The 72,089-nt window shown below is 41.5% G+C and overlaps 2 protein-coding genes across 3 annotated transcripts; one reads left to right on the top strand and one right to left on the bottom strand.

Annotated features, from left to right (window-relative positions):
• Positions 1-9,945: 9,945 nt before the first annotated feature.
• LOC138432465 (small cysteine and glycine repeat-containing protein 1-like) lies at positions 9,946-10,257 on the bottom strand. Its single transcript, XM_069573771.1, has one exon. The coding sequence runs from the start codon at positions 10,255-10,257 to the stop codon at positions 9,946-9,948; it is 312 nt and encodes a 103-aa protein (XP_069429872.1).
• An 11,002-nt stretch (positions 10,258-21,259) lies between these two features.
• SLC19A3 (solute carrier family 19 member 3) lies at positions 21,260-47,841 on the top strand. 2 transcript variants are annotated; one of them, XM_069574688.1, is made up of 6 exons: positions 21,260-21,393; positions 37,724-37,875; positions 41,186-41,996; positions 43,568-43,760; positions 45,221-45,362; positions 46,141-47,841. In XM_069574688.1, the coding sequence occupies exons 2-6, from the start codon at positions 37,726-37,728 to the stop codon at positions 46,300-46,302; spliced, it is 1,458 nt and encodes a 485-aa protein (XP_069430789.1). In that variant the 5' UTR covers positions 21,260-21,393; positions 37,724-37,725; the 3' UTR covers positions 46,303-47,841. The 2 variants fall into 2 exon arrangements, with proteins under 2 accessions (XP_069430789.1, XP_069430788.1); XM_069574687.1 differs by lacking the exon at positions 21,260-21,393 and adding an exon at positions 26,830-26,988 and having other exon boundaries at positions 46,141-47,382.
• Positions 47,842-72,089: the final 24,248 nt, after the last annotated feature.

Raw genomic sequence — 72,089 nt, 5'->3', positions numbered from 1 at the left:
TCACCGCAGACCCTCTTTGCTGCTTCTGACCCACTCTTGTGGATCCTTGCCCTGCTGGGCTGAGGGTGCCCTTCTGGCATCTACCGCTTTTACACCATCCATACCCACCTCCCCTCCTCTGTCCCAGAGGTGGAGCAGGGTCTTCTTTTAATTCCCCACAACCTTTCAGACTCCAGACGACAACCAAGCTAGTCTCTACTTAACGTACAAGGACAACAGAAAGGGATTTAAAATCATACCAATGCAGCCATGCTCTTTACTCCTGGGTGCCTCTGTGACCCCCTCGATTCCACTACTGGTGTCTGGAGGGAGCACCAGCCAGCTCCCCTCCTCCCACAGAAATGCCCTCAGGCACCTTTGCTCCCCTTGGAATCCAGGCACAAACCACAATTAGACTCCAGTGAAAGGAAAATTGTCCTACACTGGGTGGGGCCTTGCCCTGATCTTATTCTTAAATCTACCTCAGGTCTAGGCAGGGACTGGGAAAACCTGCTCCCTTCAGGGTAAATCCCACTTTATTCTCATCCTCACAGATGAGGTCTTGCCTCCAAACCCAGAGTTCACAGCAGGACAATTACTTCAGAACCCAATATACCAACATCTGTACCACCTGATACCTGGAGTATTTCAAGTATCATACGTATGGGATGGACTTCCTGGGTAACTCAGCTGGTAAAGAATCAGCCTGCCATGCGGGAGACCTGGGTTCAATCCCTGGGTTGGGAAGATCCCCTAGAGAAGGGAAAGGCTACCCACTCCAGTATTCTGGCCTGGCGAATTCCACGGACAGAGGGGCCTAGCAGGCTATAGTCCATGGGGTCACAAAGAGTCGGACATGACTGAGCAACTTTCATTTTCACTGTTGAACCCAAATCAAAGGAGCAGTAACCTGAAGGTAGCTTGAAGTCGCCATGTTGAAGCCAGACATGGCTTTCAATTTTCCTATGAAACCTTTGCTGAACTCTCTACAGTATTACCAAGGGGCATAATTATAATACAGAAGACAGTTGATAACTTAAGCTTTTCATCGTTGAAACTGAACTCTGAATCTTCCTCAAAAAGATGCATTTGTCACAAACATCCTTTCCTGGTTACCCTCAGTTAACAGCAAACTCATCCTTTTGCACCGGCCTAAAAGACACTGATGCCGCCTGGACTCCTGTTTCCCTCACACACACGCACTGGGTTTATCAGCAAGTCCAGCAGACATTACCAGAGCCCAAAGCACTCATATTCCACTCACCACCTCCGTCCAGCAAGAGCTTCCTCAAAATGGCGCAGTTCCTATTCCAGCCCCTTCAAAGTCAATTCTCAACGTGCTGTTTCAGTTCAGTTCAGTTCAGTCGCTCAGTCGTGTCCAACACTTTGCGACCCCATGAATTGCAGCACACCAGGCCTCCCTGTCCATCACCATCTCCCGGAGTTCACTCAGACTCACAGCCATCGAGTCCATGATGCCATCCTGGGTCGTCCCCTTCTCCTCCTGCCCCCAATCTCTCCCAGCATCAGAGTCTTTTCCAATGAGTCAACTCTTTGCATGAGGTGGCCAAAGTACTGGAGCTTCAGCTTTAGCATCATTCCTTCCAAAGAATTCCCAGGGTTGATCTCCATCAGAATGGACTGGTTGGATCTCCTTGCAGTCCAAGGGACTCTCAAGAGTCTTCTCCAACACCACAGTTCAAAGGCATCAATTCTTCAGCACTTAGCGTTCTTCATAGTTCAGGTCTCACATCCATACATGACCACTGGGAAAACCATAGCCTTGACTAGACGGACCTTAGTCAGCAAAGTAATGTCTCTGCTTTTGAATATACTATCTAGGTTGGTCATAACTTTTCTTCCAAGGAGTAAGCGTCTTTTAATTTCATGGCTGCAATCACCATCTGCAGTGATTGGGAGCCCAGAAAAATAAAATCTGACACTGTTTCTACTGTTTCCCCATCTATATCCCATGAAGTGATGGGACCAGATGCCATGATCTTCGTTTTCTGAATGTTGAGCTTTAAGCTAACTTTTTCACTCTTCTCTTTCACTTTCATCAAGAGGCTTTTTAGCTCCTCTTCACTTTCTGCCAGAAGGGTGGTGTCATATGCATATCTGAGGTTATTCATATTTCTCCCAGCAATCTTGATTCCAGCTTGTGTTTCTTCCAGTCCAGCGTTTCTCATGATGTACTCTGCATAGAAGTTAAATATACAGCCTTGACGTACTCCTTTTCCTATTTGGAACCAGTCTGTTGTTCCATGTCCACTTCTAACTGTTGCTTCCTGACCTGCATACAGATTTCTTAAGAGGCAGGTTAAGTAGTCTGGTATTCCCATCTCTTTCAGAATTTTCCACTGTTTATTGTGAAAGGCTTTGGCATGGTCAAGAAAGCAGAAATAGATGTTTTTCTGGAACTCTCTTGCTTTATCCATGATCCAGCGGATGTTGGCAATTTGATGTCTGGTTCCTCTGCCTTTTCTGAAACCAGCTTCAACATCAGGGAGTTCACGGTTCACGTATTGCTGAAGCCTGGCTTGGAGAATTTTGAGCATTACTTTACTAGCATGTGAGATGAGTGCAATTGTGCGGTAGTTTGAGCATTTTTTGGCATTGCCTTTCTTTGGAATTGGAATGAAAACTGACCTTTTCTAGTCCTGTGGCCACTGCTGAGTTTTCCAAATGTGCTGGCATATTGAGTACAGCACTTTCACAGCATCATCTTTCAGGATTTGAAATAGCTCAACTGGAATTCCATCACCTCCACTAGCTTTGTTCATAGTGATGCTTTCTAAGGCCCACTTGACTTCACATTCCAAGATGTCTGGCTCTAGATTAGTGATCACATCATCATGATTCTCTGGGTCGTGAATATCCTTTTTGTACAGTTCTTCTGTGTATTCTTGCCACCTCTTCTTAATATCTCCTGCTTCTGTTAGGTCCAGACCATTTCTTGCCGGGGGCCAGCGTGACGAACTCCGCCCATGGCAAAGGTCATGAGGAAGGAGGCTTGGCATTGGCAAAGGCGTGATCAAGCCTCAGGAAACCCTCTGTTCCCGAGCATCTAACCCCAAAACTAGAGTCTGTTTTGTGCTCTCACCTACACCTCTGACTTTACGGGGGGCTCTCCCCCATAACCGTTTCTCTGAGAAGGAGTAAACATGCAGCTCCAAGGCAATAAAAATCCTTGGGCGTGACAAGAGTGTTTCAGCTTACGGACTCCTCTGAAGGTTATCTAGCCCACCTGTATAGGTTCATCCGGCCACATGTGATTGTTTACAGCCTCCCAACCTGAGAGGCATGAGATGTTTTAGACTTACTAAAGGCAAAATCGTTTGGGGAGTTAGAAATTATTAGTATAATGGGTTGGTTAGGAATTATATTGGTGAAGGGTTTTTCATTTGTTGTGTCAATAAATGCTGCTAATTCCCTGCTCTGGGTGGGACAAGGATGTCTCAGGTCAAACCTCTCTGCTGACAGACTAGCTTGTGTGACAGGATTATCCATACTTCTGCCACTAGGCACATGATTGTTTACTACCTCTCAACCATAAACAGCACAGAGAGTTTTGGAGTATTTTGAGAGTCTTAATTAGCATAGGGCTTTTTCTTCTTGTTGAGTCAATGATTGCCACCAGGCCTCCATATCCTTAGGCACCTGGGAATGTATTAATCAATGTATTTGGAATATAGCAAAGGAAATATAGTAGTTTTTGATGTTAGCAATACTAGACTTTTTGAGTTAATGGATTTTCTCTTTTGTAATAGATCACTGTACTTTGTTATAAATCACTGTGTCCTTGCTATGTAAAAATGTAACTTTATCATATCTTAAGACTAAATAGATCTTAGGGGAGCATTGGTGAAAGGATTTTCATTTGTTGGGCTGATGTTTGCTGCTAAATCTCCATGTTCCCTACCCTTATGATGAATGAAACTAGCATATAGGAAGAAATGAGTATTAACCTTTAAGCATATAGGAGAAATAAGTATTCACCTTTAAGATTAATCTTGTTAACCTTGGGTTAAATAAATTCCTTTCTTAATTGTAACTCACTACACCCTCACCCTATAGGAATGTAACTTTATTTGGAGGGTGGTGCCTGGTTTAAGAAAAAACACCCTTGGAAGAAATAAGTTTTTTGGTTATCAGAAAGAAAGGATCATAAAATGTCAGCAGGGCTCACTCATGGCCAGAAGATGATGCACCTTTTTATACGTTTATGTGAAGCACCTGATTTTGATAAAGGTCAGGACTGCTGACGCCCGCGTGACTCTGTATTCATCCCTATGTGTAACAAAAGGTATATAAGCAAACCCAAAAATAAAGAAATCGGATCAGTTTCCGGAAAGACTGATTCCCCCATGTCGCTTCTTTCTTGCTCCCGTTTTTCTGGCTGAATTCCCATCTGGAGCATGGATGCTATTCCACGTAATCCAAGTTATTCAGCCTCCTTTTCTCCACTAATCTTCCTACTACACTATCCATTTCTAATCTCTCTATATCTGTGATTAAATATGTATTTTTCCAAAGATGCCGACTCCATCCCCCCACCTTCCAATCACCCTGGATCCACCGGGGCTGGACCCTGGCAATTTCTGTCCTTTATCGAGCCCATCTTTGCATGAAATGTTCCCTTGGTATCTCTGATTTTTTTGAAGAGGTCTCTAGTCTTGCCCATTCTGTTCTTTTCGTCTATTTCTTTGCATTGATCGCTGAAGAAGGCTTTCTTATCTCTCCTTGCTATTCTTTGGAACTCTGCATTCAGATGCTTATATCTTTCCTTTTCTCCTTTGCTTTTCGCCTCTCTTCTTTTCACAGCTATTTGTAAGGCCTCCCCAGACAGCCATTTTGCTTTTTTACATTTCTTTTCCATGGGGATGGTCTTGATCCCTGTCTCCTGTACAATGTCACGAACTTCATTCCATAGTTCATCAGGCACTCTATCTATCAGATCTAGACCCTTAAATCTATTTCTCACTTCCACTGTATAATCATAAGGGATTTGATTGAGGTCATACCTGAATGGTCTAGCGGTTTTCCCTACTTTCTTCAAGTTGAGTCTGAATTTGGCAATAAGGAGTTCATGATCTGAGCCACAGTCAGCTCCCGGTCTTGTTTTTGTTGACTGTATAGAGCTTCTCCATCTTTGGCTGCAAAGAATATAATCAATCTGATTTCGGTGTTGACCATCTGGTGATGTCCATGTGTAGAGTCTTCTCTTGTGCTGTTGGAAGAGGGTGTTTGCTATGACCAGTGCATTTTCTTGGCAGAACTCTATTAGTCTTGCCCTGCTTCATTCCGCATTCCAAGGCCAAATTTGCCTGTTATTCCAGGTGTTTCTTGACTTCCTACTTTTGCCTTCCAGTCCCCTATAATGAAAAGGACATCTTTTTGGGGTGTTAGTTCTAAAAGTTCTTGTAGGTCTGCATAAAACCGTTCAACTTCAATTTCTTCAGCACTACTGGTTAGGGCATAGACTTGGATAACTGTGATATTGAATGGTTTGCCTTGGAGACAAACAGAGATCATTCTGTCGTTTTTGAGATTGCATCCAAGTACTGCATTTTAGAGTCATCCTTTTACAATGAAAGGCAGGTGATCTCTTTTCTAAAGTCACACTCTTCCCAGGTTGCCAGCTCCAGTCACAGTCAAAGCTGAAGTTTACAATTATCTATAATGACACCCATGAAATACAGTACTCATCACCTTGCTGAACTCCCTATGCTCAGCACCCTCATTGACCTGCCCTCTCACTGCCCTCTTCCCACCATTCACAATGCTCTTGTCCAATTAACTGGCCAGTTCATTCCTCCATCACTTTCTTCCTTTGCTCAAATGGCACTTTCTCTTTGAGTCCTATTTGGACTGCCCAATACAAAATTGAAATCCCACCCATCCTCTCTGCTATTCAAACCTCTTGTATTCTGCTCTATTTCTTTTCTTTTGCATCACATTTTAATTGGCTTTGTTCTTTTTAAAGGACTTCAGAGGCCAAGAAAATGATGGACTGTAATCTCTTTGGTTCATAATACACCCTAAGCATAGTTTTTCTTATTTATTCTGCCAAGCATTTTAATAATTTATCAAGCTAGGATCTTAACAAGATAGCCTAACTATAAGGCTCCTCACCACCCCAACCCACCCCCTGTAACCTCACACCCAGGCAAGTTCCTACCTTAATGCCTGTGCACATAATTCCTTTGATTTTCTTTGGTCATGGATTGCTTACAACTATATGCATGTTTTCTATGAATATGCTCCAATTTATTTGTTCATATCCTCTCCAGATAATAGGAAGTTCCATTCTTTCCAGGTTTTGCTATTTTTGACAATGCTGGCATGAGCATTCTTGTATATATCTCCTGGAGACATATGCAAGAACTTACACACACTTATGAGTGGAATGCCTAAGTCTTATGGAAATCAATGAAGATCAATCAAAGAAAATGGGTAAAGGTTATTTATTCAGAATTCCTGTGGCAAAGGGGCCACCCACTGTCACTGTGTTATGACAGAGACTCGAAGGCAAACAGAGGAATGGGAAAGTTTTATGGTGGAAAAAGGGGAGGATCCATGTGGACCCTGATTGGAGGCTGTTGTTTCACGGAAGCTGGAGGTGGCTAACTAGAAGGGGGATGTCCTATGTGATGGGTTAGACATACTTGACTTTCTCTGACTCGTCCTAAGTTAGAAGAAGGGGAAAACATTAGGGAAGTTGTCAGCTATTAACCAAGTTGCTATAGACATTATCATTTGACTTCCTGCACCCTGTGCTAGAGATACTTGGCTGCCTGGGCTGGTCATTTAGATAACCATGCCATCAGCGGGCATGCAACGCAGCAAGATCAGCCCAAGACTAATACTGAGTGGTCCATTAGATCTGAAGTTTCACATATATAGTATATATTTCTGTATAATTTATCTTCCTGAACGTTTTAATTATAAAGTAATTAATTTAATTATATTACTTCAATTATAAAGTAAATTGTACATATCTCCAAGTTAATTGTTTCGCCCTTTGCAACATTTAATAAATGCTCATTCTTTGTAGAAAAATGTGTTACATATTTTCTAACGCTCTGTGATACTTCAAAATCAGCATCGTGTTGTTCCTACATAAGCTCTCTGGAAACATCTATAAGCAATGGGACACATGCAACCCTTCAAAGATCCATCAGGAATTCAGTACCCCGCAAAGACAGGGTCTGGACAGAGCTTTAGAGAGTATGACCTTTATACTTGTGGATGTCAATGTGTGTGTCCATATTTAAGCTGTATTTACTATTACAACTCCATTCTCTATTATATTACAGTTATGAAAAGCACCATGGTATCTAAGTTTCTAATTGCCAGGAATGTTCTCAAATTAGTGAAGTATATACAGCATCAGTTGTGTAAAAAGAAAAAAAATTCCTGAGTGCAAGAATTTCTGCCTCTTTTGTTCATTGGAGTCTTCTCAGTGTCTGGAACAGTGCCTAGTGCATTGCAGGCACTCAATATATATATGTAAAATGAAGGGATATGATGTATCTATAAAATATTACGTTGCGGTGCGTATGTTTGATCTTGCCATTACCCTCACAAGTAAAGACTGCATCACTCAGATCTATGTCCCCTCCATTAATGCAGGCTGGCTTCCAGCTTTTGCTTATTTTTATGAAATCCACTGCAACATGCACAATGTTTGGCAGAGTTAGTGATCACCAGGTATACGCTGAAGCAAATTCATTAATCTATATTATTAACCTTTGATGCACTTATTAATGTGAAGGCTGGCAAATAGTAGCAAATAATAACTCCCCAGTAAGCAGGATCACTCCTCATTGTCTAGGGACATCTGAACACAGACTGGGCCGGGTGACTCCTGGGCCTTGCTAACTCCTCCCACAGCCTCTCCCTAGGAGCACCCCTGTCGTTGTTATTGTTGCTGTTGTTTCCTTGCTAAGTTGTGTCCAACTCTTTATGATCCCCATGGACTATAGCCCGCCAGGCTCTTCCGTTCATGGGATTTCCCAGGCAAGAATACCAGAGTGGGTTGCCATTTCCTCTCCCAGGGATCTTCCCGACCCAGGGATCAAACCCAAGTCTCCTGCTTTGGCAGATGGGTTCTTGACCATGGAGTCACCAGGGAAGCGCACGTCATTGTCATTGCGTGTGTGCTCTTACCTTGCACCCAGAACCAGCATCTTCTGAAGTTCTTTTCAATGCAACACTTCTAAAGAATCCACCCACTGTGAACACTGCCCAGAGGACTGGGAAAGACACAGAGGGCAGGACCTCTGTAAGTCACCTTCTCAGCAACTGCCTGACCACTGATGCAATGACTTGCCCCTTTCTTCATCTCTTGCTTTCACCAGGGAACAGATTTAGGTAGAAAATCCTAAGGGCCCTGCATTCTGAGGGTGGGTTTATCAACATCATACACTGTGAGTGGTTTCACCTTCAAGGAACTGTGAGAGATGTGATTGAAGGTACCTTGTTGTAACCTCTTCCTTTTTGTGTTCCTACAATGTTAACCTATGATAGAACATAATCAAAGTGGGTAGTGTTTCAGTAACTTACAACTCTTACTAATAGATTTATTCACTCATGACCAGACCAGTATTTTATAATCATAATCTTCCAAAAGAAAGTTGACTAATACTGGTAATGAAATTTTAAAATCTCACGAAATTGTAGTCAGGTGTTAAACAAATAAGACCTACACAAATAAACTAAAATAACCAAGACCTAAACACATGCACATTGCTTTGGGCGTTGAATTTCATCTGGCGGAGACACTGAGATCAAAATCTCTTAGAAAGTTATCTAGGGGTAGAGAGAAAGTGATGTCATAAGAGTTCATTGATATGGTGTTCCTAGAATCCTTTTTCTCCCTTATATAAGAGGAGAGTTGAAGCCACAAATCTTTTTCTTAATTTATCATTGGAATATAATTGCTTTACAATGTTGTGATAATTTCTGCTGTACAGTGAAGTGACTCAGCTCTATGTATACATATATCCTCTCTCTGTTGAGCCTCTGTCCCAGCTCCCCATCCCCCCCCCTCCCCATCCCACCCCTCTAGGTGGTCACAGAGCACCAAATTGAGCTCTCTGCGCTAACAGCAGCTTCTCACTAGCTCTCTATTTTACACATGGTCGTGCGTATATGTCAGGGCTACTCTCTCAACTCGCCCTACCCTCTCCTTCCCCCTCTGTGTTCACATAGCCGTTCTCTACATCGGTGTCTCTGTTCTTGCCCTGCAAACAGGTTTATCCAAACCATTTTTCAGATACCATATATATGTGCTAATATACAATATTTTTTCCTTTCTGACTTACCTCCCTCTGTACAACAGGCTCTAGGTTCATCCACCTCATTACAGTGGATTCAAATTCACTCCTTTTATGGCTGAGTAACATTCCACTGTATATATGAACCACAACCACCAAATTTTTACCATCACTTGAAAACCTATTAAGGACAGATTATTCATTAATTACTTTAAAGCCATCTCGGAAAACATCAGGGGGTCTGACTCACTTCAGTCGGTGTAGCTGCATCTTTGCATGAGACACATTCAAACAAGGGAAAAAGAGATATTGACACATTTTCGAATGCCAGTTTTATGGTTTATTAGGAAAAGAATTGTCTACGGTTTACAGAATCAGAAAACATAGCAGAGATAGAGAATGTAGAAACCACAGAGAGAAGGAGAAAGAGACAAACATTTCAACAGTAGAATTTCGAGAAAGCATAGCATGAAAAATCATCACTCCATTTTGTGGGGCTCATACTTTGGTGATGGATGGAGGCAGAATCTCAGTGACCAGAGGATATAAATTAAACTCCTCAGCCTGAGAATTTGTCTCAGGTCACCTATACGACATTCAAATCACGGAGGACCGGCAGAAAGAAAGAAAATCTTACCAACAAGACAGTTACCAGCAGCACCTTCCCAGAGGCCAGACTGGCAGCCTAGTGGCAGCATTGCTTCTGGCAGCAGCACTTCTGCTGGCAGCAGCATTTCTGCTGGCAACAGCCCTTCCCACACGAGTGGCAGCTGCAGGTGCGGCGGTGGCAGCAGACCACGGGGACGCTGCAGCAGCCCCCACAGCAGCCGCAGCAGCAGGGGCAGCAGCTGCTGCAGCAGCCCACCCGGTAGCATCTGCAGCTGTTACAGCTGTTGCAGCTGTTGCAGCTGCCACAGCCACCGCCGCAGCCACCGCCACAGCCACCGCCGCAGCCACTGCCGCAGCCACCACAACTTCCACAACCACAGCAGCCCATGGTATCAGTAGAGAGGACTCAGGAGAGGTGAGGAGGGAGACTCAGGAGGGCAGGGAGGTCGAATGTCAGCTTCTGCTGGAGGGGACCCTTATATACCAGCTCTGGGGACAGGAAAGGAACACACATGACCCCTTCCCTGTTGCTATTTGGCTCCGTAGTCATGGAAGAACATCATAATATAGTAATTAGTACCCTTTTTAGGAATGTCAGCAAGATTTACTAGATGATGTTTATTTTTCTAAGTCAAACACCCTAAACATTCCAGTGAGGGCCCCTGGGAGCTCTGGAAAACGCGGTGCTGTGACTGGTCACGGGCACACAAGGAAGTCTCACAACACAACATGTTGTGCTTGAAAGGACATCTGAACAGCAAATAAACATTATCAGGAGGCTATTTCTGTGTACGGCCCAGAAGCCCTCTTTCCAAAGACTGGAGAAATGAAAGTGGTCTCAGCCTCAAAAGTCATTGCCAAGTACAAAGCAGCCCCAGGCCCCTCAGCAGAGCCTCTTTACTGGGGAATGGGACGTCCTCACCACATGGTTTAAGGATGGCCGCTGTGTTCCATTACGTAGTAGGTTGCACTTTGTGTGCTGGCTTAGAAAGCACGAGTAAACTTTTTCAATGACTTACTTTTTTCTGCAAAAATTCCTATGGCAATCAAAATAAGAAAGCTTGGACTTCCCTGGTAGTCTAGTTGTTAGGACTTCACCTTCCAGTGCAGGGGGTGAGCGTGTGATTCCTGGTCAAGGAGCTAAAGTTACAGGTGCCTTTGGCAAAAACAACAACAGCAACAACAAAAATCAAACAGAAGCAATATGTAACAAAGTCAATAAAGACTTAAAAATTGATCCACATCAAAAAACAAATACATACATATATACATACATAAAATAAGAAAGCATTTCTTAGCTAGAAGGAAAAATGAATTTAGGTGCTTGAAGAATTTTTGTTGACACTAGAATGAGAAATGAATTTGGGTGCTTGAAGAGTTTTTACCGATTGATATCTAAGAGGAAAATCTTATATGCAAAATCATATGGCCCACCGTGGCAGAGAGATGAAGAAAAACAATACAAAAACCAAACAAATTAAAAATAAAAGAAAGATACTCCAGAAAAGTGAGAGTCACTCAGTCGTGTCTCTTCTCTTTGTGACCCCATGGACTATATAGTCCATGGAATTCCCCAGGCCAGAATACTGGAGTGGGCAGCCTTTCCCTTCTCCAGGGGATCTTTCCAACCCAAGGGTCGAACCCAGGTCTCCCACATTGCAGACGGATTCTTTACCAGCTGAGCCACAACTCAACTATCCAGGAAGCCCATCCAGAAAAATGAAAGATTGTACATAAACAGAATATAATCACAGTATACAATTTTTATTCTGTGATGAGACATATTCATATTGTAATAATTTTATCATCAGTTACACATTTTATGAAAAATAGTGATATAAATACTAACACATTAGGAGTGACATTAAAGAGTTTAATCCTCATTTTAACAAAACTAACAATGGCTACCAAGAAACAGTCATTCAAGGAATTACTAAGAAATATGAGGGTTTCCCTGATGGTCCAGGGGCTAGAACTTCACACTCCCAATGCAGGGGACCCAAGGTTCAATTCTTGGTCCTAGATCTAGATCCCACATGCTTCAGTGAAGACCAAAGATCCCATGTGATCAATTAAGACCAAGCACACTCATATAAATAAATAGTTTTTTTTTAATAGAAAAGAAATGTGGGGGTCGGGGAAGCTCCTAGCAGAAAAGATTGGCAAGATGGCAATATTGCCTTTGCAGAGTGGCCTAGAGGGTGAGGTAGGAGGAGAGAGGGCAACTTAGAATTATTTTAACTGTGTATGGATACATATTTTCTTAATAATAATCAAGATATCCTGGTAATTGACTGACACCTCCCCTGTGGCATATTTCACATGACCCTATCACCCAGTCTTACTTCCCATTCTAAATCACAGATCAAAGAGTCACACAAAATTTTCATTTACATCTACCAGCACAGAACTTGGTCCACACCAAGAACTCCGCCCACCTTTATTCACTAACTAAAGGACAGGTTTCTTTCAAGCAAGTCTCAGGCAATTATATTGTTGCAAAATACTAGATGGGGAGATGCTGTGGAAAGATAAAACATTATCTCAGTCTCCGCACTACTGACATTTTGAGCCAGGCGTTTCCTTGCTGTGAAGGAGTCCTATGCAGAATGTGGAGCAGTATCTCTGGCCTTAACCCACGAGTTATGACAACTTCTTCCTCAGTTGGGACAACCAAAGATGTCTCCAAATGTTGTCGAGTGCCCTGGGGTGGGGGGCAGGTATGCAAAATTGCCTCCCATTGAGATCTAGTGCCCTATAGAAATGTGAATGGATCCAGTGGTGAAGAATCTGCCTGCCAGTGCAAGAGACGCAGGTTCAATCCCCGGGTTAGCAGGACCCCCTGAAGTAGGAAATGGCAACCCATTCTAATATTCATGGAATTTTCCATGAACAGAAGAACCTGGCAGGCTACAGTCCATGGGGTCACAAGAGTTGGATGTGACTGAGCAACTGAGCACACACAGAAATGTAATAGGGATAATCCATGCCAAGCTGTTCTGGACAACGAAGCAAGTTTAGAAACAGCCCCATGAAATCTGCAAGAGGACTTGGGGTGAAATTCTTCTTTCCTCTTAAATTCTGGGGAGAAGCCCTTGGGCATATGATTCTGAAGGGGCAAAGCGCCTGAGGTGGCTGGTGAAAGAGGACAGGAGAGGCCTCATCCACTCTTCTCCCTGCTGCCACACTTACGAGCAGCCATGTTCAGAAAATGCTGGCTAGAGTAAAGTGATTTGCATTTTCATGTAGCTTCTTTGGGCTAAATGTCACAAGAAGGCAGGCAGTAACAGTAAGAACACCACAGGAAATTCTACTGACGCCAACAAGACAAAATCCTGCCTCCCCTTTCTAAAAGTGGACTAGAAAGACTAAACCACACACATACACAAGCAAAGATGCCAACAAAGTCCACACGGTCTTGCTAGTCAATCAGAAGCCAACATTCTATCTCGCACCCCTGTAGGAAGTGAAAAAAAGAACACAAAGAAACACAAGTGATGCTTGGTGAGGGGAAGGGCGATTGTTGGAAGTGGGGTTTGCCTGCTGACTCCTGGCTGCCACAGACATTACTGAAAAGACAGCAGACCTGAGGAAGGGGCCTGGGGAGACGGTCTTTTCTATAATATTGGGTACCCCAGGGAACTCAAGGGGCTTCCAAAAGACCTAGGTTGTGGAGAAGAGAAAGACGATAAGGAAAAGGGGCGTAAAAACAGAACTGGGAGAATGAACGCAATGGGCACACCCTGCTCCATGCTTCTCCCACAGCTCACCCCCCACCCCAATTTATATCGCCTATAGGCTGGATAGCCTGCCATAGCCTTCTTCTTGGCTTCTGTTTGGAAGCCTCCATGGTGGTCCTTTAACCCAAATTAAAGTTTAACTTTAACCCAAGTTTAACCTGGATTTAACATCATCTCAGTTTGAGGCACTATAAGAAAATACCAGAGTGGCTTATTAACAGTAGCAATTTATTTCTCATTGTTCTGGAGACTGGAAGTCTGAGATCAGAAGGCCAGCAGTGTGAGGCTCTGCTGAGAACCCTCTTCTAGGTTGCAGACACCCAGCTTCCAGTTGTATCCTTACATGGTGGAAAGAGGGTGAGAGAGATCTCAGGGGTCCCTTTTAGAAGGGCTCTAATGTCATTCATGAGGGCTCCATCCTCATGACCTAATCACGTCCCAAAGGCCTCCTATTAACATCACATTGGGGTTAGGATTTCAGGATATGAATTTTGGGGGGACAGAAACATTCAACCATCGCAACTTCCTCATCACTCTTCAACTGGCCCTTTATCATTTCACTTCTGTGTTCTTGATACAAGGATGAAAATATAAATACAATATGATACCAGACTCTGAAAAGTTCACAATCTGGTCAAGAACACAAAGGGTTATTATCTGTCAGTGTGAAGACATCAAGAAAGAAACAGAGAAAGTTCAAAAGAAGTGAGTGATGATCTCTGGGCAATGATGGTGGACAGAAGATGCTTCAGCTGAGTTTTGAATAAGACCAGAAATCTTCCCAGAGGCCACAAGTGAGGGAAATAGAGATGGTGAGATTTCCTTCTTAAAAGATGATTTCTTAAAATGATCGATCATGGTATCTTCTCAAGTATAAAAACGTCACCAAGGAATGAAGCTTGACTGTGAAAGCAAGCTTAATCCCCATTCCTCCAGGCTTTGCAATCTATGGTGGCATTTGCAGAGGGTGCCTGAGACATAAGTGCTTCTTGAGAAGCGATGGGTCACTGAGCATATGTGATCCATTGTGGGCTTCTCTGCAGAAGAACACAGTACCAACTAACTATTGTTCTATGCAAAATAGCTTAAATATGATAGGAAATCATTGTGATCACTGCCACTGATGTTGGATCTCAAAGTCATAATTGAAAGCAAAAAGTTACCCCAAAAGTCACAGCAGTAGGTTCTGAAGAAACAACGCAAGTCTTAGAATCAAAGAGATATGGTAGGCCCTTTGCTGTGCACAGAGTGAGGCAGAATTGGGTTGGAACCCCACTCAGACCCCAAATGTTACCCTGGGCAAATCCTTGGACCCCTTTGAACCAGAATTGCTAGCCAATCTACCTTGAAGGACTATGCTGAGAATAAACACAATAAAGTACCTGACATGTGGTTAGTCCCTTTCTTCTAAGAAAGCTAAGGATAAAAGCTAACATGGTGTGCAAAGTAAGTTTCTTATATTTACACAAACCTCATTAACTGGTAGTCATGATAAATGTGTGATTTTTTTCAGACCTGGAGACACAAATATATGTGGGACAAATTATTCCAACTAGAAGACTTTCTGGAAAAGGTAAAACTGGAGGCAGGGTTTAGTGGGGAAGGAGGGATAAACAGGTAGAGCAGTTTTTAGAGCTTTTTTAGAGCAGTTTGCTCTGTATGATACTATGATGGTGGCTACCTGTCATTATATTGAGTTTGCCAATAACTTTGTTTGGGCTTCTCCATAAGATGTAATGGAAGAAACCAAATGAGCTTTGGGGCAAACCAATACTTATCAAAACTCATAGGATATACAAGACCAGAATTCAACCCTAACATAAATTATGAGCCTTGGGTGATAATGCCATTCCAGTGTAGGTTCATAGGTTCCAACAACTGTAGCTCTCTGGTGTGGGATATTGATGACTGTAGGTGTAGGGGGGCAGGGAGCATATGGGAAATCTCTCAAACAATTTTACTAAACAATTACTAAAACAATTTTACTATGAACCTAAATCTAAAACTACTCTTAAAAATACAGTCTAGTTCAAAAAAATAGACATGATTTAACCTAAACTAAGGAAACGGATTCACAGAGAGACTGGTTTTCTAGGGGACATGAATTCAGTTGGTGGTTGGGGTTCTTGGCTTCTCTGGCCCTTACCCTGAGTATTGGAGAAAAAGACGGAGATAAACCAGCATGGGACATTCACATTGAAATCCATCATCACAAAACTTCCTACCCAGAGCCATCCCCTTGCCAAGCAGCTTGCCCATAGTTCCCATACTCTCAAAGTACGGACAAAAGTGAATCTGCAAATAAATGAGAAAATTCTTTGACTTTTTAGCTTCAGAGCCTTATGACCTGCGCGGAGAGGCAACCTAGGGTGCTTTGCTTCTACACGTGGAATTCCACTTTGTCTGGGGTTCAGCAAAGAATATCTGCGAACAGGAGGATTTCCCTCTGAAATTGGACTTCACTGAATGCTGAGCGAGTGATCCCAATGCCCAGAAAACAGGTAAGTTTTCGTCAAATGAAACTCACAGAAGGGTTGGACTTGCACTTAAAAACTGCTAGACGAAAACAAAATTTACCATTTTAGAAGCAGGCGGTTTTATTAGAAGCATAACCTGAGGAAGAAGTCAATGCTAAAATAAGCAGTTGGATGAGGTCAGCGATATTTCAGCGCTGTTTCACGAGGAAATAGCCTTGGGGTATTAGCCTTGGAAATAGCCTTCCTTCCTCTCCGGAGGAAGCTGGTGGAAACCATAACAAAGGAAGTGGTCACTTGCTCTGAGTTAAGCCCTGAAGATGGTATTTAAGGCAGGGCCCCTGAGACAAAGGGCATCAGACCTCCCTCCCTTCCTGAGTCTCCCTCTTCACCTCTCCCGAGTCCTCTCTACTGACACCATGGGCTGCTGTGGTTGTGGAAGTTGTGGTGGCTGCGGTGGTGGATGCGGTGGTGGCTGCGGTGGTGGCTGCGGTGGTGGCTGTGGTGGTGGCTGCGGCGGTGGCTGTGGCAGTGGCTGCAGCAGCTGCAACAGCTGCAGATGCTACCGGGTCGGTTGCTGCACCAGCTGCTGCCCCTGCTGCAGTGGCTGCTGTGGGGGCTGCTGCAGCGTCCCCGTGGTCTGCTGCCACCGCCGCACCTGCAGCTACAACTGTGGCTGCGGCGGTGGGAAGGGCTGTTGCCAGCATAAGAGCTGCTGCCAGAAGCAATGCTGCCACTGAGCGGCTGGTGGGCTCTGCCTCCCAGGGTAAGAGATGTTGGGAGCACAGCTCACAACGTTTGGTAAGACTTCTCCTCGGACTTCCTCGGTCACTCTGATGGTAAAGAATCTGCCTGCAATGCAACAGACCCAGGTTCAATCTCTGGGTCAGGAAGATCCCCTGGAGAAAGGAATGCAACCCACTCCAGTATTCTTGCCTGGAGAATGCCATGGACAGAGGAGCCTGGTGGGCTACAGTCCATGGAGTTGGGTCACAAAGAGTCGGACACGAGTGAGTGACTAATACTTTGAATTTTCTTTTTCCCTCCATCCCTCCTGCCCACTTCCTCCTGTCCCAGGTACCTGGCTGTCTTGTAACTGATGGTTCTGCCCCTTTACTCTGAGGTTTCAGGGCTTGTTCTTTCCCGTTAGTGTGGTATCATGATGACATTAATTTCTTCTCCCTGTATCTTCAGAACTCAGCATACTGAGGTATCTATTCTCTGTCACCTTTGTATTTTTGTCTCCACTTGGGAAAGAAAAAAAAGATGAAAGATGACCATATGTTATCAACGTTAGTGCTTGGGAACACAGCCACTCATGTCTAAAATCTATTTATATTATACATACAACAAAATAAAATAATGATAGGTAATAACTCATTTTTTTAGAAAACATTAGATTTGATGGACTTTTTATTCTTTTCTATTGTCCATTTACTAACTTTTCCCCTGTTTCTGTATTGTTAAAAAAGAAAAAAAGGAACTCTTTCTTAATTAAAAGTGATCTTTCTTTCTTCTAATGTCTCTTTCTGCTCTATGAGTGGGATACCTGCCCATGGGTGATCCAAGAGCACAAAAGACAAAAGGTGATACTCAAAGAACGGGATAAGTTTCAGTTAATGGATGATTGGCCCTCTATTATCCTATATCTGGTTTTATAATAAAGATAGGAATTTGGGGGAAGTCCTCAACCTTTTGTTGTCAATATCTTTAAGGGAAGTTCCTAGGCTCTCCTACAGATGCTGTTGTGACATCTGTGTCTGCAACTGAGTTTTGGCTCTAAGAGTTGACTGCACCAGTCTTCACAGGTCAGAGCTTCACTCCCTCGTTCCATGTGTTTCTTACTCACTCATTCATTCAGCAAGCATGGGCTGTATTAGGCTAGATATTCAGCCAAGTACTAGAGGTCTGAGACTAAACAATCCTTTGCCCTCAACAGTAGACATCTCAGAAGAAAAAGGAGAGTCAATTACAATATAGCTTTCTATTTCAGTTTTCTTTGTTTGGTCACTTTTCTCTAGGATGGATCCTAATCGGCAATTCAAATAGATTTTGGGGGTACATAACTGCAGCCACTGTGCAGAGTACCTATGTAAGAGATACTCAATTCATTTCCTGGATAAGCCAATCACGGAAATAGTTGATACTTTTCACAAGGCTTTTCACCCAGCCTCCCAGCTGACCAGTTCCCTGTGCCTAATAACAACCCCTCCTTTTTCCTTTCTGCTTCCTCTTCAGCCTCCTCTGCAGCTCCATTCCCAGCATTGGTACCCAAGGCTCAAGCCTTCATCTTCTCCATCGTTCCACACCCTCATCTGGCCTCTACTATTTTTCCTTTCCCATGGTACTCAACACTTCCTAACATACCATACAACCCATAAATTTGTCATTCCTTCTGCCTCACCCAACACCCAACAAGAATGTACAAAGCAAAGATTCTCACTCTTTTGTTCACTGACCTATTTCTGGCACCTAGGATAGTCCCTGGTACATCAGTCCAATTCAGGTCATTTGCTCAGTCATGTCCGACTCTTTGCGACCCCATGAATTGCAGCACGCCAGGCCTCCCTGTCCATCACCAACTCCCGGAGTTCACTAAAACTTACGTCCATCGAGTCAGTTTTGCCATCCAGCCATCCCATCCTCTGTCATCCCCTTCTTCTCCTGCCCCCAATCCCTCCCAGCACCATAGTCTTTTCCAATGAGCCAACTCTTCGCATGAGGTGGCCAAAATACTGGAGTTTCAGCTTTAGCATCATTCCTTCCAAAGAACACCCAGGACTGATCTCCTTTAGAATGGACTGGTTGGATCTCCTTGCAGTCCAAGGGACTCTCAAGAGTCTTCTCCAACACCATAGTTGTATGTACTCAATAAATAGCTTTGTAACAAAGAGATGATTTTTCAAAAAGTGTTTCATCATGGAAAATGTCAAGCATACACAAAGGCAGAGAATAGTACAAGAAACGCCTAAGAACCATCACCCAAGAAAACAACTGTTAATGTATGGCTGATCCCTTGTCATCTATGCCCTCCTCCACACCCCTCCCATCACCAGAATCCCCACGTTATCTCCTCAGCAAATTTGTTCACGTTTCTGGGAACAAATGGATTCCTTGTCATCTCTCTCTGACTTAGACTATGGCTAAGAGCTATCCGAGGAATGTGGCAATAAACTTCTCAGGGTCCAAAGCAGAGTGGTCTCTCAGGAAATCATTTAGAGGAAAACATAACACCCTCACCTCTAAGAAAACTTCAGCTTTCCCTGGGAGTGCCCTACAATTTATTCTTTGCCACTTCCTAGGAGCATCTTGCTAACTTATAGGCAGACTTCTTTAAAAAATCATAGAACAAAGTGGCAGCTGTTGAAAAATCTATCTCATTAAAATGAGAATAAAATGCATTTGCTGGCAAAAAAAAAAAAATCATAAAAGGATGAGAATAGAAAACCCAAACCTATAGGACAGTGACCCAAGACACCTGGGGAGACCTTTAATCAATGTTGTTTTCACTTCCAGCCTTCAGGATCAAGCAATGTTCATCTTCGGGGAGAGTTTTCTGTTTCCAACAACAGATACAGACAATAAGTTTTTAAAAATCCATTTACCAATGAGAATTTCATAATGCTTTTTAAAAAAAATCTGGGCTTCCCTGATAGCTTAGTTGATAAAGAATCAACCTGCAATGCAGGAGACCTGAGTTTGATTCCTGGGTTGGGAAGATCCCCTGGAGAAGGGAAAGGCTACCTACTCTAGTAATCTGGCCTGGAGGATTCCATGGACTGTATAGTCCATGGGATTGCAAAGAGTCAGATATGGCTGAGCAACTTTCACACTATACACTACTCACACTATGCTTCATAAACAGTATTTAATAAATGAGCTATTTGTTTTAGAAAATTCTCAAAGCACCAGAAAACCACTACACGCACCACCTTTAAAAACAAAATCAGGACTCAACAGAGAGGGGGCATATGTATACTTACGGCTACTGTATGGCAGTTCAGTTCAGTTCAGTTGCTCAGTGATGTCTGACTCTCTGCGACCCCATGGACTGCGGCACGCCAGGCCTCCCTGTCCATCACCAACTCCCAGAGTTCACTCAAACTCATGTCCATTGAGTTGGTGATGCCATCCAGCCATCTCATCCTCTGTCGTCCCCTTCTCCTCCCATCTTCAATATTTCCCAGCATCAGGGTGTTTTCAAATGAGTCAGCTCTTCACATCAGGTGGCCAACATATTGGAATTTCAGCTTCAGAATCAGTCCTTCCAATGAATATTCAGGATTGATTTCCTTTAGGATGGACTGGTTGGATCTCCTTGCTGTCCAAGGTACTTTCAAGAGTCTTCTCCAACACCACAGTTCAAAAGCATCAATTCTTTGGTGCTCAGCTTTCTTTATAGTCCAACTCTCTCATCCATACAAAGCAATTATCCTCCAATTAAAAAGCAGAAACAGAACCAGTGATTATGAACATAACCTGACAAAGGTAACCTGACAAAAATCTAGGCTTCTATATTTAAGTCTTATTTCCTCGATCATCTTATTTGCAAAATCGGATCACGGCTGAATCTCTCCCAAAAGCTTCCAGAATAAATGGATTTATGATGTTGTTCAGTGGTGTCTGACTCTTTGAGACCCCATGAACTGCAGCACGCCAGGCTTCCCTGTATTTCACTATCTCCCAGAGTTTGCTCAAATTCATGTCCATTGAGTGGATGATGCTATCTAACCATCTCATCCTCTGTTACCCTCTTCTCCTTTGCCTTCAATCTTTCCTAGCATGAGGGTCTTTTCCAATGAGTTGGCTCTTCACATCAGGTGGCCAAAGTATTGGAGAGTCAGGTTCAGCATCAGTCCTCCCATTGACTATTCAGGGTTGATTTCCTCCCAGATTGACTAGCTTGATCTCCTTGCAAATTTACACGAAATGTCATATTTATAAGCAGATGATTGGTACTGTTCCCAGTGTCTCTTGCGCTGTCACACTGGGTATCAACCGGGTATGGATACACTACTTTCAGTTGGTCTTTCTGCATATAGAGGTGTCTGCCCACAAACGGCGCATTCCCGCCTCCAGTTTAAAGGTTCTGGAAGCTTGTGATGAGCGCTTGCAAAACGCTGGGGCGGGGCTTCCGACTCCAAGTAGGGCCGGCTCCGGCCCCGGCCCCGCCCACGGCCCCGCCTCGCCCAAGGTCCCGCGCTACCTTTAGAGCCTGGTTCACTGGACCGGACTGGCGAGGGTGCTGGTTCCCCGAGCTTGATAACCCAGGCTGTGAGCGAGTTGGTGAGCAGAATTCCCCTCCTGTAGGTAAGGATGTCTCTGGGAGGTAAATTAACTGATGAAACAGACACCTTCATCCTTCGGCCGCCTTGTCTCCCCTCCCCCACCTTTGGGAGCGTGAGGGGGCGGGCACCTGCGCTGCCGCGGGCGGGTTCAGACTGGCCTGGTTTACAAGCGACCTCCCCCGCCCATCCCCAGCCCTTGGCGGGCTGCCAGCTCCTTCCTGCTGCGGCTCCCTTGGGATCCATCCACAGTCCTTACAAACACAGTGCTGAGACGCGCGCAAGTAGATTTGGCTAGAATTGTTACTCTCAACCATCTGGAAAAAACAGATTACATAAATCCGGAGTTCTGATACAGGGCCAGCATTCCCCATGGTTACGTCCATGGTCACAGATTCTCAACTGTGAAGAAATCTTAAAGCACAATTCTGAATCCTCATCCATGAATGTCGAAGAGGTCCTAGTGAGGGAAAGAACGGGAACTTTGAAGTTAGGAGATCTGGGACCCTGTTGAGACGATTCTGATTGAAGTTAACAAATAACGCAACGCGTAACTTACAATGATACTTCTGGAAAGGATACTATTCATCAAATAACGTGTGTAACAATGACTCATCAAGATCTTGTTGCCGCGGTAAATAGGCAAAAAGTTTGAGCTTGTGGAGTGCTTAAAATTTTTCAAGGGTAATGGAAATAATATCTTATAAAAATACACAGAAGAGTTTTCCGTCTGCAGACATCAGAGTCTCCTGAGGTAGAAGATGTGTTTCATTAAGATAAATATTTTAAAGAGCCGTAAACCTAACTTCCAGATAGAGACATACTTCCCTTTGTTAAGATTTTTATACACACTGAAGGTTTGTGGCAGCCTCACCTCTTCGAGCAAGTCTATCCACACAATAGTTGCAGCAGCATTTGCTCCCTTCTGTGTCTGTCCCTTTTGGTAATTTTTGCAGTATTTCTAACTTTTTAAATTCTTATTGTATTTGTTACGGTGGTCTTTGGGTTTTGCTGTTACTCCCACTATTTGCTGAAGGCTCACATGATGGTTAACATTTTTTCACACTGAGGTATTTGTAAATCAAGGTATGAACATGGGATTTTTTTAGACATAATGCTATTGCATGCTTAATAGACTACAATATAGTGTAAACATCAACTTTTACATGTCCTGGGAAAGCAAAAAGCTCCAGTGACTCTCCTTATTGCAATATTTGCTTTATTGGGGTGGTCTGGTTCAGCTGGGAAGTATGCTGGTATGTTTTTCTTCAGACTATCTTAGTGGTAGCTGCAATGGACAAAAATACTAGTTTCTTTCAGTCATTATTGGTTATGGACCAACAGTGGTGTCTCAAGTTTGGGTAATGGTAAATGCAATTCAAGCGTAAATATTTAAAGGTGAATTGATTTGGCTGTCTTCCCAGGTGGCGCTGTGCTTAGTCTCTGAGTCATGTCTGACTCTTTGTGGCCCTATGAACTGCAGCCCACCAGGTTCCTTTGTCCATGGGGATTCTCCAGACAAGAATACTAGAGTGGGTTGCCATGTCCTCCTTGAGGTCCAACCCAGGTATTAAACCCCGGTCTCTTACATTGCAGGTGGATTCTTTACTGTCTGAGTCACCAGGGAAGCTAGTGGGAGACATAAGAGACATGGGTTCCATCCCGGAGTAGGAAATGGCAACCTTCTGGAGTAGGAAATGGCAACCCACTCCATTATTCTTGCCTAGAAAATTCCATGGACAGAGGAGCATGGTGGGCTACAGTCCATGGGGCCACAGAGAGTGGGATACAACAGAGCAACCAAGCATGCACGCACACACACACCCAGAGACACACACACTACCTTAGCAGTTTAGGTGAAATTAACTACTGTGTAGGTTTCTGAAATTACTGTCTCTGAACTATGCAGGCCCAGCTGTGTTCATTCTGGTTGGATTTGCAATGCTTGCCTGTATGAAGGCGATGGGAAGGGAGGTGGACTGAATCCCTCACAGGGGCCAAGAACCAGATGGAGCAATTCCTGATGCAACTTTATGCAGTGGATGTGATTACATTTTAAGAGGCGGCTTGGAAAAGTTAAGTACGTGCTACAAACAAGGGTGGGGCATGAAGGAACGTGGGCTTCAGACTCCAAAGTCTCCACGGGACCACACTGGTCACGGCAAACCCAAACCTAGGGGAGAGGGGAAATTAAATAAACAAGCTTAAGGCTGGGTAGTCTGTAGTGAGATGTCAAAATATTAAAGCTGCTTTGGTAGTTTTAACAACTAGTCCCGTATCATTTAAATTCAGAGGAGTAAATTAGAGGTTATGTGCACAGGGTGGAGGCACAGCAAATACTTAGCAAGTATTAAGAGATAATTTTCAGAAAGAAATAGTCATACAGATATAAAATAAATGCATGCAATAAAAGTTTTATTAACTCGTTAATAAGGAAGCCGAGACCTGGGTTCGATCCCTGGGTCGGGAGATCCCCTGGAGAAGGCAATGGCACCCCACTCCAGTACTCCAGCCTGGAAAATCCCATGGACAGAGGAGCCTGGTAGGCTACAGTCTATGGGGTCGCAAAGAGTGGGACACGACTGAGCGACTCCACTCCACTTAAAGCTGTTAGAACCAGATCAGAGAAGAATCCATGAAATTGGTACATTTATAGATCAGGAATGTTGAAATGCAGGTAAACCTGGTTTTCCGTGGAAGAGAGGGGCAAAAGGCTATGTCTTCCTTGGATAGAACTCATTTTCATGTCTACAGACAAAAGTTCTTTCACATTGCCTGTGAGTTATTACAATTCAGGGCTCAATTGCTCAGTCATGTCTGACTCTTTGTGACCCCATGGACTGTGGCCCACCAGGCTCCTCTGTCCATGGGATTTCTCAGGCAAAAATACTGGAGTGGGTTGCCTTTTCCTTCTCCAGGGGATCTTACCAACCCAGGGAAAAAACCCATGTCTCCTGCATTGGCAGGTGGATTCTTAAACCCCTGAGCCATCAGGTGCCGGGGTCCAGCCCCGGTGGATCCAGGGAATTCGAAGGGTGGACGGTGTTGGCGTGGAAAGACTTGTTTATTTATTAATGTAAGATTAGATTAAGAAACTATAGTGTAGTAAGAAGATTAAGTGGAGGAAGAGGGCTGAATAGCTTGGTTTACGCGGAAGACCAATAAAATTCCAGACAAGGAATTTGCACCATCTACGTTGGGCCACCGGCGCCCGCTTGAATATCTAAGGGTGCCTCGCCTTAAGCTCCCTTTCGTGCGAGTCTTAACAGCCAGGGCAAGTAAGTAGACCTTGCGAGCCTCCGCGCCCCAGGTGGAGATTCAGCCTGAAATTAAAGTAAAGCGCAGAGAGAGGGAAAGGGAGAGAAGAAGAAAGAGAGAGAGAGAAAGACACGGGGGGAGCCAGAGCCCCAAGAAACCAGGCCGAGAGACTAGTTCGAGAAACTGGTCCGAGAAACTGGCCCCTGGCCCCTGGCCCCATCCTTTATTGTTCAGAAGGCCTTTTATACTTTTGATAAAACACAGAGATCAATAGGTAACACAAAATTATGTAGCGTTCGCAGCTCAGACTCTTTCTATACATCATTTTGTATACAAAAGGTCTCAGGTGATTTACATTATCTTCTGGCCAAGAGGCTTGTTAACACTTTTTGGCTCTCTTCCTTAATGAATGTTAATTTTGTTTCCCCTGAAGTGTTTTTCTTTAATCTACATCTCCTTAAAGCATTAAAGTTACATCTCTATAGAACAAAGGTGCAGTGGGATATAACAAAGAAGGTACTTAACTCAAAGATCTAATGTTGCTAATACAAGGTCTACTACTTGTTTTTCTGTATACCAACTATATCTACAAATAAAGGATGTGAAAATTTGGCAGCAAATATTGACTCAACAAATGAAACCTTTAATCAGTCCTATTCTAAAGATTTTGACTCCTCGGAAGCCCCTACATTCCTAGGATGTTTTAAGCTTCCTGTGCCTCCTGCGGTCAGGAGGCCTCAAACAATCACACGCGCAGCTGTACGAGTCCTGCAGGCAGGCTAGAAAGCCATCAGAGGAGTATTTGGATTGAAACACTCTTTCAAATGCAGAAGACTAAAGCCCTGAATTGACTTTTTCCAGAAAATGTCAGAAGAGTGGAAAAGCAGAGCACAAAAGCCGGCAGATTTTTGTTGGGGTACATGCTTAGGAATTTCCAGAGGGGTCCCTGAAGTCTGAGCACGCCTTGCGTCTGTCAGCTTCCTTCCTCACGACCTTGTCACGGGCGGGATTCCTCACACTGGCTCCCGGCAATCAGGGAAGCCCAAGTTACTACAGAGTTGTAACATAGCTCAAATAATACCTACGTTTTCCTTGAAACGCCACTTTCCCCTCCACTTCCACTCGCTCCGTATTTTTGACTAGTTACCGCACTGCATTTCAGTGACTGGATGTGATGGTTGACTTCTATCAAAGTCATCCACCAGTTTGATGGTTAAATAGGAATATCCCTCCAGGTACATCAGACACCAGATTTATCTAACCATAGATACACAGAGAATAAACAATCTGAGAGGAGATGATCAATTTGTCAACAAATGTTTTTTGCAAATTAAAAAAGTGATGCCAAATATGATAAAATAAGACTTGAAGCATGTATTTTAAAGGTCACTGGTAGCTACTCTTGCTATGGTTTTGACCAAAAGCAGAACTATCTGAGCCTGAATATTGAATGTTATTGTTGTTCAGTCACTAAGTCGTGTCCAATTCTTTGGGACCCCATGGACTGTAGTCCCCGAGGCTCCTTTGTCCATAGGATTTCCAAGGCAACAATACTGGAGTGAGTTGCCATTTCCTTCTCCAGGGGATCCTCCCAATCCAGGGATGGGACCTGAGTCTCCTGCATTGACAAGAGGATTCTTTACCATCTGAGCCACCTGGGAAGCATATTGAATATCTGGACCTAATTACCTTTTGAAGTTGTGTGGATGCTTCATTTCAGTGAGGAGTCCATGATTTTGGTTTTGATTGGTTTGGGAGGAGGGAGATACCTGAAGGATTATGAGTGCGTGATGGGTAATAGGGCTACTTCAAAGTTTCCTGCGATTCTAAGTCACTTTGACAAAATTCTGAAGAAACTAGATTACTGTAGTAATATTACTCAGAGGAAAGTGTTTTGATATGTTTACCTCCCTAATCATCTGTTGCAGAAGGGAATAGCAACCCACGCCAGAATTCTTGTCTGGGGAATTTCATGGACGGAGGAGCTGGCAGGCTATACAGTTCATGGGGTCACAGAGAGTCAGATACAGCTGTGCAAGTAACTTTCACTTCCAGTCATCTGTGTTTTAGAAAAATCTGAATCTCGATCTTATTCAACAACATTCCAAAGAGGGTGGCTTCGGAAGAGGGTGGGTTCCAAAGTACGAAACCATTAGAAGGAGGTGTGGTTTGGTGCATATAAAGCCATTGCTCCTGACAACTCAGTTCTGAAGGAGGAGGACTTGAGACTCCAGTGAAAGGAAGGGACATTGTGATAGGGACTCACAGCAGCTGGTGGCAGGAAGGAGCCGAAGCTGGATCTGAAGGCAGGAAATTGGACTAGGTTCTAGGAAGAAATAAGTTCAGGGCACAGAAGGAACAGGTAACTCTGACTCTATCTGTATTATTTTTTAGGATGCTATATGTGGTCAGACTTGCAAAGTTTGTTGGCCTGTCCTGGGTTTGATTTATGAGCCCTGTTTCCATTCTAATATTCTAGGACAGACCCAATTTCAAAGGTGCTGTTCTATTTTCAGATTAAATTGAGGTCCTGCTCCAATGTAGAATTTGGGAAAACCTTAGTAGTTGCAGCAATAGGAAAGTTCCAGGGCTTTGGAGAGTCATGCACAGTAAAATGCTTTGATGGTGGGTGGAGGGTAGTGGAAGGTAAGAGATATGTTTCTGTTAATTGAAGTATAATGTACGTGCAATCTACAAAGTATAGATTTTTAGCTTGAGTGTCTATAATTGCATACATGTATGTAACACTAGCATACCAGAATTTAGGATATTTCATTATCCCCAGAAAGTTCTCTCATGCGCCTTTACAGACAGTTCCCATGTCTTTCCCCTCCTGACTTTAATCAGTGATTTATCATATAAGGATGTTTTTGTGTGTCTGGACTTTTTTAGGCAGCATAATATTTGAGATTTACTTGTTTTAGTCCATGTATTAATGATTCACTCCTTTTTTAAAAATTATCTTTATTGAGGCAGATAATAAAATATACATAAAATGCAAATAAATTCTGACAAATCTAAGTTTATAATCACCACTGCAATCAAGATGTAGAGCTTTTTCATCACTCCAGAAAGTTCCCTTGTGTTCCACTGCAGTTAGTCTCCACCCACATCTCCTACCCCATGCAACTACTGACCTAATTTCTATCACTACAGATTAGTTGTGCTTGTCTTAGGGCTTTATATGTATTAATAAAACTGTATGGCTTTGAGTTTTGGTTCTTTAGAACAGCATGTTTTCCATATTCACCCAAACTTGTGCAAATAATTCATTCTTTTGTATTGCTGATTAAAATCAGTATTAGTTGCTTAAATATACAGTATTGTTTATTCATTCACCTTTTAATGGACATTTCAGTTGCTTCCCTTTTTTTTTTTTTTTACTATTATGAATCACATGAACTTTCTTATATAGATTGCCTAAAGGTTTTCCAAAGAGTTGGTACCATTTCACTTTGTCCCAAGCAACTGTCTCAACCCAGCTGCACTAAATCTTTGTAAACATTTGGTATGTAAGTGTTTTTGTACTTAGACCTTCTAGTGGGTATGAAGCATTTTCTGTGATTTTCCTTTCTGGTTTCTAAATGGTATCTCTTAAAGAGCAAATATGGTTTTTTAATGAAATTCCATTTATCTTTCTTTTTGTTTTAAGTTTAGTTCTTGTTGTCATTGCAATGAAATATTTACCAGCTCTGGTCATAAAGATCTGTTTTCTTCTAAATGGTACTCTCTGGTACTAAAGTCTATTATGTGAAATTAGTTTTTATGTATGGAATGAAGTAGCGATAAGTATTAATGCATTTTAAATAAGATGAAGTCACAGCTAAAATGCAGTCTCTCACTAGAAACTGGTGAAACCACTCTCCAACCTTGATTTTGCAACAGAGCATTAGTAGTTAAGCAATTCCCAGGAGTCATTTCCCCAGGCCTTCCTCCAGCATCAGCTTGCCTTGCTTAAGCAGACTTGGATTTGGATGTTTTACTCAAAATTATATTCTCTTCTGTTTTAGTAGTAAATAGATTAAGAGGCATAATTAGTTGTTATATTCTATCAGCAAAATGCAGATGTTTCAGCTTTCAGTGATTAAATTTTTGATTTGCTTCTGTCTGGTGAGGGGCTTGGTGTGGCAGGGTTGAAAAATCTAAAAGGGGAGCCTGAATTTTTTGGAAAATGTAACAAATATTGGCCCTAACTCTGTTTTCACAAAGGCTTAGGGCCTTGGGCAGTGAAGCCATTTGCAAACGTCATCTACTTCCCAGTTGCCCAACCCGTTTGGAATTTAGAGGCTGTGAGATGCATGATCCTTTTAAATTACCAGTCTCTTGCTGTGTTGTTTGAGATAGGTGTGAGATTCTGAAGAATAATGTGAAAATTAGGCCAGTCCCCTTCTCAGATGCTGGTTGTCTTGTCAAGCACCCTTGATGGGAATGGGCTAGAGACTGGGGCTTCTAGATAGTTTCCCTCTAAATTACTAGCATCTCAATTAGTTCTGGCAGCATCTTCTAAACAAGCATGGCAGAGGATTTGATAAAATGATTGCTTGCTGCTGACCTATCCCTTGTACTCCAGGTAAATGTTCTGGGGAACTTCTGCAAAACCAAATTTGGAGAAGGTCTTTGATCAGGTCACCATGACCCCTGCCTCAGGGAACCCCACAGCTCTGAAAACTGGCTGTGAGCAGAATTCCATCTTCTGGGAGTGGGTGGAAGAATCTAATCAATTAAGATTTTTAGCTAGGAAATCTACCCAGACCTCAAAGAACCAGAAAACCCATTGGTGTGTGCCAGTCTCTACAGTTCTTGCTTTTTAATAGCTGACTTCTATGCAAATGAAAATATATATTTAGAAATACTTATGGTCATAAGAGTTTTTATGCATATACACAGGCTCTGGATTAGGAAATGGGACACTGCCCATGCCTAAAATTTAGATGAAGTTGTCATAGACCTAATATGTTTCCCTGTGGCAACAAAGAATAATACATGAAATTTTTTATGTGAACAAATGTTGAAAAGGTTTGTTCCGCACAGTGAGTCTACAAGTGAAGACTAACTGAAGGGCATACAGCAAAGTGGAGGGTCTGGACGTCAAGAACCAAGAAATGTGAGTTCTGGGTTAACCTTGCAACTCTTTGAAAAGGAGTCAATTTTTTTGTTTGCTTTCCATTTTATAAAGTTTCATTTTCCCCACATTGTAGAATTATAATGACAAATGAACTTCTTTTGCAGCCTGCATAAGAAAACTGAGAGTTTCAGAGATGATATTATAAAATCCAGGAAATACCTAAGATATTTACTAAAGCTATGCACATTCATATGAAAAAGAATGTTTGCTTGAAAGCAGTTAGAAAGATTTAAGGATATGGTTAAATAACAGTAGAAACGGAAAAGGTCAATAACACAGCAATTCTTGGAATAAAAGAGAAGAGGAAAAACTGAACTCTATACCAAGACACTAAAAACATGTAAGAGATTGCATAGAAACAAATTTTTCCAAGGCAGATGGAAACACCCCAGCCCAACTGTTCGTAGTTGAAAGACAAGTAAACCTTCATTTTTTTTTTTCTGCAAGAAATAAAGAAGAATTTATGAGCACCTCAAAGTGAAGTCAGATAAGACATGCCAGCAAAGAGATTGTGTTAAGAAGGTTACCGTCCCCACATACCCTGAGAAAGGGACACAGCAGTAAAAATAAGGGACCTTCTAGACCTGGATCCAAATGAGAGACTGGAGACTTAAGAGTAGAATATGAAGGGACCCTAGTGAGATGGCTGTGGATTTTAATGAAATATAATCATTTTCTGCCTGCCAGCAAAAAGAGAAAAGAACATGTAGGTCCCAGAGTAGTTTAGGAGAGTCACTTCCAGTCGAAAAGGTGTTGGTGGTTTGGGGGCTTGTTCAAGGCCCCAAGAGCTGGCTGGTCACCCCAGTGGTGCACGTGGCAATGTATGCCCAGGGCCCGTGTGATATGCTGCCTTTGTGTACAGATGGCACAACTAGATCTGGTCTGCGGGGCAGGCTGAGCCAGGAAACTGCGACCTGCCAGGGGCCAACGTGGCTCAGCAGTGACCAGAGGCTGAAGTTCAGTGCTCAGCTCACCTGTCAGCAGGAGCTCGCCCTCCTAAGAGCACTCCAGGGTGTCCCAGGCTCCAAATCTCTGTTGATTCATTCAGCCTCCCTTGTTACTTAGAGGGTCTTCATTGTAGATTTCAAGTCATGGTAGCCTGATAGGCTGAATTTTCTTTGGAGACCATCTTTTTTTTTTCCTTTTTTCCTCCTCTTTCATCCTATGGCCTGCTGCAGTGTTTTTATACCTTTTTAAAAATGGTGATGGAGCATGGAAGTAATATGTGAGAACTGCTGCCACAAGAACAACTTTTGGAAGGATTGTCATATTTTGAAAACACAGAAAGTGGAAAGATAAGCATATTCTTTCAAAACTGCCAACTCAGAAAATCAGCGTGATTCATATCCTCAGGTTAGATTCACTGAAGCAAAGGGAAGTTTAAAATACTCTTTAGGAGGAGGAGAATTTTGTATGGAGTCCAAATGGAATGATAAATGGATAAAGTAGCAAGAGAACAGCCTTTTCAGGATGGTGCATTGCCATGAAGGCTGTGAGCCTCCCAGACAGAACAGGTGTTCTGTGATGACGTAGACAGGTGAGTTTATTATGAGGGATGTGATTAGATATTTAGTTCTCTCCTTTCCTCTGCAACTTCTAAGCCAGTGCCTATATCTGCAGTAATGTAATGTAAAGTCTTGGTCATAAAGCTGACCCTTGAACAACATGGTTTTGTGCTGCAGAGGTGTGCTTGGTCATAGATTTTTTTCCGTAGTAAATACTACAGTAGTACGCAGTCTCTTTGGTTGTATCCATGGATCCAGAATCGTGAATAGAGTAGAACATTGGACCAGAAAGCCAACTATAACTTCTACTCTGATTTTCAACTATGTGAAAAGATGGCACCCCCTAACCCCCTGTGGTTCAAGGATCTACTGTATTGATGAACTGATAATCCAAAAAGTTTTGGAAGAAAGAGGCATACTGTGCAGTGCACTTTGATACTTAATGTTTTTTATGAAACTTTTTTTTTAAATCCTATTGACAACCCACTAGAATTTTTTGACACTGACCATCTGAAAGACACCGTTCTAAAATAAATTGGAATTGGAATTCTGAGGATGTAGCCAGGCAGGCTCAACACAGTGTGAGAGGAAAGATTACTGACCTTGTAATTAGAAAAACTAAGTCCAAGTCCAGGTTTCAATGTTGGTTGAACATGAAAACCAGTGCAGATCTCTGGCCCTTGGTTTCATTACATATAAAACAAGGACAATACCACCTCCTTTATCTACTTCATAAAATTTTCAGAGAAAAGTGAAAATAATTGGCAGCCACGGAGGAAAACAATATGGAGAATCCTTTAAAACTAAAAATAGAATTACCATATGATCCAGCAATTTCATTCCTGGGTGTATAATCCAGAAAAAATAAAAATACTAATTCAAAATGACACATGCGCCCCAGTGTTTAGAGTGGCACTCTTTATAATAGCCAAGACATGGAAGCAGCCCAACAGACAATTGAATTAAGAAGATGTGGTGTGTATGTATGCAATGGAATGTTACCCATAGAAATACTACCATCTGCAGCAACATGAATGGAGAGTATTATGCTTGGTGAAATAAGTCAGACTAAACCATGCTGCATGATACCACCTACATGTGGAATTTAAAAAATTATACAAATGAATGTGTATACAAAATAGAAACAGACTCAGACATAGAAAACAAGCTTCTGGTCACCAAAGGAGAAAGGGAAGTAGGGAGGGACAAACTAGGAGTATGGGATTAACAGATGAAAACTACTATACATAAAATAGATGAGCAGTAGGGATTTACTGTATACCACAGAGAGCTATATTCAATATCTTCTAATAATCTATAATACAAAATAATCTCAAAAAGAAAAAAATATATAACTGAATCACTTTGCTGTACACCTGAAACAAACACAATAGTTTTAAGTGACTGTACTTCAGTTTAAAAAATTAAAATAATTTTCCAAATGTAAAAGTTGTACAAAGAAATTGCATAAGTAACTTGATTATCATAGTCATAGCCATGATGACAATAAATGGTAGCATCTCGATAAGATAAAAATATCGTGACCAAAACTTCCAATCATTGTGAGACCAGCAGCCTCAGGTTTCTCCAATAGGAGAGCAAGGATCTGAGTGATAACCAGGTTGTTTGATTGGAATCCTAGAGCTCATAGCAACAGCGCTTTCCAGGGTAGCTGGCAAGGAAATGAGGAGGTGGTGGAAATGGTGCCATGGAAGTAGGAAGCAGTACCCATCAGAGAACAGGAAGATAGAACCTTGGAACCAACAAACCCAGCCCTGAACTCAGCTTTAGCCTTTTATAGCTGAGTGGCCATGAGCTTTGGGGAGGCTCAGTTTCTGTGTCTGAGAAATTGGGCGCCATGTATATACTTTATATATATATAATGTATAATACATAAATTACAATTTTATATTGTATACCATAAATATACAATTTGATAAAAGTATAATATGTTAAAATTGTTATTTAAATATATGCATTGAAATGTATCATATAATGTATAATAAAATATGTGTACGCTTTAACCTCTGAGCCACCAGGGCAGCCATATATATATAAATATACATTAATAGCTGTGGTAGCTGAAGGAGCCAGTTGTTCAATCACTCAGTTATGTCTGACTCTGCAACCTCATGGATGGCAGCACGCCAGGCTTCCCTGTCCTTCACTGTCTCCTGGAGATAGTGCTCAAATTCATGTCCAGTGAATTGGTGATGCTGTCTAAAAATCTCATCCTCTGCTGCCCTCTTCTCCTTTGTCTTCGATCTTTCCCAGCATCAGGGTCTTTTCCAATGAATTGGCTCTTTGCATCAGGTGGCCAAACTATTGGAGCTTCAGCTTCAGCATCAGTCCTTCCAGTGAATATTCAGGGTTGATTTCCTTTAGGATTGGCTGGTTTGATCTCCTTGCAGTCCAAGGGACTCTCAAGAGTCTTCTTCAGCACCACAGTTCGAAAGCATCAGTTCTTCGGCGCGCAGCCTTCTTTATGGTCCTACTCTCACGTAAGCCATGGTGTTTTGCTTAGGGCTGAACACTCTGGGGCCACGACTGGACAAGCAGTTTAGGTTGGATGGGACAGAATAGGTCACAAGCAGAGTTATGTGTGCCTATCAAGGGGTTAGTGGGTAGGGCAGGGTTTGAGAGTCTTATCTGAAACATCAAATTGTCTTCCACCTATCTTGTACGCTCCAGGACTTAGAGGACCAGCAAAGAATTTCAGGGTAATAGGTCTATGTGTAGGTTTGGGAAAGCTCCCTAGTTGATTTCTACCCACTTCCGTCCCAACCCTGCAGCATGGAGCCACTCGGCCCAGTGCGTGGATAAGGGACCAAGGGTCCTTGGGGCTCTGGCATCAGAATCACTCAGCGCCTATAAATGTAGGTTCATGGGCCTCACTAGACTTACTGAATGAATCACTTAAGGGCTGGAGTCCAGGAAGCCATATTTTCACCAAACCCCCAGTGATTCTGATGCTAATCAAGTTCACAATCACAGTAACTGGCCAGAATAGGGAAGGGCTATGCAGTGAGGCAAGTGCTTGACAAGGTGACCTGGAGAAGGGGGCGAGGGATGGGAGGAAGGAGGGATGGGGGAGTAAGGACTGTGGGGGTAGAACAGCCAGACATTAGCAGCCAACAGTCCGAGAGTGCCCCAGTGGACAGCAGACAGAGAGAGGGTCAGTGCAGAAGAAACGCTTCAGGCTCACAGCAGGTTAGTATCTTTCCTATGAATTATGTTGGAGAACTTAACCATGGCTAAGACCACCAAAATACATGTCCCTTTACAGAGGAAAACTTGATGCAAAATTATGAAGGCATGAGAGTGAATTTCCTGTCACGCATTGTAATCCACATGAAAAAGCAAGATGTTCTCAAATGTGGCTGCCATAAGATAAAGGCTTAGTTGTTCTTGTTTTTCTGTGCATTGGTGGATGAGATCCTTCACTAGAGTTTTTGTCTGAAATTTGAATTTCAAGCAATGTTATTGGTGAGCTGGCAAAAGAAGTATGAACTTCGTATGAATGATCAGTAAGCTACCTGCCCCATTGAGCAGTGTGAAACTGCAGACTTAGAGATGAGATGGGGCCCATCATAAAAAAACGTGGAATAACAGTCTGAGACATGGCTGCATTCTTTTCACAACACAGAGTTACACCAGGATGGAAAAGAAGGGAAATGTGAAAAAGATGGCAAGTCAGAGCTTTACCAGCTCAATTTTTTTAACCAAAGAGTTATTAATTCCCAGATCATAGACACTTAAAAATAATGTGGATGTCTGTTTTGTGTCAAGCACAATACTAAGCAAGGAAAGAGTCTGACGGTGAGAAATTGTGTAAATAAATACCTTCAGCATATTAAGTAAGATTTCAGAGTCAGAGGTTCCTGTGCAAAGTGTACTAGGCAGATTATAGAAGCCTTGATCAAGTCAATCTCTGTTCTAGGTTTGACCTCATAGAAGGTCTTGCACAGACAGACTTGCTTTTATTGCACTTAATTGCACGTTGAAGATTCTGCATTTTTACAAATAGAAGGTTTGTGGCAACCCTGCCTCGAGCAAGTCTATCCACACCATTTTCCTCAACATCATTTGCTCGCTTCCTGTCTCTGTGTCCAAACTACCCCTCAGTTGCACTCATCTCACACGCTAGTAAAGAAATGCTCAAAATTCTCCAAGCCAGGCTTCAGCAATACGTGAACCGTGAACTTCCTGATGTTCAAGCTGGTTTTAGAAAAGGCAGAGGAACCAGAGATCAAATTGCCAACATCCGCTGGATCATCAGAAAAGCAAGAGAGTTCAAGAAAAACATCTATTTCTGCTTTATTGACTATGCCAAAGCCTTTGACTGTGTGGATCACAATAAACTGTGGAAAATTCTTCAAGAGATAGGAATACCAGACCACCTGACCTGCCTCTTGAGAAATCTGTATGCAGGTCAGGAGGCAACAGTTAGAACTGGACATGGAACAACAGACTGGTTCCAAATAGGAAAAGGAGTACGTCAAGGCTGTATATTGTCAACCTGCTTATTTAACTTATATGCAGAGTACATCATGAGAAACGCTGGGCTGGAAGAAACACAAGCTGGAATCAAGATTGCCGGGAGAAATATCAATCACCTCAGATATGCCAGTGATATCACCCTTATGGCAGAAAGTGAAGAAGAACTAAAGAGCTTCTTGATGAAAGTGAAAGAAGAGAATGAAAAAGTTGGCTTAAAGCTCAACATTCAGAAAACGAAGATCATGGCATCCGATCCCATCACTTTATGGCAAATAGATGAGGAAACAGTGGAAACAGTGGCAGACTTTTATTTTTCTGGGCTCCAAAATCACTGCAGATGGTGATTGCAGCCATGAAATTAAAAGATGCTTACTCCTTGGAAGGAAAGTTATGACCAACCTAGACAGCATATTAAAAAGCAGAGACGTTACTTTGTCAACAAAAGTCCATCTAGTCAAGGCTATGGTTTTTCCAGTGGTCATGTATGACGTGAGAGTTGGACTATAAAGAAAGCTCAGTGCCGAAGAATTGATGCTTTTGAACTGTGGTGTTGGAGAAGACTCTTGAGAATCCCTTGGACTACAAGGAGATACAACCAGTCCACCCTAAAAGAGATCAGTCCTGGGTGTTCATTGGAAGGACTGATGCTAAAGCTGAAACTCCAATACTTTGGCCAGCTGATGCGAAGAACTAACTCATTTGAAAAGACCCAGATGCTGGTAAAGATTGAGGGCAGGAGGGGAAGGGGACGACAGAGGATGAGATGGTTGGATGGCATCACTGACTCAATGGACATGGGTTTGGGTAGACTCTGGGAGCTGGTGATGGACAGGTTGGCCTGGCGTGCTGCAGTTCATGGGATCACAAAGAGTCGGACGCAACTGAGCGACTGAACTGAGCTGAGCTGTCTCTATGTCACCTTTTGGTAATTCTCACAGTATTTCAGACTTTTTCATTTTTATGATGTTTGTCATGGTGACCTGTGACTAGTGATCTTGGATATTAGTGTGGCAGAAAGATTATTATGATTCACAAAGGGCTCTAAGGATGGTTAGCATTCTTTTGGCAATAAAGTACTTTTTAATGAAGTTATGCACAGTACTTTGTTAGATATAATGCTCTTGCAGAGATAATAGACTACAGTGCAATGTAAACGCAATTTTATATGCAATGGGAAACCAAAAAGTGTGTGACTCACTTTATTGTAGTATTTGCTTTGTTGTGGTGGTCTAAAAGACTCGCAATATCTCTGGGGTATGCCTGTACACCAGTGATTCACTAACCGATGTTTTACTTACTTTCACATGTCTGTTGGCCCATTGTTTACCCTTTATTGCGTGCCTGTTCATTCGCATCAGTCATGTCCAACTCTTTGGGACCCCATGGACCGCAGCCTGCCAGGTGTCTCTGTCCGTGGGATTCTCTCAGCAAGCATCCTGGTGTGGGTTACTATGCCCTCCTTTAGGAGATCTTCCTGACCCAGGGATCAAGCCCACATCTCTTGCATTACAGAGTATTCTTTACCACTGAGCTTTTGGGGAAGCTCTTACCCTTAATTGCATGCTGAGTCACTTCAGTTGTGTCTGACTCTTTCTAACCCTGTGGACTGTAGCCCGCCAGGCTCCTCTGTCTATGGGATTCTCCAGACAAGAATACTGGAGTGGGTTGCCGTGCCCCTACCCGTTATTAGTAGCTACTTGTTACCAGGATTATGATGGAGAGCACTAATGAAGTGGGCCTCTACTCCCAGCAATAATGAGTAAGAAGTTTGTTGATAAAGTAGGGTTGACTGGCTTCCGTAAGAAATATTTGAAAGCAGTTGTTAATCACTCACCTTTTTAGGTCAGCTTGAGATAGAGGAAACTTTGTCCTCTTCATTAAACATTTAGAAATCAGCTCTTCATGATATCCAGAATGCCAGAAAGAATAAACGTCAGTTCATTTTGGTTTTGTTTTCGCTTGATCAGCCATGAGTTGTTTCCAGACTTTAGAAAGCCAGTCTTGGATTTATCCCACTGTGATCCTCTGCCTGTTTGGATTTTTCTCCATGATGAGACCTTCAGAACCCTTCCTTATGGTGTATTTATCTGGACCAGATAAAAACCTGACCAGTGCAGAGGTAAGTTAATATCCATACGAACCTTGATGTTGTTTAATCTTACAGGACTTACACAAGGACAGATTTCAACTGGAAATAAGATTAACATACTGGCCTCAGTGAATCCCATTTTCATGGTATTTGTTATTTTATAGAACTGTTCAAACCGCTCTTCATTCCTCACACTTGCAAAGATGGGAAATCTAAACACATTGCATGTATAATAAATATTTTCACTTTTACAGAGTTCTAAAGTTAGGCTTAATGCATGGGAACATGTCAAGTCTCATTGATTCTGTTAAACACTTATCCTAAAATACAATCACTGCCAGGCACAGGATCTAGTCCTAATAAACTTTTAGTTTGCTGGGGTATAAGCAGAATATATTTTTTTAAATGTAGCGTTTCTTTGAAAATGTTGAGAGTGTTAGTTACTCAGTTGTCTCCAACTCTTTGCTCCCCCATGGACTGTAGCCCACCAGGCTCCTCTGTCCATGGAATTCTCCATGCAAGAATACTGGAGTAGGTTGCCATTCCCTTCTCCAGGGGATCTTCCCTACCCAGGGATTGAACCCAAGTCTCCTGCACTGCAGGCAGATTCTTCGCCATCTGAGCCACCAGTGAAGCCTTTCCTTAGGACACTTAATTTTGAAAAACTGTTTATCAGCAGATGAGACATTAACAGTTTATCTCCCAGCTTTATCTTCCCTGGAAGTTCCAATTCTCTAATTCAAAAGGTTCACCGCCTTTTTTTTTTTTTTAATATAAGTATTACAAGGAAGTGCCCTGACCCAGTTGGAGAATCACCCTAGGCTGGTTCTCCAGCCCTAGCTAAGAAGACACTGCAGATTGTGAGGCTTCACTTGAAAGGGTCATTGATGCTGTTTTATTTGGTGATAAGGCGATAAGGACAGAAGGGCAAGTTTATTCTGCTACACTGTAAAATCACTTAGGGGCAGCTCTGTTTCAGAGTTTCCGAGACAGGAACGTGACTCTCTTAAGACAAAGCAGACCACAGATGGAGGTCCAGAATCGGCCAGCGAACCCCAAGCCTCTACTTCTGCAACCATTATGGACCACTGAAAAAGTGTTAGTCACTCAGTCATGGCCGACTCTTTGCAGTCCCATGGACTGTAGCCCGCCAGGCTCCTCTGTCCATGGAATTCTCCGGCAAGAGTACTGGGGTGGGTTGTCATGCCCTTTCCCAGGGAATCTTCCTGACCCAGGTCTCCCGCATTGCAGGCAGATTCTTTACTGTATGAGCCACCAGGGAGCTGCTGTGGACAAATAGCTAGAGCACAAAGGCGCAGCCCAGTCCCACTAGCTTTTCAAATCACTGAACTTCCCCCATTGTCACTGACACGGGAACCCATTGAGGTTGCTGGAGGAAGCAGGGGGCACAGAAGAGAGGCTGCTGTGGCTGACCTGCTCCTGTACCCACCATGCGCCAGACAACTTCTTCACTGCTTTCTATGAATGAACAGTGAGGCCCCCTGCATTTCTGACTAAATCCACAAGACAACTCGTATTAAGCTGAGACGGAGAATTGAATAAACAGAGAGAAATCAACAGAATTGAAGAGAAACTGGGTTGGAAGCCCATCCAGTTTGTCCAGGAAGGAGACGAAATTTGTTGCTTGTTCCCACATCGTAATTCTGCAGGGTGATTTGCTCTTTGCTGTCTTCCTGTGTGTGTTCATTCAGACTTGCACGGGCTAAGATTTTTTGCCATAATGGTGAATCAACACAAAGATAAAGGTTGCTGAATTCTTCTAACTGTAGCTGCTTTATCAAGTGTTGTTAATCTTCAGGCGAGACAAGGATAGTATTTTCTTAATAGCCTGAAAAGCCCACAGGTCTGTTGAACAATTTTTAACTAGTTTACAGGCATGCTTCAGAGACATTGCTTGGTTACAGACACAATAAAGCAAACAACGCAATAAAGTGAGTCACATGAATTTTTTTTTATTTCCAAGTGCATAAAACAGTTATGTTTATACCGTACTAATCTCTAGTGGCTCAGACTGTAGAGAAGCTGCCTGCAATTCAGGAGACCTGGGTTCGATCCCTGGGTTAGGAAGATCCCCTGGAGAAGGGAATGATTACCCACCCTAGTATTCTTGGTGGAGAATTCCATGGACAGAAGAACCTGGTGGGCTACAGACCAGGGGGTTGCAAAGAGTTGGACATGACTGAGCAAGTAATGGTCTCAGCTGAGCATGACTTTCACTCGAAGACTATTAAATATGCAATAGCTTTATGCCAAAAAATAGTATATACCTTAATTGAAAAATATTGCTAAAAAAATGCCAAGACAATTACAATAGTAACATCAAGGATCACTGATCATAGATTCCATAACAAACATAATAACAATGGAAAAGCTTTAAATATTGCAAGAATTACCAAAGTATGACAAAAAAAGACATGAAATGAGCAAATGCTGCTGGAAAAATGGCACCAATAGTCTTGCTCAATGCAGGTTGCCACAAACCTTTAATTTGTAAAAATAAATAAAAAGAACAAAAAGTAAAAAGCCTAGTTTCTGCAAAACACAATAAAATGAGGTATGCCTGGACTCTAGTGTGCGTACCGTTAGTGCAGTTCACATTGGGCTTCCCTGGTGGCTCAGTGGAAAAGAAACCACCTGCCAGCACAGAAGATGCAGGTTCGATCCCTGGGTCGGGAAGATCCCCTGGAGAAGGACATGGCAACCCACTCCACTATTCTTGCCTCAGAAATCCCATGGATAAGAAGAGCCTGGTGGACTACAGTCCATAGGGTCTTGAAAGAATCGGATGTGACTTGGCAACTAACCCACAAAGTTCTGATTGCACGTTAAGCTGATATATTCTTGTAGTAAAATGCATGTAGAGGTATAAAGTGGGTTTTTGAGGGGGTGGGGGAGTTCTCCTTTCCTAGGGTTTCCTTGAAAATCAGTTTTCTATTCTGCTTTCTCGTCATGTGAAGATACCCTATCTAATTAAGGCTTCCCAGCTGGTTCAGACGGTAAAGAATCTGCCTGCAGTGCAGGAGACCTGGGTTCAATCCCTGGGTTGGGAAGATCCCCGGAAGGAGGGCGTGGGACACTTCTCCAGTATTCTTGTCTGGAAACTCCCCACAGACAGAGGAACTGGCGGGCTACAGTCCATGGGGGTCACAAAGAGTCAGACACAACTGAGCAAGCACAGCACCCTATCTGATTAGATACAAAGTTTTTTATTGGGCAAGCCACATGGATGAACACTTTAGTAATACACAAGTCTGAGAAAGGTAACCCTCCTCACTTCCCAGTGTTTTGTGGTCACAGAATCCATTTTCCACCTCTGCAGCTCACAAATGAGATCTTCCCCGTGTGGACCTACTCTTACCTGGCGCTACTGCTCCCAGTCTTTATCCTCACCGATTATGTCCGCTACAAGCCAGTCATCATCCTCCAGGGGATTAGCTTCATCATTTGCTGGCTGCTGCTCTTGTTTGGCCAAGGAGTCAGGACCATGCAGGTACTGGAATTCTTCTATGGGATGGTCACCGCCACAGAGGTGGCCTACTATGCCTACATTTACAGCGTGGTCAGCCCGGAGCACTACCAGAAGGTGAGCGGCTACTGCAGGAGTGTCACGCTGGTGGCCTACACGGCGGCCTCCGCGCTGGCCCAGCTCTTGGTATCCCTGGCCGGCCTGTCCTACTTTTACCTCAACGTCATAACCTTGGCCTCTGTCTCCGTGGCCTTCCTCTTCTCACTTTTCCTACCCATGCCTAAGAAGAGCATGTTTTTTCATGCAAAACCCAGCCAAGAAGCCCTTCCAAAGCCACCAGGAATGGACACTGTCTCAGAGGAACCTCAAAAGGATCACAGACGAGTGGGAAAAGAAGTGTTCACTGATTCAGGGAACCCAGATGGTGGCCAGGTGACCAACCCAAAGCCAGGAAATGTAGCTCTGAGAGTTTTTGTGCAGTGGTTACAAGATTTGAAGCAGTGTTACTCCTCAAAACATCTTTTTTACTGGTCCCTGTGGTGGGCTTTTTCCACAGCAGGTTATAACCAGGTTTTGAACTATGTTCAAGTCCTGTGGGATTACAAAGCACCGTCCCAGATTTCAGTATATAATGGAGCAGTAGAAGCTATTGCAACCTTTGGAGGTAAGTAAGCATTGATCTGTCTTCCTTTCTTGCCCAATCCCCACCCCATCCCCACCCCCGCAAACTAAATTCATTTCTCCAGTTGCTAAATTCTCCACAGTGGTAAATTACGTCTGTTCAGAAGGCATATTAATCATTTTCAGGAATAGAAGGCAATGGGGGAAAAAGAGAGACACGACATTTCTGTTTAATTTGTTACAGGTAACTCAAGAGTTCAGGATTCAACACCAAGTGATTCCATTCTTACCAGATTCCTAAAATTCCGTTTCCTCATCAAGAAAAGTGTTAATAATGCCCTCTTTTCTTTCACTTAATATCAAAAAGAAAATGGGCATTGTGTATTAATATATAAACAAGGTGTTTTGTTATCTAAGAAAATGAACTGAAATAGTAAGACTTCCAAATTTTCACCAGAAGGGTTTTTGTTAATAAAGAATTTGGTTTAGCTAGTGCCGGTCTTTAAGCAATTCCAGGTTCTACACCACACATTTCCAAAATTAGCTTTCTCATGAGATTTAAATCAGAAGTGGAAGGTATTTGAGAGTCAAGATTCTAATATCAGAGAGAAGTCTGCCTTTGAAGTTCACTCTGCAATAAATATTTATATCCTGGTTAACAGAAACTTAAATTCAGCTAAGACTTTGAAGATATTTTCTAGGAAGTAGGAGATTTCCACACCCTTCTTTACAAAAAAACTTCAGAAACTTCATGTGGCATCCATTTTACTATTGTTTCCCTTTTAAGAAGACTTATATTTAAACTCCTAGAAACCAGGGCAGTCTTGGAATTGGTTCACCGAAATTATTTATTCCACATTTCAAGTTCTGAGAAGAAAAGTAATTTTATTTCTTTTGTAGTAATGGTTGTTGCCTACATTACATGTGGAAAAGTTAATCAAATGTCAGTAATTCAAAACATAAATACCTCTCACTTCCTTAAAGAGAACTATAATTACTAACCCTAATTTCTGTCAATTACTCAGTCTCTTAAATTCTGTAACTTGTTCACCTCAAACCTGAAGTAGATTAAGCCAAATCTTGAAGACATTGGGATGGGGATTAGAAGAAAGATGAAGATTAGTATTAATGACTGAAACTTACTACCCAGTGCAACATATCTGTTACGTATTGCTGAGAAAAACAACAAAGAAAGGCAAACATGAACAGGCTAGGTGTACTGCCAGAACAATTGTTTCATCTTTATCTATCCCTGCCCTGAGCTTGTTATATTAAGCAACTGAGTTTATGTATCTTTTTTCCCCACTCTGATGATTAGGAACCTTTCTGGTCCCACTGGAACCTTTCTGATGCATAGAACAGTGTTTGGCATATAGTTGATGCTAATTTAAAGTGTGACAACTAAATGTTTGAAAGAATAGAAATTAAAGACAGTAGCCAAGGGAAAACATGCTTGAGAGGTGGATAAATCCCCTTTTAGGCGGGTCATATTATTTTCACAATTTGTGAAAGTAACATATTCCTCTTTCAGAATTGCCTGAAACCTGAATTCTTAAGACAGCATGTTAATATTTCACTGGGTACGTTGGATCTTCCTTAATGTTTCCTCTGTAGGGGCCCTGGCTGCCTTCGCAGTGGGTTACGTGAAAGTCAACTGGGATCTTCTGGGAGAGCTGGCTCTGGCCATCTTCTCAGTTGTCAATGCAGGCTCTCTATTTCTCATGCATTACACGACCAACATATGGGCGTGCTACACTGGCTATTTGATATTCAAGACTGTCTATATGCTCCTTATCACCATAGCAGTGTAAGTATTACTAAGCATTTCTTCCCACTCCCAAGACGACGCCATGTTCTCTTTTCTGTATTCCTGTAATTCCACTGAGAACTTTGGAAGGATTCTAATCAATGCAATATTAAGTGTTGACTACTTCATATTAAATTAGGCACAGTTAAGCCATCTTTTCACTCAATTGTTTACCCATTGAATATTGATAATATTAGTCAGCAAGGAAAAATGTTTTGTAAGGTCATAAACCAAAGGCATGTTACAGTGTCAGTTACAATTTTTATTTCAAGCAATTTTCCAGTTTGCATAGTATGATGCAATTTGATTTGTGATTAAGTTGAGATTTCATCTCTAATTTCACTTGGTTGCTAGAGCAATTCCAGGCATATACTTTTGTATGAAACAAAATATTCTCAGCCCGTCATAAGAAGTTGGATACTGAGAAAAAAGTAAATGCAAAAATCATAGGAAACTATAAATCCCAGGGATTTTTTTAATGATTAAAAGAATTTGGTTCCATATTTAAGTGCAGAGAAAGTTGAGTATAGGAAATATGATTTGGTTTCACTGAAAGAGATAAGAAACATTTGAATTTCAGACACATAAAAGAAGTATTGCCAAAAGCTTTATGAAGTTTTAGGTTTTAATCTGTGAAAAATGCTTGATAAGTAATTGACAAAACACAGAAATATAAAGACCCTGAGAAAAGGTCATGAAACATAGGAAAAACATAGGAAAGAGGTGAAATTTGTGGCATGCTCTCTCTCTTTTTTTTTTTCACTGAATGGAATCAGGTTAATGTATCAAACTCATGTCTTGAGGTTTTTTTAATGTATTTTGTGAAGGTAGAATAACATTATTTCTTTTCATTTTAAGAATATTCAGAACCCAAAGCCTTTTACCTTCATTCCAAGGAAGAACTGCAAATATCATATATTTGCCAGCCTTTCAAAATTGTTTTGTAATAAGACTTCAAAATCTATATAATTATTTTTTTAAAAAAAGAAGTTAGTTATAGATTCACTCAGTTATACCACCAGTCATGGTTTGGATTTTCCAAAGAACAATTCCCCTACAAAACTTTAAAACTGCCGATAAAGTCAACAATAAAAAGAAAAACTGTCCAAAAAATTCCTTAGGTTGGATGTTGCTGATTTTCATAAAAAATTCACTGTGAAACAGTGTCTAAGATCAGATAGCCTCTCATATTCTCAAGTTATGAGAACTAGAACATTTAGGTTTGATTTCCAAAAGTATGAAATTGGATAGGAGCAATTTTGCCATATTTCCTTTAACTACATTTTAATTCAGCCTGTAAATATATATATATTTTTTTCTCTGCTCTGCCTGTTTATCTATACTAGAGATTTAGACAAAAAGTTCTGTTAGTAAGACATTTTCTCTTCCGTCTCTGTCTTTTAAAGATAAGAATCCCATGTATGTTCATGTTTTACAAGCTATGATGTGTTGAATGACAGGTTTCAGATCGCTGTTAATCTGAGTGTGGAACGCTATGCCCTGGTGTTTGGAATCAATACCTTCATTGCCCTGGTGATTCAGACCATTATAACTGTAATTGTAGTAGATCAGGGAGGACTGGGGCTTCCAATCAGCATTCAGGTAGGTTGCAATACTTCCACTTACCTATTCATGTAATTGGGGGAGCGTAGAATGAAAGGGCTTTGTTCAGCCTTACCACTGCCAGTATTTAATGTCTTGAATTCCTTGGCTAGGAAATTTTAAAATAAGCCATTCCTTTAATTACCAAATGTAAAATCAAGCAGATTTTGAGCAGTAATCACTATAGGTTAGCATTTGCTTTGGCTCCTAAAGTCCCACCAAGTGACGCTCACCGCCATGCCCCCCTTATGTCTCCTCTCCTTCCCATAGTCTAGGACCTAGGTTTACTAAGATGCCAGCGGGGAGGAGTACATGCTTACCGAGTCTACTTCCTTTTTCCCTTGAGCACTGAGAGACTTAAAATTAGACCAGCATCACGTTTTACTTATGGTTCCGAAATAAAGGGAATAAGGCAGGTGAAAAATAACCTGTGTTTATAATCCATTCCTGGAGACACTACATATGCACTATGCTCCAAAAATGGACACATACATCAGTAGGATTTAGTGGTTTTGTTTTTTACCATTAGTGGTATCTGCTAGAATTTAACCCAAGCAACCTTGACTCTAGAGCCCACACTCTTAATTACTGCATTGCTTATCCTTTCACACCCGGTTCTTCTAAAAGGGGAGAAGGAAGTTTTATGCAAATCTAAAAGATCTGCATTAAGATCTTAGGTCTCAGTAACCCCATAATCCAAGTAGATCAATAGCATTGCTGTGTATTATTAAGGACAACCATATTTCATGTGTGTCTAATTCACTCTGTTTTTCTCTAGTTTTTAGTTTATGGAAGTTACTTTGCAGCCATTGCTGGCATTTTCCTAATGAGAAGCATATACATTATCTACTCAGCCACATGCCGAAAGAGAGTACAGAACTCTGTTACTACAAGTCGGAATCAATATAGGCCACACCCAGAGGAACCAAAGAACGTCTAATGAGCAAAGCTCTAACCTCGGTCAACCACTGCAGCCTCTGAGCAAGGACTCTGCTGGTCACACTCACATATATACTGAGTGTCATATATTAACACCCTTCACAGGTCTAGATTCCAACGAACATTTTCAAAACCAGGAAACTTCAGCTTTGGACTAGATGTCTATGTGCCCACCTGACCTGGATGCAGCTGACCAGGGCTATCATCCCAATTCAACAACCCACGTCGGGGAACTCCAGTGAACAGCCATGACTGAAAAATTCTGGTTTTGCTCACTTACAAGGATACGCACATGGTATGCAAACAAACCATGAAAAATCCCCAGTCGTCCTTAAGTTGATGCTCCCCAGCTGTGAACAAAATTACTAACTGAAGTGACCTTGTTCCTTTCTTACATATTTGTTTTATTTTACCAAAATAGGCAACGCAATGGACATTTTTTGTCACATGAACCATTGTCCTTCTTCCATTAAATATATTTCTTAAAAACATACAGTTCCCTGGGAAAATTGTAAGACTGGGTCCCATTTGTAAGGACTCCTTTTCTCTCCTGAGAACACAGTATTATTCACAAGCTATTATTTGTTAATATCACCACTTAATTTTTTTTCAAGATGACTTCTCACTTTGTGCTCTGCTGAGCTTTGTTGTTGAAACTCTACCTCAGAAATAGCTTCAGACACTCCTGTGTGGCCACAGAATGACATTCATGCCAATTTCCAGTGGTCCCAGGAGAGGCAATAAACTTTCTCCTGTCATGATTCCTAAAGACGGAAATGGCAACCCACTCCAGTATTCTTGCCTGGAGAATCCCATGGACAGAGGAGCCTGGCAGGCTACAGTCCATGAGGTCACAAAGATTCAGACACAATTGTGTGACTATCACTTATCACTCACTATCTTGACTCCAGAGAGGTGTTTTAATATCATGTCAGTGTGATGTCTGCCTAAAACAGAAAAACCTAAGTAGACATTTTAGGGATTTCTAGAAGTATTTGTAAATAAGAAAATCTAATTTTTAGATGGGAGAAATTGTGCTAAATAAAATAGATGTGTGCAAAAAAAGAGCCTTTCTAATTTTTTGATGAAATGTGCTGAAAAATGTCTGAGTTTGCATATCCTTTTAAACTGCAACAACAGTCCCATTGAACAATCTGCCAGTGGGAAAAAAGAATGCTGATTCAATATTTGTCTTTCCAATAGAATTTTCTCCAAATCTCAAAATTCAGTCACTGGATGAAAAATTAAAATTCAGTCCAAAAATCAACATACTTACTTAGTGGAGAAAGCTAATACATAATTATATCAAAAACAAGGAAAGAATGACCACTGTTGTCCTTCTTGGTTATTGTAGTGAAGATATTAGTCAACACAGTGAGATAAAGAATGAAAAGTCAAAAATTGGAAAGAAGGGGAATTCCCTGGGGGTCTGGTGGTTAGGTCTCTGCACTTTCACTGTCGAGGGCCCAGGTTTGACCCCTGATTTGGGAACTAAGATCCCACAAGCTGTGCAGCATGCCATAAAACAAACAAAAAAAAATTGAAAAGAAGGAGGAAAGACTGTCACAATTCCGGAGGCTATAGATAGGCATCAAAGAGACTCAAATAAAAACAAATAGTAGTAGAGAAAGTAAGTGTATAGAAATCAAGAGTTTTTGTGATACAACAACCGTTTAGAAGATACATGTGAGTAAAAGGCCACGTTTATAGTAGAATAAAAATAAAATATCTAAGATTATGTTAATCTAACAATTCAATAAGTGTGTAAGGCATATAGAATATGCCTGAAAACACTTTTGAAAATTACTTAACAACACCTAAACATATGGAGTCAGCTACCTTGTTCTTGACTAGTAAGAAAATACATATAAAGGCGTTCAGTTCAGTTCAGTGGCTCAGTCGTGTCCAACTCTTTGTGACCCCATGAATCACAGCACCCCAGGCCTCCCTGTGCATCACCAACTCCCGGAGTTCACTCAGACTCATGTCCATCGAGTCCGTGATGCCATCCAGCCATCTCATCCTCGGTCGTCCCCTTCTCCTGCCCTCAATCCCTCCCAGCATCAAAGTCTTTTCCAATGAGTCAACTCTTCACATGAGGTGGCCAAAGTACTGGAGTTTCAGCTTCAGCATCATTCCTTCCAAAGAAATCCCAGGGTTGATCTCCTTCAGAATGGACTGGTTGGATCTCCTTGCAGTCCAAGGGACTCTCCAGAGTCTTCTCCAACACCACAGTTCAAAAGCATCAATTCTTTGGCACTCAGCCTTCTTCACAGTCCAACTCTTATATCCATACATGACCACTGGAAAAACCATAGCCTTGACTAGACGGACCTTAGTCGGCAAAGTAATGTCTCTGCTTTTGAATATTAGGCTTCCTAAATAATTTTATGGTAAATCCTATCCCAGAGGAAAGAAAATACTTTTTAACTAAAATAGGTGATTCTAAATTTATTTGGAAATTAACAAAGAAGAACCAATAGAATGGTTTTTTAAGTGGAAAACGATTAAATTATTTGCAGAGAATAAAATCTAGCTTTAAAATCTTAATGACAGTAACATAATCAGCATGAAGAGACAGTTGAATTAGTGCCTAATTCATAAGAGAATTTATTATAAAAATAGCATTTCATCCAAGAAGAAATGTGAATATTTAATAATATTGAAATTATTTTCAAAGGTAAAACTAACTTGGACTAGAATAACTATCAATATGTAATGTATATGTATCAATAGGCAAATATGAAAAATGAAACTGCAAAACTACCAGAAGAAAACATGTAAAACTTACTTTATAACTTTAAACATTTCTAAAGTAACAGAAAATCTGGAAGTCATAAAAAAGTGAATCGACAGCATAAAACTAACCTTAGGCATGAAAATAAAGCAGTATAAGCAAAGCCAAAAGACAGCTGATAATCTAGAAGAAATATTCCAGCTCATCAAAGCTACTTTTCCTAATTTATATAGAACCAATACGAATTGATAAGAAGTCAAAAACCTGAGGAAAAAATGGGCAAAGAATGTGAACAGGGAATTCAGAGAAAGAAAAATATAAATGACTCAGATACATGAAAAAATGCTTAATTCATAAGAGAAATGCATATTAAAAGTACAATGAAGCTCCATTGTTCACCTCTCAGAGTAGAAAGTAATCTAAATGTGTGATAATCAAATTTGTTCTTTGGAAATGGGTCAATGGCAGTCTTGAAGATTCTTGGTGAGAGTGTACATTATCTTCATGGCTAGGAAGGAAAATTGAGGATTTTCAAAATTACAAATGTGTGTATCTTTCCACCTATAGATTTGTCTGATAGAAATATGTGTTACTGATATACTTGCATGTCTGGGAACTGACTTGTGTAAATGTATTTCATTACAGCAAAGTTTCTAGGCACAAAGGATTGGAAGCTATTTAAGCTTCATTAAAAGGGGGAAAGGAAAGTGTATTATGGGACACCAGTATATTCACTTGTAATAATATTAACTAGATTAAAAAAGGAGGAATATCTTTTCATTGTGATAAAGGACTCTAAATATATTATGACTATTTAGTAAGTAATGATAAATTATTGTTAAGTGAAGAAAAGTCAAATGACAAAATAGTAATGAATGCAATAGCTCATCATTCATGTAAAAGTAAGGAGAAAAATAACTACATTGGCTTATATACACATGCAACTTTTCCGGAAAGATTAAAAAAAGCTGATAATAATCTTTCCCTGCTGTGGGGTAATGGAAACCCAAAGGAGTTGTCGTCTCGTCATGGTTTTTGATGTTTGCACCCTGAAATTAAAATATTAATTTTCCAAAAAGCATTCAACTTCTTGGGAAATAAATTAGCATGGATGAATAAGGAGCTAGAATTCTTCAATTATTTCTATATAACCATTCCAGTGTTTTTACATTTTGGGCAATATGCAAGGTTAACAAAATGTACATTTATTAATCAAAGGAACAAACACACAAGAAAAAATCGAGTATTTTTCCAAGAGAAAATTTTATTTGGTATCTCAATAAAGAGAAAGGTTATTACTTTTTTGAATTGAAACATAGGTTTGCTTGGTAAGATGTAGGATTTTGTGACTGGTAAGTATACCTTATGGAGAAAATTTTTTAAATGTTTTGCTTTGTACACGGAATGACTCAGAAACAACAGAAACAGAACTCATAGACAAATAACAGAAATAAGGAGGAAGAAATAGCAAAAGAATAGCCTTTTCTGAGAAGGGGAAAAAAATGGTTATGGTTCTAACTTGTTTGGTTTGCTCTCTGCCTGTATTTAGGCCTTGATGAAGGTGAAATATGTTGCTCTAGTTGAGAAACTTGTCACAGAAGAGGCACTTTTGGCAGATAAGCAGGGTCACAGGGCCTGTGAGGAAGAGGCACACGGGTAGCAGAAGTGAAAATATCTAAAGCAAGGTGGCAGGTAGCTGGGAGGCCTGGGCCTCAGAGGCCCTGCACGTTCACCGCTGCCAGAGAGAGTCAGGCTGGGGCTGTGTCGTCAAGGAAGGACCACCGGGTCCTGACTGGGGCCAGGGAACAGCTTTGACTCCTGTATGTGTCATTTAGCTTTATTCCATTATCACAACCACAGACTATATCTAAACCTCCCTATTGTCTCGTAAGTGTTCACCAAGGTTTGGCAGGTTGACTTAGGTGAGGAAATGTGTATTGCTCAGAGCAAATCATGACGGCCTCTAGACACACAATTGAAAATTCATGTCCTTTGACAATGACTAAATCAAAGGCAGAAATAATTACTAAATCAAACAATTATTAACTCATTGTCTCAACACAATGAAAGTCAGAAGACAGTAGAAGATAACTGTCAACCGAGAACTGTACCCCAAAGAAACTTCCTTTCATATTTTTTTATCACAGGGAAGAAGGAAATCCCCTGTACTGGACAGCATTCATTTGCAAGTTTACAGATAAGAATTATTTTCTGTCTCTTTCAGTTATCTACAATGTACAGCTCTGTGAAATAGCCCACCTGGCCGTAAAAGGCTAGAATCAGGTCACTGGAATCTAGATAATGTCTCTAGAATCTAGATAATGTCTAGCTCTCCACTGATGCACAAAGGCTTCCCTAAGTATCAATATACCTCATATTCAACAGAAAAGTAAAACAGCAAGATAAAAGCAACAATATTCTAAGCCCACCATTCCATGTTGCTTTACTGCTGCAGAGGCTGGTAAAACATCACCTAGGGTGGGACGGGCTAGTGGGGAGGGGAGTATTCTGCCAGCAATGACTTTGGGCTGGAGGCTATCCTGGGGATCTTTTCTAAATCTATGCTCCTAGGGCTTCAGGACACTGAGCACAACATTCTAAAAAAATTCTGAATTTGGTTTCTTTGATCACATCAGTTTAGGAGAAATCTTGGTTTATGGTTTTTTTTTTTTTCCCCTATTTCCAGGAAGAACTAGATCCAAGAATGGAGTTTTGTGTGACTTTACAAAAGAAGCTGGCTTCAGCAGGGTGTATGCTTCAGTGTCCAGACCCTGACATTTTAGCATGTCACAGATGGTGACTCTGGGGCTGTCTCAGAACCTGGGAGGCCACAGGTCCTGGGAGCAGGAGTAGAAATCAGAACTCATCCAGAAGGTAATCAAAAGAGACAGAAATGAGAAAGGGAAACTGCTCCAACCTCCTGTTTTCCTCAACAACAGAGGGGGCAATCGGGTGATTTAACATAGTATTCTGATGCAGTTTCAGGGAGGTTTGTATTTGAGCAGTCAAACTGCCCAGCTTCCCATCTCCATGTACTGCATGACTTGGGGAAACTTGTCTGCACCTCAGTTTCCTCACTTACAAAATGGGAACAAGAATGGTGTTAGGTTGTAAGAGTGTTGTGAGGATTAAATGGGTTAAGACATACATGTCACTTACCCAGAGACCTCAGGACACAGGGCAGGGTAAGTCTTGGCTAGTATTACTGTTAATAATTATTTTTCTAAACGTGAGATGTTCAGGTATATATGTTTCCTTGAGTTGCCCGAGTTTTGATTCAAAGATCACATTGTTAGCATTTTTCTAAGTAGAAATTTCAAGTATCTGAGGATACTAAGTAATTACCTAGCAGAGCAGTAGCTTGGGTTTTGGAAACTACGGTTACTGAACCGTAGGAAAAGTAAAGGTCTCAAGACCTTTTCGAAAAAAACTTTTCAAAAAGAGACAGTCTGTATGAGGTTGAAAATACTGAATTCTCCTGGAGGAGGTCCCTTCAGAAGTAAAACCTTTTATGTACTATTAATTAATGGAGCGGGCTTCCCTGGTGGCTCAGTGGTGAAGAATCTGCCTCCCAATGCAGGAAATGAGTATTTGATCCCTGGGTTAGGAAGATCCCCTGGAGAAGGAAATAGCAACCCACTCCAGTATTCTCACCTGGAAAATCCCATGGACAGAGGAGTCTGGCAGGCTTCAGTCTATGGGGTCACAAAGAGTTGGACATGACTGAGCATCTAAACAACAGCAACAATTAATGGAGTGCTTGATATGAACCAGGCATTGTTTCAGTCCTGCATTAATTAGAAGGCTTAAAAAAAAAAAAAACCCTCCATTTTCTGCAGAGAAATAGAAATTAAACAGTCTTTTTTCTTCCTTTAGCATGTGCTTCTGCTCCATCTGGACCAAATTAAATCTTGGCCCAGATTAGAACATCATATGATAGTTTTATCTGAATGGATGAGGAGTTTTCCCTGCTTTAACACTAGGAGTAAATTTAAGAAATTTATTTTATTTGACTGTGTATGAAATTCAACTGAATCCTTAAATTTCTATTTCCAGGTATCCAATATTGATAGACCCTACCCTCAACCCCTGATCTATAACTTTATAGTCAGAGTTTATTTCTAGGGACAAGTACAGAAAAATAGTAGGTTATGCAATGTTCGTCGCAGCACTGTTTACAATAGCCAGGACATGGAAGCAACCTAGATGTCCATCGACAAATGAATGGATAAAGAAGTTGTGGTACATTTATACAATGAAATATTACTTAGCCCAAACAGGAACAAATTTGAGCCAGTGGTAGTGAGGTGGATGAACTTAGAGCCTCTTATACAGAGAAGAGTTCGTCAGAAAGACTGGTTGGATGGCATCACCTACTTGAAGGACAGGGAGGCCTGGCATGCTGCAGTCCATGGGGTCGCAGAGAGTCGGACAGGACTGAGCGACTGAACAACAAGTCAGAAAGAGAAAAACAAGTATCTTAGTGCATATATGTGGAATCTAGAAAAATGTGTATTAATTTATGCATCTTTATACATATATGCGGAATCTAGAGAAATGGTACTGATGAACTTAGTAGAGAAAGACCTGTGGGCACAGTGGGGAAGGTATGGAGAAAGCAGCACGGACCCATATACGCTATCATATGTAAAAGAGATGGTGGCAAGTTGCTAAATAACACAGGGAACCCAGCATTTAGTGTTATGACCTAAAGGGCTGGGAAGGAAGGCAGGAGGGAGGCTTTGAGGTAAGGTACTGTGATCGGGTTTATCTCCCAGGATGATCTAGAAAAGACAAGGGATGAATCTTGAAGGGCAAGGGAAGGCTAAAATCGCCCAAAGCAAATTCTTAAATGTATCCATGAGGATATACATCCCATGTTCTGTTCCCTTCTGTGCTCTTTCTCTCAGTCACGTCCTACTCCTTGCCAACTCACGGACTGTAGCCCACCAGGCTTCTCTGTCCATGGGATTTTTTTTCAGGCAAGAGTACTGGAGCAAGTTGCCATTTCCTTCTCCAGGGGATCTTCCTGACCCAGGGATCAAACCTGCGTCTCCTGTATCTCCCGCCTTGGCAAGTGGATTCTTTACCACCGCGCCACCAGGGAAGCCTTGTTCCCTTCTACTTTGCACAAACTAGAATCTTGGGTAACATTGTTGTTCCTCTTTGCTTTCTCCATGAATGTCATTTCTTTTCCAGATCTTTCAAAATGATTACAGCTGATTCTAAGAGTTTCACATCTGAGGATTCAATCAACCTCAGAGCAAAAATATTCAAAGAAAAAATTCCAAAGTTTCCAAAAAGCAAAACTTGAGTTCGCCACTTCTTGGCAACTATTTACATAACATTTACATTATTTTAGATATATAGGTACTCTAAAGATGATTTAAAGCACACAAGAGAGTGTATATAGGTTATAAACAAAAACTATGCCATTTTATATAAGGACTTGAGCATCTGTGGCTTTTGGTATCCGAGGGAGTCCTGAAACCAATCCCCTCCAGATGGCTGTATGAGGACGACTGACCTGACCTACAAATGTCTATGGGCTTCAGGGTCATTAAATAAAATCCGCAGTGCTGGCTAGCAAACATCTAGCCCTGAGCTACACCCACATACAGACAGAAGGGTGTTGGCCTGGAGCCAGCGCATACATCTTAAAGGCGGTGGTTCAAGAACAGGTTGAAAGAGATATAGCAGGAAAAATGGAAGAGCACACTGATTATTGATTGCAATGAAAGGAGACAGATGTCTACATTTTATTTTATTTTTTTATTATTTTCTTTTTTTTTTAGTTTTTTAATTTTAAAATCTTTAATTCTTACATGCGTTCCCAAACATGAAGATGTCTACATTTTAATCCTAAAAGACCAAAACACTCTTGAGAGCCTGGAAAGGGAAACTTTATCAAAGAAAATAATAGAGGAAATAATGTAACCAACCTTCAAGATGGGAATTAATAAAATGTCTTGGGGAAAAAGGACAAGCATGCTGACTTTTTAAAAACCAACCCAATTAAGTGTTCCAGAAAGAAAACTGTGACTTTAAAGAAGCTTTCTGGCATAAGATTTAAATACAAAGCGTGTGAAATAGTAAGAATGTGATGGTTCTTCTGGTCACTAACAAAACTAGGTGCTTACTTCACTCTGTATAACAAGCTCTAGGTTCTTCGTATATTGATGCATGTATAGGAAACTTAGAAAAATAGTACTGATGAACCTATTTGCAGGGAAGGAATGGAGACGCGCTTGTAAAGAACTGACTTGTGGACACAGTGGGGGAAGGAGAGTGGAATGAATGGAGATAGTAACATTGACATATATACACTCTCATGTGTAAAATGATAGCTAGTGGGAAGTTGCTATATAAGCCAGGGAGCCCAGCCTGGTGTTCTGTGAAGACCTGGAGGGGTGGGGTGGGGGGAGGGGAGGCAGGCTCAAGAGGGAGAGGATATATATATATAATTATGGCTGGTTCATGTTGTATGGCAGAAACCAACACAATACTGGAAAGCAATTTTCCTCCAATTAAATATATACATACATATATATTTATATATATATATATATATATATATATATGTATATACAGGCTTCTCTGGTAGCTCAGCTGGTGAATAATCTGCTTGCAATGTGGGAGACCTGGATTTGATCGCTGGGTTGGAAAAATCCCCCGGAGAAGGGAATGGCTACCCACTCCAGTATTTTGGCCTGGAGAATATCATAAACTGTATAGTACATGGGGTCACAAAGAGTCAGACATGATTGATCAACTTTCACTTTCATATATATATATAAACTAGGTGCTGAGAAAAATCCAAAAACTTAAACTCTTCAAGAAGTTGCTGATATAATAACAGTGATTTATTTTTAATACAAGGGCAATGCAAAGGTGGAGATTTCGTTAATCTGTGATAATGAAACACTGACGTGGTCCTTCCTGTTTGCTAAGGGTGGTGGCTTGCCATGGCATGCTTTATTGCTCAGTAAAGACTTGTGGCAGGTGTTACCCCGTCTGCCTTATAGATGGGAACTCTGAGATTATGACTGTTTGTGGCTGCCCTTTGTGTTCCAAAAGGAACACAGTACAGAACTCCACATGCACCTTGTTAATTCCGGGTTTTCTTTTGGCTAACACTCCCTGTTTGGGTAAAGCCTTCTTTTCCTTTCAAGATCACAAAGGTAAACCCAGACGATCTTGGTTTATCTGCTGGAAGGCGCTGCTGATGAAAGACATCTTTCCTGTTTTTGCTTCAGACGTCGGTTTCAACAAATGAAACCTCTCACTTGATCTTAATAGGATAAAATATAGTACATAAAATTATTCATTCCAGAGAGAAGAAAAAAACTTATATCAGAATAGCAAAATAACAATTTGTATGAATTCTTATTTCTACTCCTCATGAGTTAAAGAGTCATTTAAACATCATCGACCCTGTGATTTTCCATAGGTTGGAGAGGGTGTGCAAAATTATAAGCCATTAGGTGCAATAATAAAGGCAAAACATCTTTGTGACAACCTCCAAAACTCTTGTTAGCAGCATCAGCAGTAGACTGGAACAGGTCCTGGGGGATAGAAAAAGAAAAGGTCTTCCCCCTTTTTGTGTCCCGATATCTCATGGACACAACCATAAGTCTTGGTATACCTGCTCCTTACCTTTCACCCAAACTTTCAATCTAGGAACCTTTCCAGATGGGAAAGTAAGCATCTTATCACTAAAAGGCTGACAGCTAGTAGATGTCACCAGCATTAAGTCATAAAGGATTGCTTTGGCAGAAGGAACAGCTTTAGGGGATGGGGTGCTTAAACTATTCAAAGAAGAGCTTCTGTAAATGTGCTCTGAATTGATTTCAAGAACTCATCCTCCACTTCTTATCAATTAGGATGGTACATGACCATTTAACGATACTTATTTGAGAAGATGATCTTAAGTCAAATACCACACAGGTTCAATCTTTGGGAGTAGCCTGTAAGAACAAAGGAAGTAAACAAGCTTGTGGGTTAACCTGAAAGGAATGAGGAAAAGAAATGAGATGATAATCACGTCCTAACCCAGTAGGTAGGGAAAGAAGAAGAAGAAGAAGAAGAGCTTAGGCTTTGCATCCTTACAGAACTGGATTCTAAACTCCATGACCCTGGGCGAGCTTCATTATCTATCTCTGAATTTCTGCTTTCTCATCCACGCGGTGGAGATAATATCTACTTTGCAACCTTTTCAAAGGATTAGAAACAAAGCATGGAAAAGAAGTGCTATTAATATCTGCCGAAATAGAAATATAGTAAAAAAAAAAATGGCAGCTACCAGCAATGTTACTTTCAGGAGCTTGTTGTAAGGATTTTTTGTTTGTTTTTGTGTTTTTGTCTGCACCAGGCGGCTTGCAGGTTCTTACCTCTCTGATCAGGGATTGAACCCTGACCGACAGCAGTGAAAGCACCGAGTCCTAACCACTGGACCACCAAGAAACTCCCAGAATTTGATTTGTTTCTTTTTTTAACTAACTTATTTATTTTTGGTTGTGTTGTATCTTCATTGCTGTGTGTGGGTCTCACTGAGGTGGCTTCTCTTGTGGCGGAGCACTGGCTCCAGATCTTGGACTGGGTGGTTGTGGTACACAGGCTTCTTTGCCCTGTGGCATGTGGTACACAGGCTTCTTTGCCCTGTGGCATGTGGAATCTTCACAGATCAGGGATTAGATCCATGTGCCCTGCACTGGCAGATGGAATCTTACCCACTGGACTACCAAGGAAGTCCCAGAAATGATTTGGTTTTGCTGAAGAGTTGCATACTTGGAGGACAAGCTAAACACTCAGAATCTCAGGAAATGTGGCCAGACAGGAACAACCAGACTGAACGAGGTTGCTAGAAACCATATTTATAGGCAGTTATTAAAGTTAAGGAGGCAGGAGCTTCCCTGATGACTCAGTAGTTAAAAAACCCACCTGCCAATGCAGGAGACATGGGTTCAATCCCTGATCCAGGAAGGCCCCACGTGCTATGGAGCAACTGAGCCCATGCACCACATATTGAACCTGTGCCCTGGATCCTGGGAACCACAACTCCTAAATCCCTCTCACCCCGGAGCTGATGCACCACAGCAAGAGAAGGACCCCCAGTGAGAAATCTGCACGCTGCGACTAAGAGCACCCCTCACTTGCCACAACTAGAGAAAAGCCCACGCAACAACGAAGACCCAACACAGCCAGAAATAAATAAATAAACTTTAAAATTACTTGTAAAAAGACCCAACACAGCAAATAAACAAAAGTATTTTTAAAAAATTAAAGGGACTTCCCTGGTGGTTCAGTGGTAAAGACTCTGCCTGCCAATGCAGGTGTTGCAAGAGATGCAGGTTCAATCCCTGGAACAGGAAGATGCCCTGGAGTAGGAAATGGCAACCCACTCCAGTATTCTCGGCTGAAAACTCCTGTGAACAAAGGAGCCTGGCAGACTACAGTCCATGGGCTTGCAAAGAGTCAGAGGCAACTGAGCAACTGAACAACAACAAAATTAAAATTAAAGGGGTATTAGAAGAAGACCGGTTCAGTTTCACTGCCAGGGACTTCCAGGAGGCGTGAGGGAGGTAGAAGTCTTCTGTGGGCTGACGAATGTCAGGTGTTCGTATGCCTGTCTCTTTTCGACAGTGAAGCCGTCTCTTCACTTCGTGCAGCACTAACCCAGGACAGCATGGAGGGCTGACTCTCAGGTGGTCCCTTTCTGGGAAAGCCGTCTGGGCAGGGGCTCCAGAGTGGGCCTCAGCTTGGGGATGGGGCACATCAGAAACAGAAAAATCACAGAATAGAAGCCGAAAATTGCACATAGGAAATTCTAGTACCTCCTCTTGGTAGGGCATGCCAAGAGCTTCGTGAGAGACGGGGAAAGCCCTAAGTAAGGTGTAATAAATTCACCTCCCACCTTTGTGAATGTCACTGTGGTATATACCTCAGGAGGTTGCCTTTGGGAGACCTAGACCAATGGAGAGGGTGAAATGCAGGGTCCCTTGGGCTGCTGCTATGAACTGCGACCACTCTCCATCAGTAAGAACAGTGCTTTGTGAGCATGCAGACTCTTGGGCTTCGAACCTGACCTATCCAGTCAGAAGCTGGAGAGATGAGACCAGGACATTCATATTTTCCCCAAGTTCCCCTTGTGAATATAACCCTAAAAGTTACTCATTACAGTCTTGGTAAATCGCCTGCGTGTGCATGTGAACAAATCAAAGGATAAGGTCGGCATGTAAATACGTCAGCTGGGACAGCCACCCACACATGGGAACAAAGGTGGAGCTGGACAAGTGCCCACAGCTGAGCATTTGAGAGGCAGGATTCCAGATTCAAAAGCCTCACCGACAGATCTCGTAGTTGAGGTTGAAGGTCGAGGCCAATAAAATTGCTTCTTCCCAAGGCATCCTCTGATGATTGCTGAAAACCTCAGTTCTCTGCAGTCCTGGACTCCAGCCTCTCCACCCGTCCTCCCAAGAACAAAGGTCTCCACTTGTTCTGAGCAGATGATCTGCCTGTCACTTACCCCTGGCAGAAGCACCTGCTTTGAGCACAGTGGACGTGAAGAAAGAACCTCCCCAGAAGTCAACAACAAACCCCCACCTCTCCCTTGACCACTACTCATTGTTTTCATCTGCCAAGACCGGTATCTAGACCACAAACACCCACACACTCATGCAGGCAAGTAAACAGTTGCTAGTTATAAAGGGGAAGAAGGAAAAGCTGGAACCAAGACAATATTGAGCAGTAACTTCATGCCAGATTCTGTGTTGGGTTCCTTACGTGCACAGATATCATTTAACTTTCACAGCCTTAGTCTAAAGTCTGTATTATGCTCCCTAATTCAAAAAAATGAGGCAATTGGGGCTCTGTAGATTTTCCATTCATTAAAAAAATATTTATTAAGCCAATACTCCACCAGATCCTTTTCTAGACACTGGGGATAGACTTGCAATCAACAATAACACACTTACTTCACGATGGCATGGAGCTCACAGACTAAGGGAGAACTCAGCTCCTTATACAATAGACACAATAATGAATGTAAAATCACAGACTAAAAAATTGGCCCTGTAAAAATCCCAGTCTTTCCACACAGGTGTGATCAAAACATTTACAGGCAAGGGAGTTTAGGGCGTTGGTATGATTATTACATAAATAAGAAGGGAAAGAAAGAAAGGAGAAGCCTGGGAGATTGGAGGGAGAACAGAGGTATCTTGAAGAAGTGTCCAGTGGAAGTTGTTTTGTTCGGTCGCTCAGTCATGTCCAACTCTGCAATTCCATAGACTGCGGCACACCAGTCTTCCCTGTCCATCGCCAACTCCCGGAGCTTACTCAAACTCATGTCCATCTAGTTGGTGATGCCATCCAACCATCTCATCCTCTGTCGTCCCCTTCTCCTCCTGCCCTCAATCTTTCCCAGCATCAGGATCTTTTCTAATGAGTTGGCACTTCACATCAGGTGGCCAAAGTATTGGCGCTTCAGCTTCGGCATTAGTCCTTCCAATGAATAGTCAGGGTTGATTTCCTTTAAGATTAACTGGTTTGATCTTGCTGTCCAAGGCACTCTCAAGAGTCTTCTCCAACACCAGTGGGAGTAGTTCATCCTGTAATAAGCAAGAAGAGATGGCTGTAGTCAGTCAGATGACTGAATTCCTTATTAGAGGGGGAATAGGGTATGGTCTTGAGAGTGGATGACGGAGGTGGAATGCAAAAAAAAAAAAAAAAAAGGTCTTTAGAGCTAAAGAAGTTTGGAGAACCAGAAAGACAAGATGCCTTTCATGTGGCTGTTGAAGAACTTGCAAGATAATAGCAGGACTTGGGATGACGAGTTGATGCCAAAGAGGTTGATGACCAAGGAAAAGAGGTCAGGAAGTCAACAAATACCAGAAACTAGGAGGAGGTGGTCAAGTTAAATGAGTTTCGAGAAAATGAACCTGTTAATGTTCTCCCAAGGAGTTGGGGATAGACAACAATAGTCTGGACACAACAGTAAGAAGCTTGCAGATTTTTGGATCGCAGCCATTCTGACTGGTGTGAAGTGGTACCTCATTGTGGTTTTGATTTGCATTTCTCTAATAATGAGTGATGTTGAGCATCTTTTCATGTGTTTGTTAGCCATCCGTATGTCTTCTTTGGAGAAATGTCTATTTAGTTCTTTGGCCCATTTTTTGATTGGGTCGTTTATTTTTCTGGAGTTGAGCTACATAAGTTGCTTGTATATTTTTGAGATGAGTTGTTTGTCAGTTGCTTCATTTGCTATTATTTTCTCCCATTCAGAAGGCTGTCTTTTCACCTTGCTTATAGTTTCCTTTGTTGTGCAGAAGCTTTTAATTTTAATTAGATCCCATTTGTTTATTTTTGCTTTTATTTCCAGAATTCTGGGAGGTGGATCATAGAGGATCCTGCTGTGATTTATGTCTGAGAGTGTTTTGCCTATATTCTCCTCTAGGAGTTTTATAGTTTCTGATCTTACATTTAGATCTTTAATCCATTTTGAGTTTATTTTTGTGTACGGTGTTAGAAAGTGATCTAGTTTCATTCTTTTACAAGTGGTTGACCAGTTTTCCCAGCACCACTTGTTAAAGAGATTGTCTTTACTCCATTGTATATTCTTGCCTCCTTTGTCAAAGATAAGGTGTCCATATGTGTGTGGATTTATCTCTGGGCTTTCTATTTTGTTCCATTGATCTATATGTCTGTCTTTGTGCCAGTACCATACTGTCTTGATGACTGTGGCTTTGTAGTAGAGCCTGAAGTCAGGCAAGTTGATTCCTCCCGTTCCATTCTTCTTTCTCAAGATTGCTTTGGCTATTCGAGGTTTTTTGTATTTCCATACAAATCTTGAAATGATTTGTTCTAGTTCTGTGAAAAATGTGGCTGGTAGCTTGATAGGGATTGCATTGAATTTGTAAATTGCTTTGGGTAGTATACTCATTTTCACTATATTGATTCTTCCGATCCATGAACATGGTATATTTCTCCATCTATTAGTGTCCTCTTTGATTTCTTTCATCAGTGTTTTATAGTTTTCTATATATAGGTCTTTAGTTTCTTTAGGTAGATATATTCCTAAGTATTTTATTCTTTTCGTTGCAATGGTAAATGGAATTGTTTCCTTAATTTCTTTTTCTACTTTCTCATTATTCGTGTATAGGAATGCAAGGGATTTCTGTGTGTTGATTTTATATCCTGCAACTTTACTATATTCATTGATGATCTCTAGTAATTTTCTGGTGGAGTCTTTAGGGTTTTCCATGTAGAGGATCATGTCATCTGCAAACAGTGAGAGTTTTACTTCTTCTTTTCCAATTTGGATTCCTTTTATTTCTTTTTCTGCTCTGATTGCTGTGGCCAAAACTTCCAGAACTATGTTGAATAGTAGCGGTGAAAGTGGACACCCTTGTCTTGTTCCTGACTTTAGGGGAAATGCTTTCAATTTTTCACCATTGAGGATAATGTTTGCTGTGGGTTTGTCATATATAGCATTTATTATGTTGAGGTATGTTCCTTCTATTCCTGCTTTCTGTAGAGTTTTTATCATAAATGGATGTTGAATTTTGTCAAAGGCCTTCTCTGCATCTATTGAGATAATCATATGGTTTTTATTTTTCAATTTGTTAATGTGGTGAATTACATTGATTGATTTGCGGATATTGAAGAATCCTTGCATCCCTGGGATAAAGCCCACTTGGTCATGGTGTATGATCTTTTTAATGAGGTACCACTTCACACCAGTCAGAATGGCTGCGATCCAAAAATCTGCAAGCAATAAATGCTGGAGAGGGTGTGGAGAAAAGGGAACCCTCCTACACTGTTGGTGGGAATGCAAACTAGTACAGCCACTATGGAGAACAGTGTGGAGATTCCTTAAAAAATTGCAAATAGAACTCCCTTATGACCCAGCAATCCCACTTCTGGGCATACACACCGAGGAAACCAGAATTGAAAGAGACACATGTACCCCAATGTTCATCGCAGCACTGTTTATAATAGCCAGGACATGGAAACAACCTAGATGTCCATCAGCAGATGAATGGATAAGAAAGCTGTGGTACATATACACAATGGAGTATTACTCAGCCGTTAAAAAGAATTCATTTGAATCAGTTCTGATGAGATGGATGAAACTGGAGCCAATTATACAGAGTGAAGTAAGCCAGAAAGAAAAACACCAATACAGTATACTAACACATATATATGGAATTTAGGAAGATGGCAATGACGACCCTGTATGCAAGTCAGGAAAAAAGACACAGATGTGTATAACGGACTTTTGGACTCAGAGTGAGAGGGAGAGGGTGGGATGATTTGGGAGAATGGGAATTCTAACATGTATACTATCATGTAAGAATTGAATCACCAGTCCATGTCTGACGTAGGGTGCAGCATGCTTGGGGCTGGTGCATGGGGATGACCCAGAGAGATGTTGTGGGGAGGGAGGTGGGGGGGGGGGGGTCATGTTTGGGAACGCATGTAAGAATTAAAGATTTTAAAATTAAAAAAATAAATTTAAAAAAAATAAAAAATAAAATAATACTGGTGAAGGGTTTCATTGTTGAGCCAATGCTTGCTGCCAGGTTCCCATATCCCTTATCCATTGTGTGCCTGGGGGTGCATTAGTTAATATAGTTGGAATGTAAGAAAAACAAGTAGTAGCCTTGGTATTAACCACATCAGACCTTTGAGCTAATAAGTTCTTCTTTTTTGTTGTAACCCACTGCACCTTTGCTCCATGAGAATGTAACTCTGTTTAGTACTTTCTGAGGCTGACACAGATTAGAGGTATAAAGAAAAGACACTTCAAGGGAAAACAAGTTTTCTGGTTGATCAACCTTTATCAAAAAAGGGTCATAAAATGTCAACAGGCCTCCAAGGCCAGAAGATAATGTACACAACGTAAGAACCTTGTTTATGGGAAAGGTATGCAGAAAAAATCCTGGTTTCCATAAGGGCAAAACTGCTGGAATGTTTGACCTGACTCTGCATGACTTTGCATCTTTCATTTTCCTATATGTACAAATCAGGGTATAAAAGCTCTTTTTGAAAATAAAGTTACGGGGCTTGCTCACAAAAAAAAAAAAAAAACAGTAAGAAGCAAGAATAATGTCAGTTAACATACGTTAAAAGCACAAAACCACACCTAGAGAATGATGAAGCTAGTATTTGAATTCAAGAACCTGAAAAATCCTGGCAGCATAATTGGTCTCCTTATTAACTGGGCAAAATAACTTCTGTCTCCCTTCCTCCTGAAGATCACCTGCCTTCATTTCTCCTTGATCCTAGCACATTTTCCAATTCACCACCACCATCTCTTTGAGGTGACTCTGGTCCTCTCCACTCACGTTCTTTTTCTGGGGAGTACCATGTTTCATGATAAGCATTATTTCATGATAAGTATTATTACCCTCTTTTTAAAGTGAGATTAGATTGTCACTAGCAAGTTAGTGTGAAAGTATATATCCACATACTTTCATCTCTCAGGTACACAGGATTACTCTAGCTGATAATAGAGTCCAGGTATTTAACATGTGAGTTATTTGACACTTCGAATCTATTTTCAGGCTTTCTTTTAATTTGAAGCCCTCCCGACCCCCACCCACTGCCCATACCCTATAACTTCATTTAGCATGGGAAGAGAGGGAGGGGCATTGTGATTCAAGGAGAAAAGAGAAAATCCTCAGAGGCTTAGGCATGGCTGGTGGGGAAGGTGGACCTTATCACTGTAAGTCAATTAACCTCAGAAAAAACTTTGAAAGATCCTGGGCTTCTTTGTTGGGAACTCAACCTCACCCTTTACCACCACCACCACCTTCCAGGGCCCCCTCCCTCCTGCAAGGTAAAAGTCTGCGAAGGTGTTTGCCTGGATTCATTTCCCATTATGGTTGCAGATCAATGTGTCGATCAGAGGCATTCCTGTGACGTTTGGAGAGGGGAAGTTTTTACAGTGGCCAGTTTTCTCCAAGGCAATTAATTATCTTCTCTCTCTCTGTTTTTTTAGAAAGCTATTGGGTTGGCAAAAAAAGTTTGTTCAGGTTTTCCCGAAACATCTTACAAAAAGCTAGATGAACTGTTTGGCCAACCAGCCATGAAACTGAAAGATGCTTGCTCCTTGGAAGAAAAGTTATGACCAACCTAGACAGCATATTAAAAAGCAGAGACATCACTTTGCCAACAGGGGGCTTCCATGGTGGCTCAAATGGTAAAGCATCTGCCTGCAATGTGGGAGACCCAGGTTTGATCCCTGGGTTGGGAAGATCCCCTGGGGAAGGAAATGGCAACCCACTCCAGTACTCTTGCCTGAAAAATTCCATGGACAGGGGAGCCTGGTGGGCTATAGTCCATGGGGTCACAAAGAGTCAGACACGACTGAGCAGCTTTACACTTACACTCACTCACTACTGTGAAAACAAAGGTCCGCCTAGTCAAAGCTAGGGTTTTTCCAGTAGTCATGTATGATGGGAGAGTTGGTCTAAAAAGAAAGCTGAGCACTGAAGAAGTAATGCTTTTGAACTGTGGTGTTGGAGAAGACTCTTGAGAGTCCCTTGGACTGCAAGGAGATCCAACCAGTCCATCCTGAAGGAGATCAGTCCTGAATGTTCATTGAAAAGACTGCTGCTGAAGCTGAAACTCCAATCCTTCAGCCACCTGATGAGAAGAGCTGACTCACTGGAAAAGACCCTGATGCTGGAAAAGATTGAAGGCAAGAGGAGAAGCGGACAACAGAGGTTGGATGGCATCACCAACTCAATGGGCATGAGTTTGAGTAAACTCTGGGAGTTGGTGATGAACAGGGAGGCCCGGCGCAGCCCATGGAGTTGCAAGAGATGGACACAACTTAGTGACTAAACCACTATACATTCGTTAAAACTTTTGGTGCAGATTTTCTTGAACACATTATCTAATAAGGAAACCCATCAAGTGACAATGGGGTTCTTATCTTTTATAATTTTATTTTCTACTTGTTAATCTCTGCTTTTAATTATTTCCTTTTGTCAGTTTCCCTGATTGTATCTTGTTGTTTTTATTTTTTAAATTTTATTTTATTTTTTTTAGGTTAATTTTTTTTAAGTTTTTTATTTTTTAAATTTTAAAATCTTTAATTCTTACATGCATTCCCAAACATGAACCCCCCTCCCACCTCCTAATTTTGGTGAGGTAACACTGGTTTATAATGTTATGTCTTAATTGCATAAAACCCAATGCAGACTGCCTTCTCAAAGAGGCCTTTCCGTAAACATAAATACCCATTACCTTAACAATATTTAAATTCAAACTTCTTGAAGTCTATAAAAATATTCTCTAACATAAGCAGAGTAAATAAAAATAAAAATCACATTAAACTTAAATAATTACTGCACAGTGTCAGATAGTGTATTTTTAATGCCTGAAATAAGAGTGGAAATGTTCGTATAAATTTCAAGAGTGTTCATATTATCTAGGTCCTATTAGAACTATTTCATAAGGCACTCCAGTTTTCACCATCTAAGCATATTTAACATTTAATAGTCTTATATGCTAACAATATTTTCCTATTGTTCTGTTTCTCTGGAGAACTCTAACTGATACAATAATGAATCTTATATACTTGCATACAATTAATTAATTTATCCAGAAATAGATTAGTGAACGTCTACTTAGTACCAGCAATATAACAGAGAGCAAGATGGATAAAATCCCTTCTGTAAACAAGGATTTACTATCACAGGGAACAATACTCAGTATTTTATAATAACCTACAATGGAAAAGAATCTGAAAAATATATATATTATATAGATGTGTGTGTGTATATATATATACATATATATATAGGGCTTCCCATGTGGCGCTAGTGGGAAAGAACCCGACTGCCAGTGCGGGAGACCTAAGAGATGCAGGTTTGATCCCTGGATCAGGAAGATTCCCTGGAGGAGGGCACATAGCAACCCACTCCAGTATTTTTGCCTGGAAAATCCCCATGGACAGAGGAGCCTGGCAGGCTACAGTCCATGGGGTCGCAAAGAGACAGACACGACTGATGTAATTTAGCATGCATGCATGCATATATGTATAAACTGAATCACTTTGCTGTATACCTGAAATTATTAATAAACAATATTGTAAACCAATTACACTTAGATTTTAAAAATCTCTCCTGGGGACTTCCTTGGTGGCCCAGTGGTTAAGACTCAACCTTCCAGTGCAGGGGTCATGGGTCTGATCCCTGGTCAATGACTAATATCCCACATGCCTTGAGGCCAGAAAACCAAAACATAAAAAAGAAGCAATATTGTAATAATTCAATAAAAACTTTGAAGATGGGCCACATCAAAAAATAAGTAAATACATAAAAAAGTAAATAAGCAATCCCTTCCATTATGGCTCTTCTTTTTAGAAAGTGAAAGTGAAGCCGCTCTGTTGTGTCCGACTCTTTTCGACCACATGGACTATGGCCTATTAGGCTCCTCCATCCATGGGATTTTCCAGGCAAGAGTACTGGAATGGATTGCCATTTCCTTCTCCAGGGGATTTTCCCAACCCAGGGATTGAACCCGGATCTCCTGCATTGTAGGCAGACATTTTACCATCTGAGCCACCAGGGAAACCTTCTATTTTAGAGGGAAGAAACAAATATAAGTGATTAAGCATATTAATATATAGCAGGTGGTAACAAAGCAAGGCAGGGAAACAGAAGATGATACCAGAAGGGCCGTGTTGAACAGAGTGGGTCTGAGAAGTCCTCTCTGATAAAGAGCGTTCCAGCACAATCTGTACCAAGTGATGGGGCATGGCCTGCAGGTAACCGGAGGAAAAATGCTCCAACAGGTGGAACTGAAGGTCCACAGCCTCGCATGGGGCTGTGTGTGCCCAGTCTGGGTGTATCACTGCATGCGGTGCTGTAGTGTTTGATCCATGTGAAAGAGTCAATTCCTAGGCAAGTTAGTCCAGGGTCCCTGACAAGGAGAAAGGGGCCTGGGGCTCTCAAGGAGGAGATAGGGGTCTGAAATTCTCAAGGAGGAGGAAAGGACAAACATCTTTTTTTTTTTTTCTCTACATTCAGATACGACTTAGCGACTAAACCACCACCACCACATTCCTTAGTCTTAGTCACATAAAACGGTTTTTTCTTTAAACCCAGAACTGATGATTACACAACAAAAAACTCAGTTTAAACTCTGGATTATATAACAACAATGTATCCTGCTTGAGGACAGTTTCTCCTTCCTGAAAACCTTCTGATTAATCCTGATAGGGTCTGGTAGGATTTTTCTATTGTTAAATTCTAATCTTGTTACCCTAAAATGTAAATTGTGGGAGTGGATCTGGTAAAATTTTGACAACCTTGAGGCATTCTTTTGATTTACTGTAATAACTAATTTTAAAAGTACATAACTTCCCTGCTAACACTAGCAAGGGGGGCACTCTCTGTCCTCCCTCTCCTGATGTCTATGTCAGAGGGTTTCTCTGTCCCTTTTAATACTTTAATAAAACTCTGCTACACAAAAGCTCATTGGAAGGACTGATGTTGAAGCTGAAACTCCAATACTTTGGCCAACTTATACGAAGAGCTGACTCATTTGAAAAGACCCTGTTGCTGGGAAAGATCGAAGGCGGGAGAAGAAGGGGACGGCAGAGGATGAGATGGTTGGATGGCATCACTGACTCAATAGACATGAGTTTGAGTACGCAGCAGTTGGTGATGGACAGGGAGGGCTGGCGTGCTGCGGTTCTTGGAGTCGCAAAGAGTCGGACACAACTGAGCAACTGAACTGAACTGACACAAAAGCCCTTGAGTGATCAAGCCTGGTCCCTGGTCCTGAAGTTAAATCTTCTTCAGAGATCATGAATCCGACACCGTAAGCTATCACCGTAAGCTATCACATGGAACGTGCCCTGGGTTGTAGTCAAGAAAGAGATCCTCTCACTGTCCAGCCATCATTTTACTTTCTGGTCTCTGATTCTTTACAGGAAAGATGAAGGATTAGGACCAGATCCTTGTCTCCTGTCCAAAATACCCATAGTCATCCTTCACTCTACATCCTCCTCCCAGCGGTTCTCAGTGGACAAATAAAGGCCCTGAGGAAGGTTCCAGTAAAGCATCCTGCATAACTTAATCCAATGTCTTCCAACGTACTTGGTCTTGAAACCTTAGCTCCATTATTAATTGAGCTTTGGTTCATTGAAAACACCCTTAGAAACATGAGCCTCAAAGAGCTAATTCATCTTTCAATTCTAAAGTTGCCTGAATTAAATATCATATGATATCGCTTATACGTGGAATCTTGAAAAAATTGTACAAATGAACTTATTTACAAAACAGAAAAGAGTCATAGACATAGAGAACAAACTTAACGGTTACCAGGGGAAAAGGAATTGGGAGGGATGAGTCAGGAGATTGGGACTGACATATACATACTACTATATATGAACTAGATAACTAACAAGAACATACTGTATAGCACAGGGAACTCAACTCACTACTCTGTAATGAGTAGAGTTGGGGAAAAAATCTTAAAAAGAGTGGATATATGTATAACTGTTTCACTTTGCTGTACAAACACAACACTGCAAATCAATTTAAATTTTTTTTTTATTTAAATAAATTTGTCTGAAAAATGGGACATATTAAAAAGCACAGACGTTACTTTGCCGACTGATGCTTTTGAGCTGTGGTGTTGGAGAGACTCTTGAGAGTCCCTTGGACTGCAAGGAGATCAAACCAGTCAATCCTAAAGGAAATCAGTCCTGAATATTTCTTGGAAGGACTGATGCTGAAGCTGAAACTCCAATACTTTGGCCACCTGATGAGAAGAACCGACTCATTTGAAAAGGCACTGAGGCTGGGAAAAATTGAAGGCAGGAAAAGGGGACGACAGAGGATGAGGTGGTTGGATGGCATCACCGACTCTATGGGACATGAGTTCGGGCAGTTGGTGATGGACAGTAAAGCCTGGCATGCTGCAGTCCATGGGGTCGCAAAGAATCGGACACGACTGAGTGAATGAACTGAACTGAACAGAATGGAACATAAAATCTTGCACACATATGCCCAGAGCCCCGGTTCTATGACTTTTTAAACAGGAGTTGCAGCTTTCACGCTTATTTTCAGCATCAGAATCTTTCTTATACATACATTCCAATGTGAAACATCAGTAAACAAAACAGATAAAATCAAACATGCCTGGGCTGCAGCATAGTTCAGACTAGATGGGAATCAGCAAGCTCAGTTCAGTGTGTGTGCTGTGGTGATACCGCCCTCTAGTGTCCAATCTTCAAAGAAAGTAAAGCTTACTACAGAAGACTTTTGCAGCTTTCAGCCTAAGAGTTGACCAAGTCGGCTATTTGCTAAGCAGTGACTCTCTAAGTGAGGTCTCCAATAAGCAGCATCAGCATCACCTGGGGACTTGTTAGAAATTAAAATTTTCAGTATGAACCTGTATCTCCCTCCCCAAGACCCACTGAATCAGTTCATGGGGGAAAAACCCAAAACTCAGTGCTTAAACACACCCTCCTGATGAGAAGTAAAATCACAATCCAGCCTGGGTTAAATTTTTTTAAAAAATTTATCACCCCACCTCCAGGTGGAGCAGAAATTTTTTAAACCATATTGCCTTCAATTAAGGAAAAAATGAACTTGGGAACAGTCTGTCAAAAACCCAAAAGTTCATAAAGAGAAGAGATTCTGTACTTCGCATTTGGTAAGCAGTTTTCATCCATCCCAACAGTATGTTACATCCATTCCAACAAACCACTGGAGCCAAATTGGTGTAGCATTGCCATGAATAACAAAAGAACATTCTAGAATGGACCTAATCGACCCATTATAAACACCCATTCTAAAAAAAAATACCCACAGGCTTTGCACTTTGAAGTAGTGGTGAAAACTGTATAAAGCTGACCTATGATAAGATGAACAGAGGATGATATTTCTAGCATAAGTTTTGTTTTTTTCTGGCCAGCCATCATGAATTTATACAGTGTGCATGATCGGGGAACCAGATAAATGTGCATGAATGAATTAAATCAATTTCACTGCAAGAAAAATAAATGGCTTTCTTTCTTCTTCCTTCCCCAGAGGCTGCCTGAACTCTTAGGATGGATGAGGGCTCTTTTGGCTGAAGATATGAATTCATGAAATGTCCTGGGAGCACCAGCCTCCTATACAAGACACACCTCCATTGTCACCATGGCACACTTGTTTACAAAACTTGACAACTTGATAAAGAAGATGTCAGCCAAAAAGAGAGCAATAGTTATAAATAACCATCTCAAGTGGAAAATCAGTACAAAATAAATTTACAAGTAATGAGTAAGCTATAACTAAATTTACAAATTTTTTACTTGAAAATTACAATTTGCTAAAAAGACAGGTCCCCTAAAGGGGTGAGGCAACCCTTTATCACTTCTGCAATATATAACATTACATTTAAAAAACTAACATTTCACTCTTACAAGAATGCTTAAGTTTTCAAACAGCCACCATATGGGGTGTAACCAGTGTTTATTACCTAGCTAACTATACTTATGAGTAGCTGTGAAAACAAGCTGGAAAATTTTACTCCATGTGCAAATAAAGACTCACCTGTCCTACTTATGTTTAACGATAATAAAAGCATGGATACATGGAAATCCAGATAGACTATATCTAATGGAAATCTTAAAATGCAAAATGCACCTTACATTTTATCCAAATTATCTAAAACTCAGGGTAAATATATCAGAGTCTACCTCAGTTTCCTAGAGCAGCTGTAATAAAGTATCACAAAACATGGTTTAAAGCAACAAAAATTTATTGTCTCACAGTTCTGAGGATTATAAACCCAGCAGTACGTCAGTGGGACCATTCTCGCTCCCTGAAGCCTATCGTGGAAGACCCTGCCTCGTGACTGGTAGCTTCTGGTGCTTGCTGTCAGTCCCTGGTGGTCTGTGGCTTGTAAACACATCACTCCAATCTTGGCCTCTGTTATCACATGGCCATCTTCCCCCTGTGTGCCTTTGTGTCTCTTCCTCTTAAAAACATTTCAGTCATAGTGAAGGAAGGAACCACCCTCCACCAGCATGACCTCATCTT

The sequence above is a fragment of the Ovis canadensis genome, chromosome 2 (assembly GCF_042477335.2).
Source record: "Ovis canadensis isolate MfBH-ARS-UI-01 breed Bighorn chromosome 2, ARS-UI_OviCan_v2, whole genome shotgun sequence".
Classification (NCBI taxonomy): Eukaryota; Metazoa; Chordata; class Mammalia; order Artiodactyla; family Bovidae; genus Ovis; species Ovis canadensis.
Note: the sequence above shows the minus strand (reverse complement) of the source record. Positions and strands in the feature narration are given on the sequence as shown.

What these genes read in the sequence shown, in the direction of transcription:
- SLC19A3 (XM_069574688.1), top strand. Translation starts at nt 37,726, where the DNA reads ATGAGTTGTTTCCAGACTTTAGAAAGCCAGTCTTGGATTTATCCCACT. An exon ending in AAAACCTGACCAGTGCAGAG is followed by an intron (nt 37,876 to 41,185) that starts GTAAGTTAATAT and finishes CCACCTCTGCAG; the next exon opens with CTCACAAATGAGATCTTCCC. An exon ending in AGCTATTGCAACCTTTGGAG is followed by an intron (nt 41,997 to 43,567) that starts GTAAGTAAGCAT and finishes TTTCCTCTGTAG; the next exon opens with GGGCCCTGGCTGCCTTCGCA.
- LOC138432465 (XM_069573771.1), bottom strand. Translation starts at nt 10,257, where the DNA reads ATGGGCTGCTGTGGTTGTGGAAGTTGTGGTGGCTGCGGCAGTGGCTGC.